Source organism: Triticum aestivum, chromosome 2D (assembly GCF_018294505.1).
Source record: "Triticum aestivum cultivar Chinese Spring chromosome 2D, IWGSC CS RefSeq v2.1, whole genome shotgun sequence".
NCBI classification, from domain to species: Eukaryota; Viridiplantae; Streptophyta; class Magnoliopsida; order Poales; family Poaceae; genus Triticum; species Triticum aestivum.
Window position 1 is genome coordinate 111659856 of NC_057799.1, and position 72089 is coordinate 111731944.

Sequence of the window (72089 nt, forward strand, 5' to 3'; positions counted from 1 at the left end):
ATTGAAAATCACTACAAAATGAACTCTGAAAATGTTGGAACTTGGCATGGTATCATCATTTCGCCCGCATAGTATGTGCAAAAGAGTAGAGAGGGTCACGGCGAAAACTGGACGCACCTCGTGTACAAACTGGACAATCTCTTTCGGAGTATCAGGGTTGCGGACGAGAACTCATCTGTTACACGGGCACTTCAATGTGTTTAAAACATAGTTGAACTCCAGCCTATTTTTGCGTTCAGTATGCATCATTCAAAGCAACGTCATCAATTTCCAACACGTTCTGACATCATTTGCTACTTTTCAGTCATTTACCGATTTGCTTAGATAGCTAAATGACGGTGAAATTGAAAATCACTACAAAATGAACTCTGAAAATGTTGGAACTTCGCATGGTATCATCATTTCGCCTGCATAGCATGTGCAAATGAGTAGAGAGGGCCACGGCGAAAACTGAACGCACCTCGTGTACAAACTGGACAATCTCTTTCGGAGTATCAGGGTTTCGGACGAGAACTCATCTGTTACACGGGCACTTCAATGTTTTTTAAATTTATTTGAACTCCAGCCTATTTTTGCATTCAGTCTGCATCATTCAAAGCGACGTCATCAATGTCGAACACGTTCTGACATCATTTGCTGTTTTTCAGTCATTTACCGATTTGTTTAGAGAGCTAAATGACGGTGAAATTGAAAATCACTACAAAATGAACTCTGAAACTGTTGGAACTTGGCATGGTATCATCATTTCGCCCGCATAGCATGTGAAAAAGAGTAGAGAGGGTCACGGCGAAAACTGGATGCACCTCGTGTACAAACTGGACAATCTCTTTCGGAGTATCATGGTTTCGGACGAGAACTCATCTGTTACACGGGCACTTCAATGTTTTTTAAACTTATTTGAACTCCAGCCTATTTTTGCGTTCAGTATGCATCATTCAAAGCGACGTCATCAATTTCCAACACGTTCTGACATCATTTGCTATTTTTCAGTCATTTACAGATTTGTTTAGGGAGCTAAATGACGGTGAAATTGAAAATCACTACAAAATGAACTCTGAAAATGTTGGAACTTGGCATGGTATCATCATTTCGCCGGCATAGCATGTGCAAAAGAGTAGAGAGGGTCACAGCGAAAACTGGACGCACCTCGTGTACAAACTGGACAATCTCTTTCGGAGTATGAGGGTTTCGGACGAGAACTCATCTGTTACAAGGGCGCTTCAATGTTTTTTAAGCTTATTTGAACTCCAGCCTATTTTTGCGTTCAGTATGCATCATTCAAAGCGATGTCACCAATTTCCAACACGTTCTGACATCATTTGCTGTTTTTCACTCATTTACCGATTTGTTTAGGGAGCTAAATGACGGTGAAATTGAAAATCACTACAACATGAACTCTGAAAATGTTGGAACTTGGCATGGTATTATCATTTCGCCCGCATAGCATGTGCAAAAGAGTAGAGAGGGTCACGACGAAAAATGGACGCACCTCGTGTACAAACTGGACTATCTCTTTTGGAGTATCAGGGTTTCGGACGAGAACTCATCTGTTACACAGGCACTTCAATGTTTTTTAAACTTATTTGAACTCCAGCCTATTTTTGCGTTCATTATGCATCTTTCAAAGCGACGTCATCAATTTCCAACACGTTCTGACATCATTTGGTGTTTTTCAGTCATTTACCGATTTGTTTAGAGAGCTAAATGACGGTGAAATTGAAAATCATTACAAAATGAACTCTGAAAACGTTGGAACTTGGCATGGTATCATCATTTCGCCCGCATAGCATGTGCAAAAGAGTAGAGAGGGTCATGGCGAAAACTGGACGCACCTCGTGTACAAACTGGACAATCTCTTTCGGAGTATCAGGGTTTCGGATGAGAACTCATCTGTTACACGGGCACTTCAATGTTTTTTAAACTTATTTGAACTCCAGCCTATTTTTGCGTTCAGTATGCATCTTTCAAAGCGACGTCATCAATTTCCAACATGTTCTGACATCATTTACTATTTTTCAGTCATTTACCGATTTTTTAGAGAGCTAAATGACGGTGAAATTGAAAATCACTACGAAATGAATAGCAGAAAATAAATAATGCAGAAAAGGAGAAAAACTATATAATTTTTTCATATTCACAAAGAAACTAAATACAGCAAAAAAAATTACTCGGAAATAAATAGAAGAAAATTATATAAAAAATTATTGGGGCGCTGCCCGCTGGGCCTGCCAACCCTAGGGTTTGCAAATATAGGCCTAGAAGGGCCAGCAGGCTCAACGGGTAGCGCGCCACAGTTAGGCCCAGAAGCCTGCTATAGAGAGGAGTTTGAGACAGCAGCCGCGCCGGGGCTTTTAAACTGGTGCGGGCGCCCCTCGGCTAGCGAGGTGGGACTAAACTTGCCCGCACCGCTCCTGCGCAAGTGCACACCTTTAGTACCGGGTCGTGGCTCCAACCGGTACTAAAGGGGGGCCTTTAGTACCGGTTGGAGCCACGAACCGGTACTAAAGGGGCAGTTTCCCGCCCCTTGGCCTGGCGAAAATTGGCCTTTAGTACCGGTTGGTGGCTCCAACCGGTACTAAAGGCCCCTCCTATATATATGGCACTTACGAAAAATTAAGTTTCATCGACCACCACTTCTTCTCCAACTACTTCACGCGACATCGCCGCCGCCCTCGCCGCCCCCGCCGCGCGCCGTCGCCCCGCCGCCCGTCATCGCCGTCACCGCCGTCGCCCTCACCGCCCGTCGTCGCCGTCACCGCCGTCGCCCCCGCCGCCCGTCGCCGCCGCCCCGTACCACGTCGCCGTCTCGATCGCGCTGTCGCCCCCGGCCTGCCGCTCGTCGTCGCGCCGTCCCCGTTGCATCGCCGTCTCGCGGCGCCGCCCGTATGCCGCCGCCCCCGCTCGTACACACACACATACACACACACATATTGTTATTACTTATTTTCTTTTTTCTGTTGTTTAGATTAATGTTAGATAAATTACGTAGATAAGAATGTTAGAATGTTAATGTTAGATGAATTATATGGAAAAGATGTTAAATATTAATGTCAATTTTAGATGAATTAGCTAGATATTAATTAGGTATATATATGAGATTTGAACTAGTTGAATTAATATAACTAGTTTATTTTTAGTATGAAAATTAATAGAACAAGTTTCTTATTAGTAAGAAAATTTAGGTATATGAGATTATTTAAACTAGTTGAATTAATATAACTAGTTTATTTTTAGTAAATGCTTAGTTGAACTAGTTGAATTAGTAGAACTAGTTTATTTTTAGTAAGAAAATTTAGGTATATGAGATTTGATGATCTAATTAAAATATTACTATATATATAGCTACTTTATATATTTTAGTATGAAAATTAATAGAACTAGTTTATTTTTAGTAAATTCTTAGTTGAATTAGTTGAATTAATAGAACTAGTTTATTTTTAGTAAGAAAATTTAGATATCTGAGATTTGATGATCTAATTAAAATATTACTATATGGAACTAGCTACTTTATTTTAGTAAGAAAATTAATAGAACACGTTTATTTTTATTAAATGCTTAGTTGAATTAGTTGAATTAATAGAACTAGTTGAACTAATAGAAGTAGTTGAATTAGTTGAATTAATAAAACTAGTAAGTGTTTAATGTTTCACCTATATGAACATAGGAAATGTCGTCTGACGACGAAAAAGATTTCATTAAGTGCGAATTCTGTGAAGACCAGCGCGGCCTGTGCGACATAAATTTCCTTGTTGATGATAGGCGCTTCAGCATCAAGCTGGATGAGACCTTCGAAGTGGATACAGTAAGTCACAATGACAAGTCTTTTTTTCGTAATTAAGCATGACTTATATATGCTTCATTTGCTTCATCTTATAATTTTAAATTTTCACTATTTTACTAGCGCATCCCCTGCCATGCAAGAATTTTTTTCTTGGATAAGATAGGTTTCAGTGCTATGGAAACTATGGAGGTAAGGAGAGTTTACCTGAAGACCGAGCATGGTTATACTTTCAACGTCAAATTATACAATGCAGACACGTACACCTATTTTGAATGCAAAACTTGGCAAGCACTATGCAAGGCTTATGCATTTGAGCCTGATATGGTTATCACCTTTGATATTCGTCTGGAAGATGATATTGAAGGTAATAGAGACATCTGGGTCGATGTGCAGACGCCTCCAGTTCTACCATTATGTGAGTTTCTCAACCATATTTATGTCTTTGATATTGTTTATTCAAAAATAGTTCACAACTAATTTCTATTGACAGCTTATTTCCATTCAAGCAAACATGGCCGACGCTTGGTAGACAGGACCTACTACTCTCCTAGAGCTGAACTAAACTGCGAGGAGATAAGTCATTATGTTTCATGGCTTGAGGATCTTGATGCTGTTAAGAGAAATCATTTTCCTGAATTTGAAAATCTTAGTACTCAAAACGTGCGACCAATAGTGATCGTATTGAACTACGGTCACATGTATTTAGGAAAGATGGTAAGATTTTTACTATTAGTCCTCAGTGCATCTTTTGCATACATTATTTTTCAAGCTAAACTTTCATTGCTAAGTATATTAATTACTATACGATGTTCTTCAACAGGGACTCCCGATGATAGTTGTGCCTCAGTGGATCGAGACTAAAGGTCGCATGTCAATTGTTAGCTTACGGCCAAGATATCCTACAGTGCACATGACTGCATTCAGGATTTCTGAAAGCGGTGAATGCTTTATAGTGAAAGATTAGAGCAAAATTGTTAACGATCGCAGAGAAGTACTAGGGGGCAGCAATCAGAAGCGCAACCCACGATTAGGAGACAGGTTCATCTGCATGCTCCAATATGATGAATCAGGAGAGCTATACATGTTCTATGCTATTTTACCTAAGAGAGAGCAGCAGGAGTGATTTAGCTAGTTATCATGCTCTTAGTACTTGTTGTCCTCTCATGCGTGTCCGTGTTCTTCGTCCTGAACTTAATCTCAAAGACTGATTTGCTTCTGTGGTGTTATGAACGCTTATAATATGATGATGATGATGATGATGAGTTATTATATCATTTATGAAAGAAACCGCATATTAGTTTCAACTGGATGGATCCTAGCTCGTGCCACGTGGTGGCACGTTAGGACCGGTTCGTGCCAAACCAGTACTAAACGGGGGGGCCTTTAGTCTCCACTCCATAGTGCCGGTTGCAGAACTAGCACTAAAGGCCCTTACGAACCGGTGATAAAGGCCGGTTCTGCACTGGTGATGTGGGACCGGAGTGTGAGCAAACCGATCTCAATTGACGGCAAAATGGTCAACCCGCCGTTCCTTGAGAGAGACGAGTAGCGAGAACACACAGACGGGCTCGCACGGAGGCCAAGATATATTCGAGCATGGTTGATCGATATCATCATTACATGTTGGGCTGCCATTTTCCGCCCTTCTCCAGAATAAACGTGTACTTTATCAGAGATTAAAAAAAATAAAAGTATAGAGGCTCCACAATGCGGTTCTAGTAGTAGTACTACTCGTACTACTAAACCTTGCGCTTGGCTCTTCGCCTCTTCGTGAAGTCGAACAATGATGGTACTCCGCATGTTCGGTACTACAGTGTATGCCTTTGGCAATCTGACACCGAATGAACTGATGCATGTCCACCGCCTGGGCGAGGGTACGTTGCATTAGTCAAAAGGCGTAAGCGAGCTTCACCTTGTCCTGCAAGCTTCTCCTCGTTCTGTGAGTTGACGGGACACACCAAAAAGTAGTGCTAGTCCATACTCCCTCTTTTCCGATTAATATGGCTTAATCTTTTTTGCGGGTAAATGAGAGAGCTTTATTCATATATAAGCATTCTTAGGACGATCAGCCAAGACACTGGTCACTAGGAAGCGAGGTACCCCGCAAAAAGAGAAGTAGGAAGCGAGGTGTTTCATCAAGCAAGCTCTCGGCCACATTCAATGTGCATCAAGCATGGTTCGCACAAAGATGTGCCGCAAGGTTTGCTGACCTGTTTACATGCTGAATAACAAAAAATGAGGAAATATTACAGAGCGCTCCTATTTGTAACAGGATATGAGCCATAATTAAGCGAGAATTGTGGCGAGTGTTCCATGCAATCAACTTCCATTATCACATGCGAGAACCCTCGAAGAGAACCAAATGTGTTGAAGATTTCTTTATCACATTTTAAAAATATAATAAGAGTGTGACACCCCAAAATTTTGGCCTTGTTTTATCTATTAAAATGTTGCCAAGAAATAAAACTTTTCCATTTTTGTCAAGTTTTACCTTTTGTGATTTTGGATTTTTGCCTCTAGTGGGAAAAAAACCCTTCAAAAGTATTATTGGACTTGAATACTCTCTTTTATAAAACAATTCCCCATCAGTGGATTTAAATTTTGCAAGATTTATTTTTCCTCAAAGCTTTATTCCTTTAAAATGATTTCTTTTGCATTTGGAGCCTGTTTTGCACTGCAACCTTTTGACAAATGCATTCAAAATTTCCACCAAAATTTGGGAGTGTCATGTGGTGTTTCCACATCACTTTTATGCAAAAATACCTTTTGGCCATTGGAGATTTTGAGCTCTACACCAACTTTTCCAATCTGGTCCAGTGGGCACTTTTGCACTACAACCCATTTAAATATTTCTTTAAAAATTCTTCCAAGTGTTTGGAGATGTCAGTGGATGCATACAATTCATCTTCAAGCAAAAACCCAGTGATGTTCTTTGAAAAATTTGAGTGGATCAACCTCTTTTGCATTCTGGTCCAAATTGGTGATTTGTACTGCAACTTTATTTTTCTTTGCTCTAGTAACCTTGAGCTTTTTCCTACTTGTAGCCCTCCCTTCAAAACCCTTAAGTCCAGGGGATTGAACCCAATTGGCATATTTTTGGTGCATGCAATGTCAGCCTTTAGTTTCTGCCCAAAACTGGTTTCCTCAAATTCTTGCACTATCAACTTTTTGTTTTTGCCAAACTAATCCTACCACCATCTCCTGCATCTAAAGAGACACTGATCTGGAGATTTTGGCCACTCCAAGAGTTGCCTAAGTGCATCTGGCATTCTGTCGAACACCTGGTGTGCACAGTCTGTTTTGGCATGAGTTCTTTGTTTGCACTGTGATTTTGTTCCACTGACCCAGCAACCTTGTCCACTGAACTCCTAGCCACCCCTACCCTTGTTCTGTTCTTTGCCAGCTCCACCCTCGCACTCTAGATCGCACTGGCATTTCGTCGAGAAGGTGCCGTGCGTGCTCTGGGCACGCGCGCGCACTGAGCCGACACGCCGCACTGCCGCACTCGACGCGACCTGTCCCTGGCCCCTACTGCATCGCTGAACCGCGCACTAGCCCGCTCCCTGCTCCACGGCATCTCTGGCGCCCTGCTGCGCCGCTGGCCGCGCCCTTGGCAGCACGCCGGCGTCGGCAGTGGCCTCTGCCATGTTCGGCACCGCCCAAACCACGCCAGCGCGCCAGCTGCCCCTGGGAATAGCTCGTGCTTATCCTCATGCTCGTCGGAACGCTTTCGTCGCCGCCACGATGCCCTGCCACTACAGGAAAGTGGTCGCCGGCGATCTTATCCTCGGCCACCACGGGAGCCAGCCTCAAGCGCCTATTTAAAGGGAACCCCGAGCCTCTCCGAGCACTCAGGCGACATCAGACTATCCCGGTAGAGCTCCCCTAGCAGTAGATTGACCGGAGAGGACCGTCCTCTCCAACTCCGGTCAGTTCGGCCGCCGCTAAGCTCCGGTGCGATTCGTCGCAACCAGCCACCCTTTCGCCCAACCAGCACCACCAGTAGCTCCCTCTGGTCCTTGCGGAGCTGCCCAGCTACCCAACTTCGATCGGGGACCACCGGAGCACAAAAAGCACTTCGCCACCGTAGCCTCTCTCCGCCGCGGAGCTCGCCGCGGGCGACTCCTTCCACCTCCGACGACCCAACAACCACCTAGGGGACCGCCTCAATCTAGCCGTTCCATCCCCGCCCTTGGATGCCCGTGAGGTGCTGCCATTCGTCGACGGCGATCGCCGGAGCCTCGCTCTCGTCGGGCAGAAGAGAGGAGAAGGAGGGAAGAACGGTCAAACCTGACCAGTGGGCCCTCTGGACCCACTGTCAGTGACCCGCGCGACCGTTCTCTCTCTGTTTAAGGGAAGGCGCAAACTCCCGAGTGCGTCTCCTCGACTGCGAAAGCGTATTTTCTTCTGAATCGTTTTCTTTTCTGGTTTTATTTAAAAACAGAGTTTGACCAGACTTTGACCAGCTATAACTTTTAAAATAAAACTCCAAACGAGTTGATTCTTTTTCCTACCTCTCTCAAATTTCATCTAGTTTATTTTAAGATTTATTTCAAAAAAATTTGAGACAACTTTTGGTACTGTGTTTGAAATATTTGTTATTTGTATATTTTGCAAAATAGGATTTTGGAGAAAAGGGAAAGCTTCCAAAAAGTGCATCCTTTGCATACTCTTGAAGGCAAGCATTTCTGAACTCTGGCATAATATTTTGTTGTGGTGTTCTGGTGCGATCACAACACCTTTTGACTTGGTATATGCGTTGGCTTTATGTATCGATATAGTCTCGTGCATGAGTGCACTTTGGAGTTGTGTTGTGGTCAGCAATGGATACATTAGTGATTTGGATCATCCTCGTGAGCTTCTCATGCATACCGGTAGGAAGCCGGGAAAGTCGTGGTCTTGGGTAGACACGAGCTTGTCCCTAGTCCCTCGTCGAGACGAGTATGTCCGGCATGGCATGGTGAGGCTTGAGGAGTGGTGATTTATTTCACTAGTGGTAATATTGTTGGAGGATTCTTGGACCACCTGAGTCGGTTGTAGATCGAGTCTTGATCAATAGCTTCCTTATTTGTTGGTACCACCACTTGTCCCTGCAGGGGACAGGGTATGGTTCAGTAAGTTGTCAACCCCTTACCAAAGCACACACCGTACAGAGAGGCCATGGTGGAAGATACCGGAGGCCACCGGTAGGCATGCCACCTGGTCCGGGGGCATGGGTGTTTCCGGTTGGAGCCGAGGGGGGTAGCTCCCCTAGTATGCGCGCGTTATAAATTTTGTGATCCCATGCTACGTCGAGGTTGTAGCCTCCCCACTTAGAGTTTTTCTTGGCAGGTGTCGTGGGTGATTCCAGACACCGGTGAGTTAAGCTGGTGTGTGCAGGTCAGGCGTGTTTTCGATTAAAAGGCCGTAGACGGAATTAGTCCCGATGGACTAAGTAAACCCGTCACTCGTGGGAAAATGGTACTCCCTCTGCAGAGGATATATCCTGTTGGATAGTCATGTTCTTGAGTAAAGACCTCAGTCTGAGTTGAAACTAGTAACGGTATTCGGATGGAGAACGGTTTAGCTAGAACTCAGTGACGGTTTTCGGATGGAGAATGATTTAGCTACAGCTCAGTAACGGTATTCGGATGGAGATACATTTCGGCTAGACCATATTATCGGTTTTCGGATGGAGAAACGACTTAACTAAATATTGTTTATGATTATGGCACATATGAATTATTTCTGGACTAACCATTTATATTATGTATTCTTTTTTAGTATCCCTGGGATGGTTCTACCTCCTGGATACTCACTGTGATTATTCTCTTATAAGCCCTTTCTGTGGTGTCGCTCAGACGCCCGACTGCGGCATGCTTGTTGTTCATTTAACTCTTATAAGCCCTTTATGTGGTGTCGCCCCGACGCCCGACTGCGGCATTATTATTCTTGCAGTTTCCTCTCGAGGAGTCATTCAGACCCTCGTTTGGCACCAGTATTACTATTCTTGCAGTTTCCCCTCGAGGAGTCATTCAGACCCTCGTTTGGCACCAGCATTACTATTCTTGCAGTTTCCTCTCGAGGAGTCATTTAGACCCTCGTTTGGCACCCAGTATTTTACTTTAGAATATTTTAACCATATGTGTGCATCATGGTCCTTCGCATATTTCGTGACAGACGTGTGATCATCTAATTAACCCGGAGCATGTTTGATATATTGTACCCGTGTTCTTAACGTTTGCGAGTACATTCAAACGTACTCACTGGCTTGTCCCTGGCTATTGTCTTGGCCAGATTCCTTGGTTGGAGATAAGCATCGCAGTGACAACCTCGGAACCTACGTGTTGACATGTGCAGCCTCGCGAAGATAGGAGTTATCCTGGTCAGCTGTTCTTGTGGGAAATGGAGTCCCATAGACGCAGATGTATCCAACCGCTTCCACCCTCTACCATTAGAAACCAAGTGTTGTACTCCTAGGCCTCAATGGTCTTGTACTACATATTTTTGTACTTGCTTGGATTTTCTTGTATCAAGTTGGTACCTCATCAGCTAACAGTAATCCTGGGGCTGGTGAGCACACAGGCCGTTTTTCTGGGAATTTATATCCCGAAAATCCGGTCGTGACAAAGAGTGCAGACGCTCCTCCATCCGGTTCCTAGTACTAGTATAGTACATACCTCTATAGACTATAGTAGTAGTACTAGTACTAGTAAACTTTGCGCTTGGCTGTTCGCCTCTTCGGGAAGTCGAACAATAATAGTACTAGTATAGTGTATGCTTCTAGCAATCTGACACTGAATTAACTGTTGCACGTCCACTGCCTGAGCGAGGGAGAGCTTGCATTAGGAAAAAGTTTCTCCTTGTCCTGCGAGCCACCGCGCGCAAGCTTCTCCCGTCCTGCAAGCTTCTCCTCGTTCGGCAAGTTGACGGGACACAACAAAGTAATGCTAGTCCATACTGCCTCCTCTCCGGTTAATATGGCTTAATTTCAAACGAGATAAATACACTGTCTGTCACTGTATATTTGTAAAAATACGGTCAATGGACTTCATAATATGCTCATTGCGCTCAATATATACATTTTCCGGTGTTCATACAGTCACTAGCTCACCCTGGCTGAGTATGTGTGTGCATGCACGTGTAGGTTGAGCACTTGAGCGTGGCCGTGTGTGTTCCTTCGTGTGCTCGGACATGCATGCATTAGGGCGTCGCGCGCATTTTTGCGTCCATGTGTACATGTGACTGTTGCATACACGTAGGGGGAGCACGTGTAGGGGCCACTAAAGGAGCAGTCAAATCACACAGTAAGTTAGTCGGAAGAAGCAACCATCATTTCACTCTTCAATGACACGCACGCAATATAAAATGGTTGATATGGAGAGAAAAAGAAAACCACTATATATACACTAGCAGGAGCCTAAGATACAAGCTTGCTTTCTTGGGTTTCTCTCTTCACAAGCATAGAACGACGGTGGCCACACCACTGGTCACATATCCGGCCTGATCCGCAGCTGGGGAAAGGGAACAATGTTTTGCGTAGACACGGTCGACATCGGCGAGGTAGAAAATCCACAGTCGGTGCGTCCCAATCGGGGGTCACCGTGGTATGGGCCGATGCCGCGTCCCAACCACCCTTTTAGCTACAGCCCGACGTCCGTTTCGAAAATATTAGTGCATGTCAACAAAAATTATACTATCACTGTTCCGTTTCGAAAAAAAGCATATAATCTCTTACTTCCTACCTAAGGATCTTTATATTCAACAGACACAAAATATCCATTCGACTGTTCAAAATTACTTTCACTGCTGATCTGATGTCGAGGTAATTGCTACATCGCCACCAAAATCCACCATCTCTAAAGCTAAAGTAGACCGAGCTAACCCCTATATTAGCATATTACTACGATAAACAGAAGGCACTGTAGAATCATTTAGGACGTGAGCTTGTCAATCTGAATGTGGAGGGACACCAGCTTAGCCCCGGCCAGCAGCTTGGGTGGAACTGTGAAGAATGTCAGCTTCTGCACGACGACGTCGCCGGGATCCCTGCTGCTTGTCACCTACATTTCCACCTTGACGGCGTCGGTCCTGCCTTTGGCCTCCCCCGGCGGGCCGTTCGCCCACAGCTTGGCCACGTAGTGTGGCAGTGGGGATGCCCCCGCTCTGATGCAGATGACTGACACGGTGATAGGCGCGCCGATGTCGAGCACGCCGCCAACCAAGAAAAATGCGCGGTCGTCCTCCTCCGCAAACAGCAGGAGCCGTGGCTCCAACAGTGGTACTTGCAGCCTGAGCACCTTGCCGTACTGGATCCTGTGCACGGGCATGGGATGCACGGTGCTTATGTGGTGGGAGAGCACCGGCGGTGGGCCTTCGTAGACGCAGACGGGCACAGGGCATTTGCAGGGCGCGAGCGGACACACGCTCTGGTGATCGGCGAGCTTGTGGTAAGTGGCGTAGAGCCCACAGCCTTCGTGCGGGCACTCCACCCTCACCGAGGAGAGGACGGCGTCCACCGCCGTGTTCTGCCCGTCGAAGCCACCGCCGCACTCGCACTTCTGGCACTGCCGCTGGTTCCCGGGGCGCTCGACGCGGCAGTCTGCGCAAGCTAGTTTCCCTCCCTTGCACTGCACAAATCAATCGAACAACACATCAATCAAGAAACCTGCACCTTGCTCGATCAGCCGAACGGACGAGGTGTATTCGAACCTCATACACTGGAGCCTTCAAGGGGCGGAGGCACAAGGGGAAGTGGAGCAAGGTGAGGTCCATCGAGACCATAGAGAGCTCCATCGTCAGGTCCTGTTCCGTCTGCATGATATCGCCCTCCTGGTGCACAACCATCTCTCGCTTTATTATGGCCGGGGCATTACAAAGCTTTACCGTCACATATTCATACTACTTCAAGGTGCATTAAATAAACACATGCAAGTATCAAAAGTTGAGTCACGGCATGCATGCATGCGTTGTAATTAATGCATCGATAAACGCAAATTATTGAAATATATCGAGTGCAGTGCTTTGATGTGTCGCATCAACTCGTACAAGACTGAGAAGTTTGATTACTACAACGCCCTCTCGCCTTAACCGCACCTGGCTTTGGCTGCACGACAGGTGGGCCACCGACCTGTTGGGCCCACCTGTCATAGACACAAAGGCAGGAGCACTAAGTCGATGAAGCTGCGTCCCTCCCTCGCCCATGAGCGTGGTGGCTGGCAGGACTAGGAGAAGCTTTCATTCGCTACACGCTCTCCCTCCTGCACGCGGTGGACATGCAACAGTTCAATCGATGTCAGATGGCCAAAAGCATATTGTAGTACTCCTCCACTGCAGTAGTACTCCATCATTGTTCAAGAGGCGAAGGGCCAAGCGCAGCCCGGACGCTCGTGTGGCAGTTTCATGTGTAGAGTAGTCTAGGATAGCGTATACCATGCCTGTAAGCTTAAAATCATTGGGGTCGGCTCCATGCTATATTTTTTTGATTAAAATAATCTTCTGGCCCTACCTGTCATCCTGGTGATTCTAGTTTGCACGCTCATCTGGTCAAGACAGGAATATATATTTTAATTTGTGGTGGGGTAAATGTTAGAGGTTGCAGCAAATGGAGTATTGTACACTGCGGGTCTTTAAGCCAAGTTTAGAGGCAACCATGTGGGGCCAGTGCTATGATGTGTCGCGTCAACTCGTACAATGAGGAGAAGCTTGATTTTACTACTACACACCTTCTCCCTTGCCCATGCGCGCGGTGGCTCACAGACAAGGACAGGCTTTTGTTTATAGTACTACAACAAGCTATCCCCCCCGCTCGCGGTGGACGGACATGCAGTAGTGGATTCGATACTGTAGAAGCAGTAGTAGTAACATCATTGTTCGTATTCTCGAAGAGGCGAAGAGCCAAGTGCAACCCGAACGTGGCAGTTGCGAACCTTGGAGCACGCATATAGCCAGGCTCTTGCAAGAGACAAAATTGCTATGTGAGCCCACTATTGTAGTACTTGCTAGTATAGCCCTGTAAACCAGAAAGGAGTATTTGCCTTTCTAGAGATTTCAACAAGTGACTAGACTACACCGAGATGGAGTACATATGGAGCAAAATGAGTGAATCTACACCGTAAATAAATAGGTAGTTCTCTCGTTTTCCTGTCAGCCTTGGTCGCGGTGCACAATATTGAGTATACTTACTATCATCTTCAAATTTACGAAGTCAGCATAGGCACCTCGTCGTCGATGGGAACGTCTCCTCGCACGCGATAGACGCGAGCGGTAGTCGCCTCCATAGGTGCTTGAATGCCAAGGAGGGAGAGGGTAGCGGTTCCCAAGACATTGAACGGTCAATGATGCACCCTCAAATTACATGCAGAGGGAATTAATTGGAGAAGCAGAATAGAGCCAGCACGATGTGAATGCAACAGAGTTTGGATTCTCATATAAAGGCGCCCCATCACTCCAATCCATCTACTCCTTAGTCTCTACACAACACTGCTCACTCCAGTCCAAGACCAAGTGACCAGAAGCCAGAAGCACCTATGGAGGCGATGGACGCGAGCGGCAGTCGGCTGTGCCAAATCATCCAAGGCGCCGGCCTACGGCCCCGCACCGCGCAGCGTTTCCAGACGGTGCTGGCGACCGCCGGCGTCATAGCCCTCGCCGATGCGGGCTTCGCCTCTCGCATGGACGACATGATGGTCAACTCCATCGCAAGTTCGCCGCTGTCAAGAAGCGTGTAGCGAAAGCTCCTACTCGTCCTGCCAGCCACCATGCTCATGCGCGAGGGAGGGACGCAGCTTCATTGACTTAGTGCTCCTGCGTTTGCATCTATGACAGGTGGGCCCAACAGGTGGTTGGCCCACCTGTCATGCAGCCAAAGGCAGGTGCGGCTAAGTCACCGGAGCTCAGTCCGCGAGGGAGAGGGCATTGTAGTAATCAAACATCTCAGTCTTGTACGAGTTGACGCGACACATCAAAGCACTGCACTCGATATAAGTCTTTTTACACATTTCAAATGGACTACAACATACGGATGTATGTAGACATATTTTGCTTCGTATGTAGTCACTTGTTGCAATCTCTAAAAAGACATATATTTGGAAACGGATGGAGTACAACGCATGCATGCATGTCGTGACTTCCCTTTTGATACTTGCATGTGTTGATTTGATGCACCTTGCCAAATTTTGACTATAAATTTAACTAACCAAATTTTCATGCATGTCACAAAAAATTACGGGGCTGTTTGGATTGTGACTATGTTTGTCTTATGTTGCCACATTATTTTTCCCATACTTGCCACACTTGCCTAACTTGAGTTGCTCAAATTGTTAGACACACTTTGGCTTGCCTAAGGGAATCTTGCCACCCTTTTTGTGTCTATGACATGTGGGGTTCACTGCTAATAAAAAAATTCTTGTCTTAGGTGTGGCTATTAAAAAAGACTTATATTTAGGAACGGAGGGAGTAGAAAATATAAATAATAATGCATGTTGGGGCAACCCACGTTTCCGATAATTTTAGCCGTGGGCTTGTTCACAATTTTTACGAGGGGGTGGTTGTTCATTTAATGGAGGGACTTGTACCAGACTTGAACGATACAAAGTGCGACCTGGCACACTGTAACACCACTTGGAACAAGCGGGTAGCTATCTCAAAAAACAATCAACAACTAAAAAAGGCGACCTGGCACATAGTACACAATTTTAAACGATTGTTTTGATGGATTGAAAAAGGAAAACTACCCCACTACGTATATATAGGACGGAGCCTCCGCGCTTGCTTGCTAGGGTTGCTCTATTCACACACTCTCATCCTCTCCAGATCTAAATAAGATAGGGGTGGTAACACTATCTTTCTTCCTTCAAAAACCACTGTCTTTCTATCCTCACCACTGGTTACAGATCCGGACGTATCCCCCTCCGCCGGTGAAGGGGAGGAGGGGCAGCGTTTAGGCCGTCGTCGATAGTGAGGGAGGAGACCCACTGCCGGCCGCACCGTTATCTCTGGCCGAGCGCCGGCGCGGGAGGTCCTCCGATCCCTTCGTCGTTGCCCTAGTGTGGGCGGATCCGGCCTCCCGCCGCCCACCTATCCACATCCCGACGACCTTCTGGTATATCTTCCTTCGAAACCGCCTTAGCTCTACTTCCCCAGCTCGCTACATCGCTGCATGTGCATCATTTTATACCTCTCAACCCCTCTCGATCGGATGGTCCAACGCCACCTATTTTTTTCTTCTATTGTTAGAGGTAAAGCTACTTCATGGAGTCGAATCTTGTACTTGGTTCAAACAAGAAATAAAGTGGGGGTGGGTGAATTTAGTATGTAGTACATCAGACTTGGTACAAACAGGAAGGAAAGGGGGTGAAAGTAGTACAGACTGGTCATCCAACCGGTCTCTTGGTCGAAAAGGGAAATATAGGGGTAACGTTGTACACAGTGGTATGACCAGGACTAGATTTGTTATCCACACATAGGAGTAGGTGGCTAGAGTGAACCAAAATGGGACCAACCCAGATATGTTTCTTGGATTTTTGTTTCTCAGGGCAATAAACTATGAATCACCACTTTATGCCCCTGTTTAGGTGCACGGTGCTGGACTGCTGGTGCACCCACTGTCCCATGCCCTTATACCAAATATTTAGCTATTCTTAATGTAATGCCCCTGGTAAAAATGAAGCCATGTCATTGTTATAAGCCATGATAAGTTTAGCCAAATGTTTTTGCCTGTAATTGTTTGAGACTCTGACTGTTTCCTCTGTAGCTTTTTGTGCAAACAGGGATATCCATTTCACCTGGTTGCTGTTGTGACCTTTTGGTGCACTGCACAAAACTCTTCTTAAAAGAAGTGACTTTTGTGCTGTTTAACTGGAATGTCAGAATGGAACAGTTGGTTCATTTCGATGGAACTGCACAAAGGGAGATCTGTGTTCCAATCCTCATCATCCATATTGGCACCATAACCTTCCTTTAGGTAAGAATGATATTTAATGTATGTGTTCATCTCTATTTTGCGACTGCCATGAGAAAATAATGCTATTTTTTACTAGTACACTTGTACTCCCTCACTGACAAAACCAATTCTAAAATAGAAGGCCAATCATGTACTTGGTTTCACCAACTGGTGAGGAGAATGAGAAACAGAGCATGAAGAGGAGGAAGAAGAAGAGCAAACAGTGCCAAGGCGATCTTGTTGAAGCCAGAGGCCTCAGTCGAGGCCATTCAAGGGCTCCGGCAATGACTACCTTACATGTGAGACGATCCTCCAGGGAGCCCTTCCACTTCTGCTGTCTCACTTAATTAATTAGGAGTACTTAAGTACCACTAATTTATTGCTGCCTAATTTTCCTGACGGTGTTAAACAAATCTTTAGTAGCACCCTATGTTGAATAATGTACATGTGTATGTTTGTCTATGGAGGTGAATCATGTGGTGGAGCAGGGAGCGAATGCTAACTTTACCCATTAAGATAATGAGGGTGCTTCTATTTGTTAGTGTATGTTTCATCAATTAGTCCCACTGTTACAGTAATCTCACTCTCTCAATATATGTGCCAACAGGGATGCTCGATTTTGGTGGAACTGCACAAAAACTTTGGGTGCTTCATTGCCTCGACAGCTTCCTTCATTTCCTGTTAGTCGCTAATCTCGGCTTGCATTCTTCCTTTGCTATCAGTCACTTGGCTTATCTCGGCTTCCAGTCAAAGGAAATAGTAATTGATATGCTACCTCACACAGGTTGGTACTGGTCTTTATCCTGATTATTGTGCTTGTCATATGTATTGGTAATTTGGTATTGTGCTACTGTTTGCTGATTTCATAAAGGAGTAACTTGGAGCCTGAACTCGCAGGCAAATCATTACATTGGGCGATTTCACTAGAACTGCATGAAAAGATTAGATGGACAGGTACTTATGCTGCTGCTATGTACTCCAAAGTTCACTCAGACAAGCATCAACGTTGACAAGAAGAAGTGCCTATATTCATTCGAGTATCAACCGGCGTCAACCAATTGTCAAACTCTAAGTATTAGGAGAGTGAACGCCAAAAATATTGCTTAGCGCATAGCCCAGAAAAACGCAGTCCAGTCTTTGGTCCCAACTTGTGCCTTTTGGTTATCGGCACATATGGTAGCGAACTATATGGCATGGAGTCTAAAGATTCCAGACAAGTTAGTTGACGCGTATATTCATCTGGCACTTAATAAGTCTGCACGCCAGGGATGCTCCATTTCAGTTGAACTGCACAAAAAATTTGGGTGGTTCATTTTCTCAACCACCTCCTTTCTCGTCTGCAATGTAGAATTTTGGTGAGCTACAGGACCAAGATGAGCCAGTAAACTAGTTGGATGAAAGTAGTGGCCAAGTTGCTCAAACCACCCTCGGCACGAGGCCACAATTTGAGGATAAACCGACAAGCAAAGTTCAGATTGTCCGTGCTGCCTCTTATGTACTCGAAAGTTTACTCGTACAAGCATTACTTTTAGCAAGAAGTACCTCCGGCTGAACACCATTAACCAGTCTGTACCCTAGGTAATTAAAGTTCGTCGATGTATCATATTGGCTGCGATCTCAATGATTTGCATGCATAAACATACTGAACATGTGTATATCTAAATCTTTTTGTGAATTATCTATGAATATTGTTGTGTGATCTATCAATCATTTGGATCCATAGACATGCTGAACTTGTGTATATATGAACCTTTTGTGTTGTTGATAGTGAATGTTGTGAATATGAACGTGTCCTGTGAACCTGAGTTTGATACGAATGTTTACCTTTTCTGTTGTACTTGTGTGTGAACTTGATAGTATGCCTACTGTGGGGTATGTGACATGTGGGGGTCAACGGCACACCTTCTTCCCGAGAAGAATTGCACCTGCTTTGTTAGGGTAGCAACAACGCATCAGCTCTTTTCAATCTTTTTTCTTTGTCTTGCCCCCTCCCCCGCTCAACCCCCGCCGTAATGTTTTCGGCCTCAAAACAAACATAGTACTGCGTTGTTTTTGGGGCTTGATGAAAAATCGAGTGCTGGTTTCTGTAGGTTGGCCCGCCCAGCAAATGGGCTGCTGGTCCACCACGGACTGGGAGGCTAAAAATACAAGTTGTATGGTGCAGAGGCAAGTAAAAAAAGCCATCGGGAGCCATCCACTGAAGAAAAAAAAATCGCTCCTGATGTGCTTCTTCAGTCATGCCGCCAGCCCCCTCTTTAATCCAGTTCGCTCGGGGATCTGGTACCATTTTTTCCAGAGGGCGAACAAGTATCAGCTAGGCCTAGGTTTTGTACTTATTTTTTGAGGTCCATACGGGCCTATGGGCTTTTTCTTAAAGATCAGCAGCCCAATGTATTTTTTAACCACATTATATATATTTATATTATTATTATCGTATATTTTATAGAAACTTATATATACATTATAAAAACATCCCACGTGTTATTAACTTGTAAAAGTAAATGTTTAACAGAAGTTGGCAAGGAAAATCCTGGTTGTTTTTGACTCTCAGGCAAGGAAAATCCTGGTGATTGCGTACAAAAGCTTGCGAAGATTTTAAGGATCAATGTAATAATAACGTGCTCATTTTTATTTTGAGCAATAACTCGCTAATTTGTTAATTATGTATATAAAAAATGTGCCTCTCCGGTTTATTTTTTGATATTAATTGCTCCTTGTAACATAACATTATATATATAACGAGCCCAACTAATTTGTGTATTTGAAGGAAGTGCAAATGGGCTGGGATTTCCTAGATAATATAAATGGGACGCATTGACGTGAAATTATTTGTTCACCCAGCCCAGCAAATGGAATGTACATTCTAGAAAACATGGGTTAAATATATGCCACATTTTTGCAGGCTGACATGTGGGCCAATAGGTCGAAGCCTACGCAGCGCGTTGTCAACTTGGTCGGCATGCACCTTCAATCTCTCGTCTTCTTCCTCCAGCGTCGCCGGGACCGCCTGGTCCGGCCTCCGGCGGCTAGCGCTCTGCTTAGCACGCATCGCTGCAAAGCGCTACCCCACTGCCGGCCAGGCTATCCTTCAACCCCTCCACACCTCCTATTATTCTCCACCGACTGCAGCCCCACGCCGCACCAGAACCAGTTATAACCCTTCTCCTCCACTCAATCTGCGACTCCACTGCCACGTCTTCCCATCTCCGAGTCGTTCCCGTCCGGGGCCTCGCTGTCGTCCACCGCCTCGCTGCGCTCGGTGCGGCGTGGTCAACAAATGAGAGTCATCGGAAGAGGACTGTACGTGGAGAGCTTGACGTCGGGGACCCATGAGGTCCATGGTCGCACGCAAGGAAAGTTCCTCCTTATTAAGATGAAAAAAATGTTTCCTCCACCTGACAGCTGGGATCCACCGGCTGTATCTTCGCACGGAAGGAAATGCCTCCTTGTTATGCAAAAAAAAATTATTCCTCCCGTTGACAGCTGGGACCCGTCAGATTTGGTGGCTGACTTGTGGGCCTACTAAGCGGACGTGTACGCAGGGAATTGTCAACTTAATCAACAAATGATTCTAGCAGCTGGACCGTTGGATGTTAATCCAACTGCCGTGCTCCTTCTTCAACCTCTGTTCTTGCTCCTGTCTCCCGTGGGCGGCACCGCCACTGTGCTGCCGCGCACCCGAACCAGTCAAGTTTCCCACTCCTCTCCATCCGCGACTCCACTGCCCCGTCTTCCCCATCTCCGGGTCGTTCCAGTCTAGGGCCTCGCCGTCGTCCACTGGCCTTGGTGTGCTCGGCACGTTGTGGTCAACGTGGTCAACAACCGAGAGTCGTCGGAAGATGACTGTACGTGAGAGGCTGACAGTGGGGACGCACCATCCCCATGGACGCATGCATGCAACAGAACGCGGCGTGGTCAACGTGGTCAAGGAACGACTTCCATCAGAAGTGTACCATACGTGGAGAGGCTGACAGCTGGGTCCACGGCCGCAGCAAGGAAGTGCCTCCTTATTACACGGAAAATAATGATTCCTCCACCTAATAGCAGGGACCCACCGGACGGGCCACCGTATTTTGCAAAAAAATGTTTCCCCCCACTACTAGGAAAAGGCCTACTAGTGGCGCACCAGTTTTGCCTACTAATGGCGCACTACTGGTGCGCCACTAGTACCACGCCACTAGTATTTTTTACTAATGGCGCACCACTCGTGCGCCATTAGTATCTGGTATACTAACGGCGCACCAGGCAGTGCGCCATTAGTATAGGCCATGGTGCGCCCATAGTGTAGGCCACTGGTGGGCCATTAGTATAGGCCATGGTGCGCCATTAGTATTTTTGAATTTTGAAGGCGGGAAAATAGTAGTGGCGCACTGTCTAATAATGGTGCACTATCCCCTGGTAAAGCACGAGGAGTGTGCGGCGCCTCTGTATCGGGCAACGTCACGACGGAGTTCGGATGACATCCGTGTTCGGTGTTCGGCCCGAGTTTGGTTATGCTTATCACGCCAAGCTTGATGGCCCTCGTCTCGTGTTGGAGCATCTCCCCGTGATCCGTAGATTGATCTAGTATGACCAACTCTATTGTCCAGGTCCTGTCATAGGTCATGGGTATAGCCCGGAGCCGCTACCTCTTTGTCGCGACGGCGAGGTGGCGCGGGTTGGTGTTCGTCATAGGTAGCCACTTTGTCCCGTACACGTGTTGGTCGGTCCGGTTCGTCAACATGATTATATCTTGACGGTATTGGCTCAAGGGCCTCATTGTCAAATTGTGGTAGTAGCCTTCATTTTGGATAGCAACTTGCTGGACGCTCAAGGCCGTATTCTTCGGCAGCCAGGACCTTGGTCCATCTGTCATTGAGCGTATCATGTTCGGCTTGAAGCTGTTGTCATTTCTTTTTCAGGCTCCTCACGGTGGAGATGAGCTGCCGCTTGAAGCTATCTTGTTCGAGGGGTTCCTCTGGTATGATGAAATCCTCGTTACCGAGGCTAACATCCTCCTCGGAGACCGGTAGATAGTTACTATCCTCCGAATCCTCGCGATCGACAGGTTCGTCTAGGTTGACTTGTCTTTCTTCCCACTCACCTGCTCGAGAGCAGGCTCGACGGGGCGGCCGGAGTCTTTGGCGTTGTCCGGGGTGTTATTGTCTCCGGTTCCAGTATTACTGTCCTTTTCCCGACGCGATCGTGAGTGGCGCCGCTGATGTCGGCACTTTGGTGGTGCTTCGACGGGCTTGTTCTCAATCGGGTCTTGCATGCCGTCGTCGTCCTCTTTGGGTGTATCCACCATATACATGTCGTATGTAGAGGTGGCCCTCCAACACCCGGTGATAGGCGGGTTTTAGCCTGGGTCGGCTCTGTCATCATCGTCCATACCGTCAATGTCTTCGGAGGCATAGTCTAGCATGTCGGTTAAGTCCTCGACAATGGCTACCAAGTGTGTGGTGGGTGGGACGCAAAATTCCCCGCACTCAGCCCCTAGTTCGGGCTCGGCGTAGTTCAGAAGCGACACTTCTCTGATGGCGAGAGATCGCATTAAGTCCAGAGCTTCGCTTAGAAGTGAAAACTGGACTGGTGGCTGAGGATCTGCGGAGCTGGGCCTGGTGAATGCCGCTCGGCCGTGCCCAATGGACGCAGACCTCAAGAGTTTGGAGTTAACATCCAGAGGTGAATTCGGCTTCCTGACAACAAGGAGAACCCTATTTGATTCCAGGTCTGTCGATAATATGTTCGCCTCTGGGTCTCCGACAGGGAGCTCCGTAGTAGGAGAGGGTCCGGTGGGGTTCATACTCCCGCGTTCGGACAAGGTGGTCCGCTCTGGATCTAAGGCCAGGGCAGGAACGATAGTTGATCCTTGAACGGAGCCTCGTGGTGGATTTGACAGGCTTCCTTCATGTGGGTGAGGAACGGCGGTCGAGGCCAAGAACCCGCTGGAGATCAAGTCTCCTCGGATATCGGCGATATAGTTCAGGCTTCCCAGCCTGTTCTGGTGAGCAGGAGTGTAGCTGTCGATCTGTTCAAGGCGACTAGTTGAATTGGCACGCTGAGCGAAGCCACCAAACACGAAAAGTTGTCCAGGGAGGAAGGTTTCCCCAGACACAGCATCGTTGTCGATGATCAAACGAGCAATCGAACCTTCTACCGATGACACAGTGGTACTCTCAATGAAAGCACCAATGTCGGTGTCAAAACCGGCCGATCTTGGGTAGGGGGTCCCGAACTGTGTGTCTAAGGATCGAAGGTAACAAGGGACAAAGGGGACACGATGTTTACCCAGGTTTGGGCCCTCTTAATGGAGGTAAAACCCTATGTCCTGCTTGATTGTCTTTGAGGAGTATAGGGGTTACAAGAGTTGATCTACCTTGAGATCGTAATGGCTAAACCCTAGCTGTATAGCCTATGTGAATTCTGATAGCCTCTATGGACTAAACCCTCCGGTTTATATACACACCGGAGGGGTCTAGGGTTGCACAAAGTCAGTTTGTAGAGGATGGAAATTACATATCCGGAGACCAATCTTGCCGTCCACGCATAGGAGAGTCCTACCCAGACACGGGGGAAGGGCTTCCGCCTTGTATCTACACGGCCCATCAGTCTGGCCCATATCAAATATCCCGGACAACCGAGGACCCCCTAGTCCAGGACTCCCTCAGCAGGGGCTGAGGAGACAGCTAGGGCGCTCGTGACAGCCAGGGAGCACAGCGGTAGCGCTGGTGGGAGTGGAGCGGGAGGAAGCGGAGCCATCGTGTAGGGTGGATTTTGATTTGTTCATCTTTCGACTTTTTGACAAACGCCGGCAGCGACCAAGGACGCATCTCACTGAGGGACGAGCACTCGGGTTGTTGTATCGGCTACTCCTTGATGCTGTTTCATTCAGCGTAAGACAATTGAGGCATGGAGCCAATAGATCTGGTGTTCGGCTCAAGATGACTTGTCATGACGGTGCCGGACACCGTGGCGATCTGTTCGCCGCCCGCCGCCAATCGGCGACAATGTTCCACCGCTCAAAGGTGTCAAACTGTCAATGAGACACATGGTTGGACGTTGAATCTTGGTTTATGGAGATTAGATGGTTTAAATTTGAAAGTGATCCATGGAGCAAGGAATACAAATGAAGATCTTCAGGGAACACTTGAGCTCAAGTTCAGCGATTTATAGTACGCGTTTAGCAATGTCGGAGTAAATGGCCACGGGTAGCCTAACCAACTACCCCTGGTTCTTGGGAAAAATTATCAGGCCTTTGGGCCTCCCAACGCTCCAAGCATTGGACCCCCTTCCCTGGCCGGCTACCTCTGAAGCCGAGTCACGGAAGGCGGCCCAGCCTCAAGCGACCTCCATCCCCAAGACAACCGCGGGGTGGCCGACTCCAAGAAGCCGGCTTCAAAGAGCGCCGACTCCAAGAAGCCGACCGAGACCACAACCACCAAAGCTACTCCCACATAACGGTGACAAGACAGGGTGTGGCCACAGTGTGGCCCACTACCCCCGAAGCCCGAGGCGGGCATGGCTACAGGAGGCCATACGGGACGGCCGCTTCCCATGCGGCTCGGCACTGTAGCCATGCTAGCCTCAACGTCATCCACGACAGACTCCCGTACGGCCCACGGGCAGCGGGCCTCTTCAGCCAGAGAGAGGCGTGAAGGCGGCCCGGCCTTTCCCAGTCGGCCAAGGTCGTAGCCGGCCCCCAGAAGCCGGCTACTCCCTTCCTCGAAGCAGGAGCCCCATTAAGGAGACAAGACGAGGTAAGGCTACAGTGAGAGCCCCCGAGGCGGCCCACTGTAGCCACGCTTACCTCGACAAAGCCCTCGTCATCAGAGGCGAGGCTACAGTAAGCAGCCGCCGACAAGACCCTAGGCGGTGGGGCCGGCCTGTCGACCAAGAAGCCGGCAGCCGGCGGGACCCACCAGTCGGCGGGACCCAACAGCCGGCGGAGAAGCCGGCGAGCGTAGACACTGACGGCTGGGACCAGTGCCCAGCCGGATTACCATTGTACCCCCGGGGGGTAGGCCTATATAAACCCCCCGGAGCACCCATGCAAAGGGTTGGCTTCTAAGCATAGCACACACACCATAGATAGAGAGAAGAGAGAGCTAGCCTTGTTCTTCTTCTCCCTTGAACCCAACAGCTCTAGGAGCGATTGTAGCTACTTTCACCGATCTAGTGATCATGCGGAGACCCCGCAGAGCAGGACTAGGGGTGTTATCTCCTCGGAGAGCCCCGAACCTGGGTAAGATCCGCCGGCGTGCATGTCTTCGCCTCATCCCGTTTCCAGGCACCGGCGACGTCTTATTGGCACCCACAATGATAAGCCATCCGTTGGCATATGTCGCACCAACCACCCGACATTTGGCGCCCACCGTGGGGCCAGGTGCACCGTCGTCCGGAGACCTGTTCTGGACGGGAACCCTCTTCCTCCCCCGCGAGCGCAGCCAGCCTGCTGCGCCCGATGGCGTTTGCCTCGACGCGCTGCAAGGCGTCGGCGACGCCTGCGCAGCAAGCCGCCTCGCCGATCTGCTCGGCGAGACTCGCATCTCCGACGAGCCTGCATCCGACGCAGGCACGGACTACCCCGAGAGCCGCCTCGTCAGCCTCCTCGACTAGCTTCACGTCTCCAGCGAGCCTGCTGCAGATGTGGAGTCGGTCGGCTCCACCGACCCGATGGTTGTCGACTCTGACACCGCATCGCTTGACGCCTACCCCTCCGACGTGGTGGTCTTCGACGACCCCCTCCCACGAGCCGACAGCGGCAGCAGTGCTGTCACCGAAGTGCTGGTCATCAGCCACGTCGCCAACTCGGGCGAGAACGCCCATGACGCCCTGCAAGCCGCAATGCACGACCTCTCCGTCCCCATCCCGGTCGATGCCGACGCCAAGACCTTGGAGGCACGCCGCCTCGCCCTCATCGCGGAGGGCCAGAAGATAGCCTCCATGAGACGCCTCACCGAGGCTCACCAGCGCGAGCCGAGCCGGCTTCGTCCAGAAGCGCGGCGCGGCCGTCGCCAGCATGCTGGGGGCAGATCGCCCCGTCTACGCCACCCCGCTCGAGAATTTGCGAGCCGCCCAGGCGGCCGTAGAAGAGCTCAATGGGCTGGGAGCCGACGAGCTCCCCTACATGACAAGACAGATCCAGCAGCTGATCGACGCGGCTGCAGAACGGCACGAAGCCGGCGCCCGTGCTGATAGCCATCCCCCGCGCCGGGAGCACGCCGCGACGTCCCGCTCGCCGACTGCGAGCGGCGCACGCCAGAAGAAAGACAAGGAGCCGGCTGCCAGCCGCAGCCGGACTCGCATCACCATCGAGCGCGATGCGGAGGGCCGCCCTCGAGCAGTAGAGCACCAAGGAAATCTGCCCCTCCTCCACCTCGAAGAGAAAGACGCCTCACTCCGCCGCCTATCACACACCCGACTCTTGGCGACCGACTCGGCCGCCGAGAAGGAGTCGGCGAGAACGACGCCCGCCACAGGATCGACCGCCTTGCTCGATCCTTGGCGTTAGAAGAAGAAGACGATGTCGGCCCGCCATGCTTTGGCCCCCGCATCCGCGACGAGCCCTTCCCCAAAGGGTTCTCGCTCCCCAGAGACACGCCCAAGTACAACGGCTCAGTGAAGCCGGAAGATTGGCTCATCGACTACTCCACAGCCGTCAGCATAGCCAACGGCAATCGACGCGTCGCCGTGAAGTACGTCCCCCTCATGCTGCAGGGCACGGCGCGCACATGGCTCAACAGCCTCAAGCCCTACAGCATCAACAGTTGGCTGGACTTCACAGAAGTCTTCGTCCGCAACTTCACTAGCACCTACAAGCGGCCTCCCAAGCCTCGCCAGCTCTCCCTCTGCGTCCAAGGGCCCAACGAGTCGACCCGCGACTACCTCACGCGGTGGGCCGAGCTCCGCAACTCCTGCGAGGGGGTGCATGAGGTCCAGGCCATCGAGTACTTCACCGCCGGGTGCCGAGAGGGCACCCTCCTCAAGCACCGACTCCTCTGCGACGAGCCGGCTACCCTCGACGAGTTACTGGTCATCGCTGACAAGTACGCCACAGCCGACTCCTCAATGAAGACCGAGCTGCGAGTAGACGCCTCGGGGAAGGTGATTGCTCCGGCTCCCAAGACGCCGGCTGGCGACCCTAATCGGCGCCCCTACCAGAACGACCACAAGCGCAAGGGCCCCATGCCGACTTCCTCCAGTCGGCAGGTGGCCACCGTTGAAGATGAGCAGCCCGAAGAACGGCCCGCTCCCAAGAAGAAGGGTGGCCGGCCGCCTTGGCAGCCGGCTTTCTCCTACGAGCAGGCTCTTGATGCCCCCTGCAAATTCCACAGCGGCGCGAAGCCGTCCAACCACACAACCCGGAAATGCCATTGGCTCACCCGCATCACCAAGGGCGAGGGGATGCTGCCGCCTCCGCCTCCCGGCCCGCCGCCTCCAGCCCCCCAGCAGCCGGCGGCTCGGCCGGCAGTCGGCGCCATCCAAGACGAATTCCCCGAAGAGCATGCCGCCTACGTCGTCTTCACCAGTCAAGCCGACGACAAGCGCAGCCGACGCCGACAGCATCAAGAAGTGAATGCAGTCGCCTCCAGCACCCCCGAGTTCATGCACTGGTCAGAGAAGCCGATCAGCTGGAGCCAGGCCGACCACCCAGAGGTGATGCCTTCGCCTGGCTCCTATGCAATGGTCTTGGACGTCACCCTCGCGACGGAGAGGCGAGCAGCCAGATTTTCCCGCGTCCTGATAGACGGCGGAAGCAGTATCAACATACTGTACCGCGATACCATGGAGAAGCTGAACATCAAAGCAAAGCAGCTCATGCCGAGCCGCACCGTCTTCCATGGTATCGTCCCCGGCCTGTCTTGCTCTCCAATCGGCAAGATCAAAATGGATGTTCTCTTCGGAGACAAAGATCATTTCCGCCGGGAAGCAATATGGTTCGAGGTAGTGGATTTGGAGAGCCCCTATCATGCACTGCTTGGCCGACCTGCTTTGGCCAAGTTCATGGCTGTGCCCCACTACGCCTACCTGAAGATGAAGATGCCGAGCTCGAAGGGGATCATCACGGTAGCCGGCGACTACAAGAAGTCCATCGAGTGCGCCATGGCCAGTAGCCGGCTGGCCGAGTCCCTCGTGGTGGCAGAAGAGAAGAAGATGTTGGAACGGGTTGTGGCCATGGCCGGCAAGCAGCCGGCCCTGTCCCCCAACCCCAAAGATGGTGATGTGCAGGGCTCCTTCCAGCCTGCCAAAGAGACAAAGAAGATACCTCTGGACCCGGAGAACCCGGAGAGGTTCGCTGTCATTGGAGCGAACTTGGACAGTAAATAGGAAGGCGAGCTCGTCGACTTCCTCCGTGAGAATCGAGACATCTTTGCATGGTCCCCAAAGGACATGCCGGGTGTCCCGAAGGATTTCGCCGAGCACAAATTACATGTCCGAGCTGATGCGAAGCCGGTCAAGCAACCCCTCCGCCGACTGTCCGAAGAGAAGCGAAGAATCGTGGGAGAAGAGATAGCCCGGCTCCTTGCCGCTGGCTTTATCATGGAAGTATTCTTTCCAGAATGGCTTGCCAACCCAGTTCTGGTTCTGAAGAAGAATAACAAGTGGCGTATGTGTATAGACTACACCAGTTTGAACAAGGCCTGCCCAAAGGATCCGTTTGCTCTGCCGCGGATTGACCAAGTAATAGACTCCACAGCCGGATGCGAGCTGTTAAGTTTTTTGGATGCATACTCAGGGTACCATCAGATCAAGTTGGACCCGGCTGACCGCCTGAAGACTGCCTTCATCACACCCTTTGGAGCTTTCTGCTACCTGACAATGACATTCGGCTTGAGAAATGCCGGTGCCACTTTTCAGCGTTGCATGCAGAAATGCCTCTTGAAACAACTCGGCAGAAATGCCCACGTCTATGTAGACGACATTGTGGTGAAGACAGAGAAGCGCGGTACCTTGCTGGAAGACCTGAAAGAAACATTCGCCAACTTGCGCCGATTCCAAATCAAGCTCAATCCTGAGAAGTGCGTGTTCGGAGTGCCAGCCGGCCAGCTGTTGGGCTTCCTGGTCTCCGAGCGCGGCATCGAATGCAACCCCGTCAAGATCAAGGCCATCGAGAGGATGGAGATTCCCACCAAGCTGCGAGATGTGCAGAAGTTCACTGGCTGTTTAGCCTCCCTGAATCGTTTTATCAGCCGACTAGGAGAGAAGGCTCTCCCCCTATACAGACTCATGAAGAAGTCCACTCACTTCGAGTGGAATGATCAAGCCGACCAAGCCTTCCATGAGTTGAAGAAAATGCTGACCACTCCGCCTGTCCTGGCTGCGCCGACTGAAAAGGAGCCCATGCTCCTCTACATCGCCGCGACTAGCCGAGTCGTCAGCACTGTTGTTGTGGTCCAGCGCCCGGAGGAAGGCCGAGCCCAGCTAGTCCAGAGGCCGGTGTACTATCTCAGCGAAGTGCTATCCAGCTCTAAGCAAAACTACCCGCACTACCAGAAGATGTGCTATGGGGTGTACTTCGCTGCCAAGAAACTGAAGCCCTACTTCCAAGAGCACCCCATCACGGTCGTGTGCACTGCTCCGCTCGCCGAGATCATAGGCAGCCGGGATGCATCCGGCCGGGTGGCCAAATGGGCCATTGCATTGGCACCCTACACAATCTTCTATCAACCCCGCACCGCCATCAAGTCGCAAGCATTGGCCGACTTCCTCGTCGACTGGGCCGAGACCCAGTACCTACCGCCGGCTCCCGACTCTACCCATTGGCGGATGCACTTTGACGGGTCCAAGATGCGCACCGGCTTGGGAGCCGGCATCGTCCTCACCTCTCCCAAAGGCGACAAGCTCAAGTACACGCTGCAGATCCACTTCGCCGCCTCCAACAACGTGGCCGAGTACGAGGCGCTCGTACATGGGCTCCGGCTAGCCAAAGAACTCGGCATACGCCGGATCCTGTGCTACGGCGACTCAGACTTGGTGGTCCAGCAATCGTCTGGCGACTGGGACGCCAAGGACGCGAACATGGCGAGCTATCGATTCCTCGTCCAGCAGATCAGCGGATACTTCGAGGGCTGCGAGTTCCTTCACGTGCCAAGGGCCGACAACGACCAAGCAGACGCCCTAGCACGGATCGGCTCCACCCGACAAGCCATACCGACTGGCGTCTCCCTCCAGCGCCTCCTCAAGCCGTCCATCAAGCTGTCTCCAGAGTCGGATTCCATCTTCGTACAGCCTGCACCAGACATAGCCGGATCCGACTGGAGAAACCCTGCAGGCGGCACGGGGACTTCAACAACGGGCCCGACGACTGCCGTAGTCGCACCCGGCCCGGGGACTTCAGAACCCGGCCCGGGGACTGCAGCAGTCGGCCCGGGGACTGCAACGACACAAGAAGCAGTCGGCCCGGGGACTGCAACGACACAAGAAGCGGTGGCCGACTCCAATTCCACGCCACCCAGCCCACCCACCCGAGTCATGGTGGCTACATTAACAGAAGAAGAAGTCACAGCTCCGTCATGGGCCCAGCCCATCCTCAAGTTCCTAGTTAGCAGAGAGCTGCCGGCTGATGAGATCTCAGCAAGACTAGTGCAACAACGAGCCGCAGCATACACAATAATCAACAGAGAGCTTGTGAAGCGCAGCATCACTGGAGTCTTCCAGCGTTGTGTCGAGCCAGAAAAAGGAGTGGCGATCCTCAAAGACATCCAGCAAGGCGAATGCGTCCACCACGCAGCCTCAAGATCACTTGGAGGATGCTAAAGAAATAGTCAAGAGCTGCAGAGGATGTCAAGTTTTTAGTTCCAAGCAACACCTGCTGGCTTCTGCACTCAAGACCATTCCCCTCACTTGGCCTTTTGCCGTCTGGGGACTGGACATGGTGGGCCCTTTCAAGACAGCCCGCGGCGGCTTGACACATCTACTGGTCGCGGTGGACAAGTTCACCAAGTGGATCGAAGCAAAGCCGATTAAGAAGCTGAACGGGCCGACTGCCGTGACATTCATCACCGACATCACCACTCGGTACGGCGTACCGCACAGCATCATCACCGACAACGGCATGAACTTCGCCAAGGGAGCACTGGCACGTTTCTGCGCGACGCAGGGCATCCGACTGGACCTAGCGTCCATTGCCCACCCACAGTCAAACAGCCAGGTCGAGCGAGCAAATGGACTCATCCTCTCCGGCATCAAGCGTCGACTAGTTGTACCACTGGAACGATCGGCCGGCTGCTGGCTCGATGAGCTGCCGGCTGTCCTTTGGAGTCTGCGCACTACACCCAACAAGTCAACCGGCTTCACTCCATTCTTCCTCGTGTACGGTGCCGAGGCTGTCATCCCACACGAAAAATGGCTAAGGAACAACGAACCTATATAGCAAAGAGACGGCCTCCAAACATGCCTTCCGGCTGTCAAAAACAGCCGGCTGGCTGGCTTCCTAAAACTTAGCTTTAATCCAGCAAAGCTAAAGTACTTCCGCCCCCCAATCGGCCAAGCACTCCTCCAGTTCAGATTGCGGAGCAACTGTTGGACTGGGGAGGCAGCATCCAAGGGAGGGCGGCAAAGGAAACAGCGGTAGGATAAAAAGCAAAGTACATGGAAAGGCCAAATGCATGCATAAGTTATATATACACATAAAGCCCCCAACGGGTTGGCAACAGACATAAGTTCGAATACACCCAGTGGGTGGAATTGTGCAGACTTAACCAAACATTGTTCCAAAAGTAACTAGACAGGAAAACAAAAGATAGCAGACTAAGGCGCGACGCGGAGGCCGAGCTGGTTGGTGAAGGCGGCCTCGCCGGCCGAAGGGGTGGCCGCCTAGCGGGTCTCGGCTTGATCACCACCTACGGCAGGCGACGCACTCGCGCGCGACGTGGTGCTGGAGGTGCGGTCAGGCTGAGGCTGGCCGGCTGCTCCACCAGCCGGCTCGGTGTCTTCACCCTCCTCCTCCTCCTCTTCTTCACCCTCGTCGCTGGAGTCGATCTCCTCCGCCGCGTCTTCGCCGTCCGTCGGGTTCAGACCGAACCACTCCTCCGGCTAGGCGACACCGTTGTCGTCCACCTCGGGGGTGAAGAGGCTGGTGTCGGTGTAGTCGGCGATTGCCGAAGCCCGCCGGATGATGGCCGGCCGTGCCGGCTCCAGCTCCGTGTCGGCTTGCTGCCGCCAGGTAGCCAGCTGGTCCAGGCTCAGGCCGGGATACCAGGCCTTGACGAACTCCAGCGCCCGCCTGGCACCGGAGCGAGCCGCCGAGGCCTTCCAAGCTTCGAAGCGGCCGACTGCCACCTCCAGCCAGTCGGCAGGCCGACTGGGGGTGCGAGGAACCACTTGGCCGGGCCAGAGGGCGGTCAAGACTTGCGCCCCGGCTCGCTGAAGCCGGCGGAGCAGTCGGTGAGCCGGCTGGATGCGGGCCTGGATCGCCAGAAGCTGTTCCTCCAGCGAGCGGCCGGCGGTTGGCGAGATTTCAAAGCCAGCCTGCCTTCGCGCTTGACGACGGGCCTCGATGGTCTGGTTGGCGGCAGTAGAATAGCCAGGGAAATACTCTGCGCAAGAAAGAAGAAGAAAGGAAGAAAAGAACACCAAAATCAGAAAACAAGCCAAAGTGGCAGATGGCAAGAAAGGACGAAGAGGTAGGCGGCTTACCGTCAACCAGATCTTTGATCTGGCCATAGCCAGAGATCAGAGTCTGCCTGGCCTCAGCCCAGCCAGCCGCCTCCGTCTCGTACTCGGCCTGGAGAGTGGCTTCGCGGTCCTGCACAACCTTCACAGCCGCCTTGTGGCCTTCCTCCTGGTCGGCCAACTTCTTGGCCAAGCGGTCGCGTTCCCGCACCAAGGCGGCGATCTCGGCATCCTTGGCACGAAGGGCAGTCTGGGACTCCCCCAGCTGTGCCCTCAGACTGGCGTTGGCCGCTGCAAAGACGGCAGAAGAAGAAAGAACAGTAAGAAGAAGTCGTCAAGGAAGATCCGACCCGACTGCTCAGCAGTCAGCCCGAATCTCGGGGACTACACCCAATGGGTGCGCTGACGCGCCCCCACATGAGACAAAGAACCAAGCACGTACCTCGGCTCTCAGTAAGATCGGCGGTCTTCTGGGTCAGCTCCCGAGCCTGGGAGTTGAAGGCGGCCGCACGAAGATTGTGTTAGTCCTGCAAAATAGACAGAAGATCGGAGTAAGAACAAGAATAGCAAAGACAAATCCTCCAAGAAGTTCCAAGCCGCCTGCTCAGCAGCCGACTCGGAACTCGGGGACTAAACCCAGGTGCGCTGACGCGCCCCCACGGAAGAAATCAAGATCAAGAGAAGCTAGATGGGAAGACTAACCCGGATGGCCGCCCGTGTCGCGAGAAACTCATCGGTGAACTGCCTCAGCGCCGCGGCTTGGCCCTGGAGCTGGGTCCGGACGTCCTGGGCAGCCACATTCATCACGGCCGTCCCTCCGCCTGGCGTCCACCCTGAGGTTGCGCTGGCCGCCTCCGCATCCTGGGCCGACGAGCTGGAGCCCACGGCCGGCTGTGGCTCCGACGCGGCCTTCTGTGGCTCCGACGCGGCCTTCCCCGCGCGCCGACGCGGCGGTGTCCGGACCGCCATCTCAGTCCTCACGGCCGGCTCGCCCCCCGCCGACTGTGTAGGCGGCTGATCAGGCCGGCCGCCTTGAGCCACCCCAGTCGGCGGGGTCGGCACCGGCGCCCTCTCCAGGATGATGACGTCGTCGTCTCTTCCCAGCCCTGGCTGGTCACCGCTGGCTCCTTCTGGCGAGGGCTCCATGGAACCCGGCGCCGCAACGCGCAGGGGGGTGACCATCAAGACCTCCCCCGCAGCTGCAGCCTCCGCTTCGGCCCTGGCAGCGGCATCGGCGAGCACCTTCGCCGCCTCCTCCTCCAGCGCCGCCTGAGCGGCGGCCGCCTTTCGTGCCTCCGCCTCTCGCGCCTCCCGTTCCGCCCGCGCCTCCCACGCGTTCCGTTCTATCGCCTCCTGAAGATCGGCCCGGGGGTCCACACGGTGGGTGGTGCTCCCAGACCCCCTCGGCGACTCGACGACGGAGGCAGCAGCCGCCCGCTCAAGCGACACTGGAGCTCTGATCATTTGAAGAAAGAGACAAGGGTTCAGAAACCACCAAAGAAAAGAAAGAAAAAGAGTATATGAAAGAAAGCGAACTTACGCCAACACGGTCTGCGGTTGCTTCACCGCCTTGCGGAAGCGAGCCGCCTTCGCGGCCGCCTCCTCCCGCCTTGTAACGCCCCGGATTCGATGCGCCAGGTGTCTGCCAGTTATTCGCCGTCGTTGCCATGTCATTTGCTTGCGTGTTGCAGTTTGCCATGTCATCATCTGCATTTCATATCATGTCATCATGTGCATTGCATTTGCATACGTGTTCGTCTCATGCATCCGAGCATTTTTCCTGTTGTCCATTTTGCAATCTGGCACTCCTATGTCACCCGGCGCCCCCTTTTGTCTCTTTTCGCGTGCGGGTATTAAACGTTCTCGGAATGGGGCGGTATTTGCCGAGTGGCCTTGGTATAACACCGACAGACCGCCCGTCAAATTTCGTCGCGTTCGGAGTCCGTTTGTTAGCCCAACCGTTGAACTCATAGCGGTACCGTTGCCGGTACCTTCGTCGGACGTTTTCGGTCTCTGGAAATTGTTGCCGGGCCTCTCCCTCTTCTCTCCTACAGCTCTTGGCCCTTCTGCACAGCCCCCCTGCAGTCCACCTAGCCTGCCTAACCCCCTCTCTCGATCGGATCCGTCGGATCGCGATCGGAGACTCCGAAACCCCCTCAAACTCCCCAAACCCTAGCAAACTGCTATATATAGCAGCCCCCCCTTGCCATTTTTGGCCTTCTCCTCCCTCCTCCTCGAAACCCGCACCCCCAATCATCAGCCGCCGCCACCTCCCACCTTCCCCTCAATTTCCGCGCCGGCCCGCTCCTCCTCCGCCACTTGGCGCTGCCCCCGCCGCCAGCCACCACCTAGCGCCGCCGCCAAGTCAGCGGAGACGCCGCCCGTGGCCACTCCCCGTGCGCCACGTCTCCCTCCCGCACCCCAACCGCCGCGGCCCGCCCAGGCCCGGGCCAGACCCGTGAAGCCCATGGGGGCCCGCGCCCGAGCCCGCTCGCCCGAACGAGCGCCGCCGCCGCCCGGCTCCCGTGTTTTCCCCGCCTCCGCGCCTCCTCACCGGCGTGCACCGCCGGCGCGCCTCCCGAGCTCCCTCGCCGCCCGTTCGCCGCCGCCTCCTCGTCTCCTGCCGTCCCGCGCCCGAGGCGCCTCGCCTCCGTCCGCCCCGCCGTCGCTCGCTCTCGTCACCGGCGGAGCCCCGCGCCCCGGGCCCGTCGAGTCCGGCCGCCGCCGGAGCGCCCCGCTCTGCTCCTCCGCCGTTCCCGCCGCTCCGCCCCGTTCCTCGTCAGATCCGGCGAGCCCTCGACCGGATCCGCCCGCGCCAACCTCCACCACCCCTCGCCGGAGCCGAAGCTCCGTCCGGCCGCCGCCGTGGCCTCGGGCCTCCTGTGCAGCGATCTGGATGCCGCCGTCCCGGAATCCCGTCATCCCGCCATTCAAACGTCGTCCCCGAGCCGTACCGCGCCGTCCCGAAACCCCTCCGTCCAGTTTTTCCTGCGAGGTCCAAATTCTTCTAAGTAACAGGATTTTATCTCATGTTGCCTTGTTTGCCATGCCATAACTCCATGCATATTGCTCCGTTTTGTGCATGTAATATGTCAAATTGTTCGTCTCGTGATGCTCTTCATTTTGTTCAATTGCACCTTGTGCATTTGAGTCCATCTTGATACCCTAATCATCGTTGCAAGAGTGCTAGTTGCTGTTAATCTCTGGTTCTTATCAGAACTTGGAGATTTGTCATTTTTGTATCATTTATTCTGTGCATCTTTTGAGCATGAGCTCTACATGTGTCTTGTAGTATGCCATGCCATCTTTCCAGTGGTGTATTCCATGTATTTTTGTGATCCCTGTGGTGACTAGCACAAGCATGCAAAGTAGGCCCCGTAATATTTCTGATTTCAGAGACTTAGTGATTTCTCTAAATCCTTGTCTGCTGTAATTTTGTTACCATGTAAACTTGATGCTACAGAGATATCCATGCATATTTTGGAGATGTTCAGTAAGGATGTTTTGTAGCTATTGTTGTAGTTGATCCATGCCTGCAATTGGTTGCATTTATGGAATGCCATAGCATGACTCAATCTTGCTCTACTTTTGCTATAATATATTTCTGGCAGATTCTTAACATGATATTCATTTTTGCCAAGCTTATTGTAGTTGATCCATACATGCTATGCTATTGTTCTTGCCATGGTTAGCTTCATAAACATGTCATCTTTCTGTAGGTGTGCTTGTTTTGTCATGCATTGCTCTGTAGTGAGTGCATCAAGCTCACAAAGAGGCCTTCATATTATTATTTCTGCCATGCTCTGTTTTCTGCTAAGTCTGAAACCTGATAACGAAACTTGCTATGTTTACATGCTTGCCATCATATCTTCTGGTCCTTTTTGGCTTATGGTCAGTAAGGGACTTTTGTTATATGCTTTGAGTAAATTCATGCCATGCTTTTTTTTCCATGTTAATTTCCTGTAGCATGTTGATCTCGTGCTCTGAACATTGCTACCTGATGTTATTTCTGCCATGTCCAGTAATTCTGCCAAGTCTGTGAACCTGTTATTATTTGCAATCTTGCCATGTCCTTTTGAGCATGTTATAGTGATTTCTGGAGATAGCACAGTGTTCATGTTTTGTTGTGCTTTACCTGTACATCATGCCCATGCCTTTTGATTTCATGTTGGGTTGCTTTAGCATATTGTTTTGATGCTTGCTATATGCCTAGTTGCTGTTTTGACCAGATTGTTGCTATGTCTTGTTTGGAGTGTATGTGTTGCACCGTTGCTCCGTTTTGATCATGCTCTATATGAAACTTGCTTAGTTTTGCATGTAGTCTTATATTATCATGTTGCATCCTTGTTTTGAGGTGTTTGCTTGATGTTTGTATGCATTTTGCATCAATGCCATGTTTAACTTGTTTTGCTCATATCTTTTAGACCGTAGCTCCGAATCTAATGAACTTTATATGTAACTTGACTAGAATTTCGTGTAGATTATCATGGTGCTCTTTAACTTGCTGTTTAACAACTTCAACTTAATGCTTGTTCAGTTCTGGACCAATTTCGAAATTTGCATATGAGGACTTGTTGGAATTGTTATATGTTGTTTCCGGCCTCATTTAAACTTGCTTTGATGTGTTGTTCTTGTATGCATCATCTCTTGGCACGAGTAGCTTCATATAGCCTTGTCTTGCATCATTCTTGGTTGTGCTTCATGTCTTGTTCATGTGTGGTGCGTTTACCTTGTTGTGTGCCTCTTCTCGATAGTTCCCGTGTCGTTGCGATCGTGAGGATTCATTCGTCTTCGTGGCTTCCTCTTCTTCATGGATTCGTTCTTCTTCCTAGCGGGATTTCAGGCAAGATGACCGTCACCTTGGATCTCATTACTATCATTGCTATGCTAGTTGCTTCGTTCTATCGCTTTGCTGCGCCACCTATTCACTTGTTCCTCAAGCCTCCCAAATTGCCATGAACCTCTAACCTTTGTCACCCTTCCTAGCAAATTGTTGTTTGGCTATGTTACCGCTCTGCTCAGCCCTTTCTTATAGCGTTGCTAGTTGCAGGTGAAGATGAAGATTGCTCCATGTTGGATTATGTTTATGTTGGGATATCACAATATCTCTTATGTTATTAATGCATCTATATATTTGGTAAAGGGTGGAAGGCTCGGCCTTATGCCTGGTGTTTTGTTCCACTCTCGCCGCCCTAGTTACTGTTATACCGGTGTTATGTTTCCGGATTTTGCGTTCCTTACACGGTTGGGTGATTTATGGGACCCCCTTGACAGTTCGCTTTGAATAAAACTCTTCCAGCAAGGCCCAACCTTGATTTTACCATTTGCTCAGCCTATTTCTTTTCCCTTGGGAGTCGCGCTCTCGAGGGTCATCTTTATTTACCACCCCCGGGCCAGTGCTCCTCCGAGTGTTGGTCCAACCTGTCAGTCGCCGGTGGCCACCAGGGGAAACTCTGGGCTGGCCTATCGGAAGCTTGGACAATCCGGTGTGCCCTGAGAACGAGATATGTGCAGCTCCTATCAGGATTTGTCGGCACATTCGGGCGGCTTTGCTGGTTCTGTTTTACCATTGTCGAAATGTCTTGTAACCAGGATTCCGAGACTGATCGGGTCTTCCCGGGAGAAGGAATATCCTTCGTTGACCGTGAGTGCTTATCATGGGCTAAGTTGGGACACCCCTGCAGGGTATTATCTTTCGGAAGCCGTGCCCGCGGTTATGTGGCAGATGGGAATTTGTTAATATCCGGTTGTTGATAACTTGACACTTGACCTTAATTAAAACGCATCAACCGCGTGTGTAGCCGTGATGGTCTCTTCTCGGCGGAGTCCGGGAAGCGAACACGGTTTCTGGGTTATGTTTGACGTAAGTGGGAGTTCAGGATCACTTCTTGATCATTGCTAGTTCACGACCGTTCCTTTGCTTCTCTTCTCGCTCTCATTTGCGTAAGTTAGCCACCATACATGCTTAGTCGCTGCTGCAACCTCACCACTTTTACCCCTTCCTTTCCCTTTAAGCTTTGCTAGTCTTGATACCCATGGTAATGGGATTGCTGAGTCCTCGTGGCTCACAGTTTACTACACCACCAGTTGCAGGTTCAGGTTATGCGATGTTCTTGACGCGAGAGCGATGTTCGCTTGCTTGGAGTTCTTCTTCTGCTTCTTCTTCGATCAGGGGATAGGTTCCAGGTCGGCAGCCTGGGCTAGCAGGGTGGATGTCGTTTGAGTTTCTGTTTATGTTTCATCCGTAGTCGGATGATGATCTCTTGTATGATGTATTGATGTATTCTTGCGGCATTGGTATGCCTTGTATGTATCCCCAAATATTATGTAATGTTGATGTAATGATATCCACCTTGCAAAAGCGTCTTCAAGATGCGCTTCTATCCTTGGTGGGACCTTCGTGTTCCTTTAGGATAGGGTCGCATCTTAGGCGTGACAAGTTGGTATCAGAGCCTCGACCGACCCTAGGAGTCCCCCTTGTTTGATCGTGTAGTTTGGTCGTTGTCGAGTCTAGAAGAAAACTTTTTCTGAGTCTAGTTATATCGGAGAGTAGGAATTCTTTTTACTCCTCTGCCCCTTCGTCGCTCTGGGGAAGAATCTTGACGTAGGTGTTTTGAACTATTCCTCTTCCCTTTCAAATTTTTCTTCAGGATCACGTGGTTAGTTTTCGTTCGTTGTCCTTCCTCTTTTTCAATCCGGCGCATTTCTCTTCGAGTGTTTTCGGTCCTCGTTATCTTTTGCGAGATCAGTCCTCAGTTATTTCTCTTCCGATTTCGTTTTCCCCATACGAAGTCGTCCTTGTTTTTTCCCACCCGCCCACCCTTCTTCTTCTCGGAACCGGAGTCTGTAATCGAGTATCCATCCTAATCGTGCGAAATCTTTGCTTTCTCCCCTCAATTATTTCAACCGGTGCTTTTCTCTTCAAAGTTATTCGTCGTTTTCCCCTTCCAAGTCGCCGTTGTTTTCCCGCCCTCCCACCCTTTTATTCCAGAGTCTGAGCCGCTATTCAAGCATCTATTTCATTCATGCGGAGTATCTTCAGTCTTTCCTCATTTATTTCAACCGGTGAATTTTTGCCTCGTTCGACATTCTTCATCTCTTTTCTTTTCCGGCGGATCCAATTCCATTTTTCGGTAGTGATTATATTTTTCCTCGGCTCATATTTTTCCCGTTGCTCGTTCCTCTCTCGTCATCTTAGCGTTCCGGAATGATGAAGACATCTTAGGAGATTCGTCTGTGTTCGAATTAATTCGAGGTTGTCACCTCATTCAAATATTTTAATTGTTCCGGTGCATCATATATCTGATCAACAATCCTTTCTCAACGGTATTTCTTTTCGGTGGGCCCTAACCCACAGGTCTTTTCCCAGGATCTTACCTGACTCTTCTAATTTTTCCCGGAGTTTTTCTCAAATCCTTTTCGAAGTTTGACGTAAGTATGAATTTCATCAGTCAGATGTTTCTCCAAGATCGCTTTCAATTCTTTCATGATCGGGCCAACATTTTTCTCCCGGAGTATATCAACAATTTTGGTATTATTTCTCGCCGTCATTCTCAACATTGAAGACCGAAGTAGATTTTTTCTCTTAAATCTTGTACGTTCTCCCGGAGATTCGCGGTGATAGCTCGATGTTAGCCTATCCAATTGTTTCTAGTCGTGCATTTCTTTTCACCCATATGGAGTATTTCAGGAGTTGTTTTTCCGTCTCATTTATCCGGAGGTCTTCTTTTCAAAAATATTTCATCGTTCTAAGTTTTCTAATCCGTTCTCTGATTATTCTATATTCGTGCCCCTTCGCTCGTCTCCATATTCTTCCGGTGCTTCGTTCAAGTATGCTTCAATCAGCTCGCGATCTCTTCTTTCAATTACATTTGATTCCCTCATGTATATTCGTGCTTTTCCTACTGTCCCGGTGAGTCATCCTCCTTCGTCAGTCAATTTTGAATTCTTACGGTGGCTCGTCCAAGATTCTTTCTGTGGTTATCATATCGTTTAACTCGTTCTTTCCAATCCTACTGGTGGTTCACGAAGTCTTTCTCACGTTTTGGCGCTATATCTCCCTTTAATCTTTTCCAACGCGAATAAGTAGCATGCAAATCCGTTGCTTTTCATCAATTTAATTGGTGGGGGATAAGCATAACGTAAATCCTTATTCTTATTTCATCGTCGCCAAGAAATTCCTTTCTTCAGAGGTTGTTCTTGGTGAATAAATTCTAGTTCCAAGTGTTTTTCATCTTTTCTTTCCCGGAGTTCAAATTTCCTCGGCAATCATTGTTGGAACCTCCATCTAAATCATCGCAAGGCTTTAATCTTATTCTTCATCCTTCAATTTTGATCGGCATTCTTTTGTTACCGGAGTTTCTTCACGATAGTTCGTCATGATTTAATTCTTTTCTTCAAGTGTTCATCAAGATTATTATCGAAGGAGCTCTAGTACCTTTCCTTTTGCTTTTCAAAGTGCAATTAAATTCTCCGTATTCTTTTGAAGTGGAGTTTTGCATTTCTTCGTTCTCTCTCAGCTATTCTATCTTTTCCGCTTGTGGCAGGTTACCACCTCATTAATTTTGAGATGTTAAACATAAGTCCACAACAAGCTTATTCTTTTCATTGTTGATTTTTCTCAACAATCCCGGTCAATCCTTTCTTCTAAGGTTGCTTTCGATTTGATTCATGGCACAAGTGTCATTTTCTTCTCCATTCTTTTCATTTAACTCTTTCAATTCTTTCCGGAGGTTTTGTGTCGTGTCTTAGTCAACTATCATCCCATTTCTCGAGCTCGTGCTGTCTAAATCTTTTCAGTCTTATTGGTTTCTTATCTCGTTCTGACTGGAGTGGTTTCAGAGTCTATCTGATTCCATGAGCATTTGATTCTCGTCATTCTCGTCGTTTCTTTTCTTCTCGAGTGCTCTCGATTCTTTGATTTTCCTCTTGCGTTCTTACTCCTTTTTCTATTTTCTCCCAACCGGAGTGGTTTCGAATTCAGTCTTATTCCTTTAGCGTTTGGGTCTTGTCTCATTCTACATCCCTCTTTTCTTCTCGAGTGTTCTTGACTTTGTTCATCCTCATTGTCTTATTTCTTCTTTCCCCTCCGTCTCGGTCCTAAGATCTCGGGACGAGATCTCTTGTTAGTGGAGGAGTGTTGTAACGCCCCGGATTCGATGCGCCAGGTGTCTGCCAGTTATTCGCCGTCGTTGCCATGTCATTTGCTTGTGTGTTGCAGTTTGCCATGTCATCATCTGCATTTCATATCATGTCATCATGTGCATTGCATTTGCATACGTGTTCGTCTCATGCATCCGAGCATTTTTCCTGTTGTCCGTTTTGCAATCCGGCACTCCTATGTCACCCGGCGCCCCCTTTTGTCTCTTTTCGCGTGCAGGTATTAAACGTTCTCGGAATGGGGCGGTATTTGCCGAGTGGCCTTGGTATAACACCGACAGACCGCCCGTCAAATTTCGTCGCGTTCGGAGTCCGTTTGTTAGCCCAACCGTTGAACTCATAGCGGTACCGTTGTCGGTACCTTCGTCGGACGTTTTCGGTCTCTGGAAATTGTTGCCGGGCCTCTCCCTCTTCTCTCCTACAGCTCTTGGCCCTTCTGCACAGCCCCCCTGCAGTCCACCTAGCCTGCCTAACCCCCTCTCTCGATCGGATCCGTCGGATCGCGATCGGAGACTCCGAAACCCCCTCAAACTCCCCAAACCCTAGCAAACTGCTATATATAGCAGCCCCCCCTTGCCATTTTTGGCCTTCTCCTCCCTCCTCCTCGAAACCCGCACCCCCAATCATCAGCCGCCGCCACCTCCCACCTTCCCCTCAATTTCCGCGCCGGCCCGCTCCTCCTCCGCCACTTGGCGCTGCCCCCGCCGCCAGCCACCACCTAGCGCCGCCGCCAAGTCAGCGGAGACGCCGCCCGTGGCCACTCCCCGTGCGCCACGTCTCCCTCCCGCACCCCAACCGCCGCGGCCCGCCTAGGCCCGGGCCAGACCCGCGAAGCCCATCGGGGCCCGCGCCCGAGCCCGCTCGCCCGAACGAGCGCCGCCGCCGCCCGGCTCCCGTGTTTTCCCCGCCTCCGCGCCTCCTCACCGGCGTGCACCGCCGGCGCGCCTCCCGAGCTCCCTCGCCGCCCGTTCGCCATTGCCTCCTCGTCTCCTGCCGCCCGCGCCCGAGGCGCCTCGCCTCCGTCCGCCCCGCCGTCGCTCGCTCTCGTCACCGGCGGAGCCCCGCGCCCCGGGCCCGTCGAGTCCGGCCGCCGCCGGAGCGCCCCGCTCTGCTCCTCCGCCGTTCCCGCCGCTCCGCCCCGTTCCTCGTCAGATCCGGCGAGCCCTCGACCGGATCCGCCCGCGCCAACCTCCACCACCCCTCGCCGGAGCCGAAGCTCCGTCCGGCCGTCGCCGTGGCCTCGGGCCTCCTGTGCAGCGATCTGGATGCCGCCGTCCCGGAATCCCGTCATCCCGCCATCCAAACGTCGTCCCCGAGCCGTACCGCGCCATCCCGAAACCCCTCCGTCCAGTTTTTCCTGCGAGGTCCAAATTCTTCTAAGTAACAGGATTTTATCTCATGTTGCCTTGTTTGCCATGCCATAACTCCATGCATATTGCTCCGTTTTGTGCATGTAATATGTCAAATTGTTCGCCTCGTGATGCTCTTCATTTTGTTCAATTGCACCTTGTTCATTTGAGTCCATCTTGATACCCTAATCATCGTTGCAAGAGTGCTAGTTGCTGTTAATCTCTGGTTCTTATCAGAACTTGGAGATTTGTCATTTTTGTATCATTTATTCTGTGCATCTTTTGAGCATGAGCTCTACATGTGTCTTGTAGTATGCCATGCCATCTTTCCAGTGGTGTATTCCATGTATTTTTGTGATCCCTGTGGTGACTAGCACAAGCATGCAAAGTAGGCCCCGTAATATTTCTGATTTCAGAGACTTAGTGATTTCTCTAAGTCCTTGTCTGCTGTAATTTTGTTACCATGTAAACTTGATGCTACAGAGATATCCATGCATATTTTGGAGATGTTCAGTAAGGATGTTTTGTAGCTATTGTTGTAGTTGATCCATGCCTGCAACTGGTTGCATTTATGGAGTGCCATAGCATGACTCAATCTTGCTCTACTTTTGCTATAATATATTTCTGGCAGATTCTTAACATGATATTCATTTTTTCCAAGCTTATTGTAGTTGATCCATACATGCTATGCTATTCTTCTTGCCATGGTTAGCTTCATAAACATGTCATCTTTCTGTAGGTGTGCTTTTTTTGTCATGCATTGCTCTGTAGTGAGTGCATCAAGCTCACAAAGAGGCCTTCATATTATTATTTCTGCCATGCTCTGTTTTCTGCCGTCTTAAACCTGATAACGGAACTTGCTATGTTTACATGCTTGCCATCATATCTTCTGGTCCTTTTTGGCTTATGGTCAGTAAGGTACTTTTGTTATATGCTTTGAGTAGATTCATGCCATGCTTTGTTTTGCCATGTTAATTTCCTGTAGCATGTTGATCTCGTGCTCTGAACATTGCTACCTGATGTTATTTCTGCCATGTCCAGTAATTCTGCTAAGTCTGTGAACCTGTTATTATTTGCAATCTTGCCATGTCCTTTTGAGCATGTTCTATTGATTTCTGGAGATAGCTCAGTGTTCATGTTTTGTTGTGCTTTACCTGTAAATCATGCCCATGCCTTTTGATTTCATGTTGGGTTGCTTTAGCATATTGTTTTGATGCTTGCTATATGCCTAGTTGCTGTTTTGGCCAGATTGTTGCTATGTCTTGTTTGGAGTGTATGTGTTGCACCGTTGCTCCGTTTTGATCATGCTCTATATGAAACTTGCTTAGTTTTGCATGTAGTCTCATATTATCATGTTGCATCCTTGTTTTGAGGTGTTTGCTTGATGTTTGTATGCATTTTGCATCAATGCCATGTTTAACTTGTTTTGCTCATATATTTTAGACCGTAGCTCCGAATCTAATGAACTTTATATGTAACTTGACTAGAATTTCGTGTAGATTATCATGGTGCTCTTTAACTTGCTGTTTAACAACTTCAACTTAATGCTTGTTCAGTTCTGGACCAATTTCGAAATTTGCATATGAGGACTTATCGGAATTGTTATATGTTGTTTCCGGCCTCATTTAAACTTGCTTTGATGTGTTGTTCTTGTATGCATCATCTCTTGGCACGAGTAGCTTCATATAGCCTTGTCTTGCATCATTCTTGGTTGTGCTTCATGTCTTGTTCATGTGTGGTGCGTTTACCTTGTTGTGTGCCTCTTCTCGATAGTTCCCGTGTCGTTGCGATCGTGAGGATTCGTTCGTCTTCGTGGCTTCATCTTCTTCATGGATTCGTTCTTCTTCCTAGCGGGATTTCAGGAAAGATGACCGTCACCTTGGATCTCATTACTATCATTGCTATGCTAGTTGCTTCGTTCTATCGCTTTGCTGCGCCACCTATTCACTTGTTCCTCAAGCCTCCCAAATTGCCATGAACCTCTAACCTTTGTCACCCTTCCTAGCAAACCGTTGTTTGGCTATGTTACCGCTTTGCTCAGCCCTTTCTTAAAGCGTTGCTAGTTGCAGGTGAAGATGAAGATTGCTCCATGTTGGATTATGTTTATGTTGGGATATCACAATATCTCTTATGTTATTAATGCATCTATATATTTGGTAAAGGGTGGAAGGCTCGGCCTTATGCCTGGTGTTTTGTTCCACTCTCGCCGCCCTAGTTACTGTTATACCGGTGTTATGTTCCCGGATTTTGCGTTCCTTACACGGTTGGGTGATTTATGGGACCCCCTTGACAGTTCGCTTTGAATAAAACTCTTCCAGCAAGGCCCAACCTTGGTTTTACCATTTGCTCAGCCTATTTCTTTTCCCTTGGGAGTCGCGCTCTCGAGGGTCATCTTTATTTACCCCCCCGGGCTAGTGCTCCTCCGAGTGTTGGTCCAACCTGTCAGTCGCCGGTGGCCACCAGGGGAAACTCTGGGCTGGCCTATCGGAAGCTTGGACAATCCGGTGTGCCCTGAGAACGAGATATGTGCAGCTCCTATCAGGATTTGTCGGCACATTCGGGCGGCTTTGCTGGTTTTGTTTTACCATTGTCGAAATGTCTTGTAACCGGGATTCCGAGACTGATCGGGTCTTCCCGGGAGAAGGAATATCCTTCGTTGACCGTGAGAGCTTATCATGGGCTAAGTTGGGACACCCCTGCAGGGTATTATCTTTCGGAAGCCGTGCCCGCGGTTATGTGGCAGATGGGAATTTGTTAATATCCGGTTGTTGATAACTTGACACTTGACCTTAATTAAAACGCATCAACCGCGTGTGTAGCCGTGATGGTCTCTTCTCGGCGGAGTCCGGGAAGCGAACACGGTTTCTGGGTTATGTTTGACGTAAGTGGGAGTTCAGGATCACTTCTTGATCATTGCTAGTTCACGACCGTTCCTTTGCTTCTCTTCTCGCTCTCATTTGCGTAAGTTAGCCACCATACATGCTTAGTCGCTGCTGCAACCTCACCACTTTTACCCCTTCCTTTCCCTTTAAGCTTTGCTAGTCTTGATACCCATGGTAATGGGATTGCTGAGTCCTTGTGGCTCACAGTTTACTACACCACCAGTTGTAGGTTCAGGTTATGCGATGTTCTTGACGCGAGAGCGATGTTCGCTTGCTTGGAGTTCTTCTTCTGCTTCTTCTTCGATCAGGGGATAGGTTCCAGGTCGGCAGCCTGGGCTAGTAGGGTGGATGTCGTTTGAGTTTCTATTTATGTTTCATCCGTAGTCGGATGATGATCTCTTGTATGATGTATTGATGTATTCTTGCGGCATTGGTATGCCTTGTATGTATCCCCAAATATTATGTAATGTTGATGTAATGATATCCACCTTGCAAAAGCGTCTTCAAGATGCGCTTCTATCCTTGGTGGGACCTTCGTGTTCCTTTAGGATAGGGTCGCATCTTGGGTGTGACACGCCTGGTGACGGCCGCCCCGCCCCTGGGTTTTTTCGTCCGACTGCCGAACAGACCCTGGGCGGCGCGACGCTTCTGCCCTCCGCCCCGAGCAGGCGGTGCAGCGGAGGAGCCCGCGCCGCGCCCAGAAGCCGGCTGGCGGCGTGGGGCGACTTCGGCTTCGTCGTCGTCCGGCCAGTCGTCGAAGGTGACTCCGAGCCCGGAGCCGCCTGCTTCGCCGCCGGCTTGGCCGCCACCCGGCTCGAGGTTGTCGTCCATGCCGGCCGCCCCCAGGTCGGGGTCCTCCAGATCGTGTTCCGTCCGGTCGGGGACGAATCGACGCTCCGTGTCTGACCCGTCGGCCGGCCGGAGAAGAGGACTCTGTCAAAAAACAAGCCGACTAAGTTAGAGTCGGCCAAGAGGAACTCGGTGACGAAGTTAAGAGAAGAAGAAGACATAGGGAGAGCATACCGTGGGCGGTGGATTGGCTCGGCTGTATGGCTCCTTGCCGAACTGCCACTCTTCGGAGAGCTTGCAGTTCGCAAGGTAGTTCACCATATAGGAGACCTCCTCGTGCGGCATGTCCTTGGTGCACATCCGGCTCGGATCGAGCTGGCCGCTCATCTGATAGATCAGATGAGGACGGCTCTGGAGCGGAAGAACCCGGCGCGGGACGAAGGCGGCCAGAAGGTCAGCCCCCGTCAAGCCCTCCGACTGGGTCAACACACGCACTTGGGCGACGGCTGCGGACCCGGCCGGCGTCAGAGTCACGGCCCGGAAGGACCACTGGGGCCGCCTGCCCGCCGGTGGGCCGGCTACGTAAGCCGGCAAGTTGATGTAGTCGCCCCGTGCGGCGATGTATCGCACGTAGAAGTACGACTTCTGCCATTTCTTCACCGATTGGATCAGCGGGATGACGGGGAAGGGGTTGTCGGCGACCGACCTCCGCGACGCGATGAAGGCGCCAGTCTGAGCCAGCACGCCCTGCATGCGCGTGCCCAGCTTGGACTGGAAGAACTCCCCCCAGAGCTCGAGGGTGGGGAGGACGCCGAGGTAGCCCTCGCACAGGGTGACGAAGGCCGACAGCAGCACCACCGCATTTGGGGTGAGGTGGTGCGGCTGGAGCTGATAGAATCCGAGCCAGGAGCGGAAGAAGACGCTCGCGGGAAGGCCGATGCCGCGCAAGAAGTGCGAGCGGAAGACCACCCGCTCGCCCTCCTGCGGCTCCGGCGTGATTTCCTTCGCCGGCGCGAGGCGGACCTCCACCTTGTCCGCGCTTGGCAGCCGCCGCGTGTTGCGGAGGAACTCGACGTGGTCGTCGTGGACGTTGGAGCCATCCCAATCCCCGCCATACTGCTCCGTGGCGGGAGGCATGGCGAAAACAAGCACGGCGGCGGAGGAATGCATAGTGGAAGAGCGCGGCGGTGAGGCGCTGTCGCAAGAACCGGCGAGCGAAGAAGATGGTGGAGGTAGGAGGAGCGTGCGAGGGCCTGCCGCCCTCCACCTCCCCCTACTTATAGCTTCCCGAGGCAGGACCGGGGAAGCCGAACGTGGGGGGAGACGTGGGATTAACTGCACCCACTCCCCCCACGCCTCGCGATTATTGCGCATAAATGCGAGCCGAAACTGCCGCACGAGACGTGCGGGCGGTTTCGGGATGTAGACAATCCGCGCCTGGGCCAGGGCGCGGACGTGGCGGGCCCCCTCCCTGCGGCGACATCCCGTCACGCGCGTGGGCTGGCAGGCTTTCCGGCCAAGAAGGGCCACGTGGTTCGCAGACGGCCAGTGGCCGGCCCGCGGCCCGGTGCACGCACTGGCGCGCTCCCGCCCTCCGACTTCGGAAGATTTCGACCCAGGCGGCACACCTAACCAAGGCCGGCTGCCAGCTGCCGGCTTGCTAAGATGGGAAGCTGATCGAGCTTCTCAACTCCTACTCAACCTCGAAGCTCAATCAGCTTCGGGGACTACTGTCGGAGTAAATGGCCACGGGTAGCCTAACCAACTACCCCTGGTTCTTGGGAAAAATTATCAGGCCTTTGGGCCTCCCAACGCTCCAAGCATTGGACCCCCTTCCCTGGCTAGCTACCTCTGAAGCCGACTCACGGAAGGCGGCCCAGCCTCAAGCGACCTCCATCCCCAAGACAACTGCGGGGTGGCCGACTCCAAGAAGCCGGCTTCAAAGAGCGCCGACTCCAAGAAGCCGGCCGAGACCACAACCACCAAAGCTACTCCCACATAACGGTGACAAGACGGGGTGTGGCCACAGTGCGGCCCACTACCCCCGAAGCCCGAGGCGGGCATGGCTACAGGAGGCCGTACGGGACGGCCGCTTCCCATGCGGCTCGGCACTGTAGCGATGCTAGCCTCAACGTCATCCACGACAGACTCCCGTACGGCCCACGGGCGGCGGGCCTCTTCAGCCAGAGAGAGGCGTGAAGGCGGCCCGGCCTTTCCCAGTCGGCCAAGGGCGTAGCCGGCCCAAAGAAGCCGGCTACTCCCTTCCTCGAAGCAGGAGCCCCATTAAGGAGACAAGACGAGGTAAGGCTACAGTGAGAGCCCCCGAGGCGGCCCACTGTAGCCACGCTCACCTCGACAAAGCCCTCGTCATCAGAGGCGAGGCTACAGTAAGCAGCCGCCGACAAGACCCTAGGCGGTGGGGCCGGCCTGTCGACCAAGAAGCCGGCAGCCGGCGGGACCCACCAGTCGGCGGGACCCAACAGCCGGCGGAGAAGCCGGCGAGCGTAGACACTGACGGCTGGGACCAGTGCCCAGCCGGATTACCATTGTACCCCCGAGGGGGTAGGCCTATATAAACCCTCCGGGGCACCCATGCAAAGGGTTGGCTTCTAAGCATAGCACACACACCATAGATAGAGAGAAGAGAGAGCTAGCCTTGTTCTTCTTCTCCCTTGAACCTAACAGCTCTAGGAGCGATTGTAGCTACTTTCACCGATCTAGTGATCATGCGGAGACCCCGCAGAGCAGGACTAGGGGTGTTATCTCCTCGAAGAGCCCCGAACCTGGGTAAGATCCGCCGGCGTGCATGTCTTCGCCTCATCCCGTTTCCAGGCACCGGCGACGTCGTATTGGCACCCACAATGATAAGCCATCCGTTGGCATATGTCGCACCAACCACCCGACAAGCAAGCTCGGGGCGCTGCTTGCTGAGGATGGAGCTTCAGTAGTGGAAGCAAGGCCTATTGCTGTCACTGACCTATCAGGAATTAGCATTTCTGATCTTCAAGACGGGAACTTATCATCAGCAAGGACAATCTCAAGCATTATGGAATTGAAGGAGGATGGACTGAGGGAGTACGCTGATCTCAAGCAATCCTTGTTGCCTTACGACATATCTATTATTATAACAGGTTTCTCTGCCTTCACTCTGGCTTCGAATGATGGATCTGCCTACTCATTCCTCCTCGGCTGGATTGGAGGGTTCTTGTATCTACTGCTACTCCAAATATTTGTGGACGGGTTGCCGACAATTAGTTCTCCTTCAAAAGCGGGCAGTTCAGAGCCCACTGTGAATTTCAGTGGTGTAAGAAGGCCATGGTTGATATTGCCGATTGTAATGGTTGCGGGGGCTGTTGCACTGAAGTATGGTGTTGGTGGTGACAGCTTAGAGCTGACTCAAACTGAGCTCTTTGTTGGTGCCGCAGGGTTCTTGGCGAACAGGGTTGATGTTCTTCTGGCAGCATTCAAACCCTTAGAAAGTAATTTGGAGAGCGAAGATGGATCTGTGGACTGAGCTTCTTGACGACATTGCTCTGGACATACTAGCATAATTTAAAAAAAAGTGTAAAATGTAACAAGAAGTAGCATTTCATACTATGTCGACAGCATCAAGATATGAAGCTAAGTATTGAAAGTGCAGGGGACAAGCTCAGGGGTAGAATGTAAGAGTGTATGCTTATCACTTGATGCTCTTGGTAACTTCGTTCCATCATCATGCAAAACCATAGAAGTTCATTTCCTAGCATCCTTTTGAGAGTTGGTGAAGAACAAAAGGTCTGGTTAATAAAATCATAAAATACATTTTTAGCCATTGTAATGCTACTCGAACTCGAATTGTTCAGCTTTAGCCTACACAAGCTTGAGTACTTGGATGCGCTCAAAGGCATGTAGACCGTGACACCTGGAGATGCCAGATACCTCAAGTGGTTCAAATATTCATTCAGGTGAGACGGTTTAGTTACTAACTCAAATGTTCTAGCATTACCATGTGGTATATCTCTGTAAATAAATTAATTGACTGTCCCGGGCAATTGGGCTGCCAGATATTACAATACACATGTCTGTATATAAAGTGGAGTAGTTTGTTATATGTTGAGTGTTCTTATGATTGGAAATGTAGATTTATTTTCAATGTGTAAAACTAATATTTGTGAATTATACTTGATCCTGAAATATGTTAAGAATATCAGTTCAAACACTAAAGTGAGCGGATTCACAAATATCATATTTCAAAAGTATGATTTCACTCAATTAAAGAATATAATTTCACTAAATTTCAAAAAACTAATTTTAAATAGATAACCAGTTCCATGTTTTTTAAATAACAAGTTTCACATACTCTTGAATCAATTAGAAAAAACGAAATATGCTTCATGTATATGAAAACTGATTTGACTCATTTAGAAAAGAATGATTTCACTCATTTAAAAAATCAATGATTAGAAAATTGGTTTCACTCATTTCAAAAACTAATTTCACTCATTTTAAGAAATTGTTGTTTGTGAAATATAATTGATATTTAAATGAATGAAACAAGCAACTTCATGAAAAAAACATTGAAATAAGCAGCTTCACAAATATCAAATTTCATTGTCATCTACTCCGTTTGTACCATAATGTGAGATGCTTTTGCAAGCTTGTCTAGTTTGCAGTCTTAGGCCATTTCTAACCGATCCCCCAAAAGACCGCAAGGGAGGATTAATTCGGTTGTCCTCCTGTCGGTGTCAAAACCGGCGGATCTCGGGTAGGGGGTCCAGAACTATGCGTCTAAGGTCGATGGTAACAGGAGACAGGGGACACAATGTTTACCCAGGTTTGGGCCCTCTCTATGGAGGTAATACCCTACTTCCTGCTTGATTGATCTTGATGAATATGAGTATTACAAGAGTTGATCTACCACGAGATCGTAATGGCTAAAACCCTAGAAGTCTAGCCTATATGACTATGGTTGTGTATCTGCCGGATTAAGCCCTCCGGTTTATATAGACACCAGAGAGGCCTAGGGTTGTACAAAGTCGGTTCCAGAGAAAAGGAATCTTTATATTTGATCGCGAAGCTTGCCTTCCACGCCAAGGAGAGTCCCAATCCGGACACGGGTGAGAGTCTTCGGTCTTCGTATCTTCACAGCCCATCAGTCCGGCCCATGTCCAACAGGCCGGACGCCCGAGGACCCCTTAGTCCAGGACTCCCTCAGTAGCCCCTGAGAACCAGGCTCAATGACGAGGTGTCCGGCGCGCAGATTGTCTTCGGCATTGCAAGGCGGGTTCCCTTTCCCGAATACTCCAAGATAGTCTTCGGACGAACGTGTCCGGATCTGCAACACAAGTACCACACACACAACCATAGAGAGTATAATATTTCACGAGTCCCATCCGCTGACAACTTTTTGCAAGATGACATCACATCTGCCTGGTCATTATTTTGAACCGTTTTCGTCTGCCATTCCACGTTTCGAGACGCGGTTTCCATTGGCACGTCTTGTCAAAGCAGAGATCGTGTCCCCTTATTGCGGGATTCTCATCAATACGGGCGTGGGTAATCCAACTGTGACGTTTGCATAGTCCTTGGGAATAGGCGAGTTTTAAGGCGAGTGGGGAGGTGCTCGATATTCACTGCCTTTATAAGGGGTTAAGGATTCCCTTTCTTCACCCACACCTTCTCTCTTCCTCTGCCCCTCCATCCTTGAGCTCCAGCGCCCAAGTTCCCATCTTTTCCACCTCCAGCAAGCACTCAACCCTGTCCGGATCCGGAGGGCAAGGCAAGTGGATGGCCTCCTCCGTTAAGGAGAAGGACATCGCCGAGCTTCGGGAGGCCGGGTATCTGGCGAAAGAAATCACCCACCGGCTTCCGACCAAGGGGCAAGTCGTCCCTACACCGAAGCCCAATGAGAGGGTGGTGTTCCTCCCTCATTTCGTCCACGGGTTAGGTTTTCCACTCCACCCTTTCGTACGCGGACTTATGATCTATTATGGGCTAGATTTCCATGATCTAGCCCCGAACTCTTTCCTCAACATCTTGGCATTTATTGTCGTGTGTGAGGCTTTCCTCCGCATCTAGCCCCACTTCGGATTGTGTCTCAAGATCTTCAACATAAAGCCGAAGGTGGTGGATGGCCAACACGCGGAGTGCGGAGGAGCCATGGTGAGCAAGATGCCCAACGTCACATGGCCCAAAGGCACGTTTGTGGAGACTGTCAAGGAGTGGCAGAAGTTGTGGTTCTATATCACAGAGCCCCGCGATGCCACCTGGGCCGCGGCTTCCGAATTCAAGTCCGGAGCTCCAATGTGGCTGACTTCCTTGATGGAGAAGGGCCCAAATTGGTCTTCGTCGGATGAGCTGATGGCGCTGTAAACATCAAGCTCGTCGACGTGATCTAGGTGATGCTAGTTCGCCGGATCCTCCCCTGCCAAAGCCGAACCTCCCCTTTATAGGAATTCGATCCAGAGAAGCACCAAACCTTGTTGAGACTCTTCGGAACCACTCACAAAGATGCCTGGAAGTTGCTCTTCAAGGGCGACGAGAAGCCGCCGGCCCTAGACTCGGATCGTGGGCACGATCTTTCCCATCCCGCCAATGCGGTAAGTCCCCTATGTCTCAAGGCGTACCCTCTACTTGCTTGTTCAAGGAGGGTAACTAAACTTAACTGATTTATTCTTTCAGGTATGGACAGAGAAAGCGGAGCGGATTCAATGTTCGGCTCCACTGCCCAAAGAACCAGTCATCCCGCTCCTGGCAAAGATGCTGGTCCCGGCGCCCTACCAGCCGCCGGAGAAGAAGGCCAAGAAGAAGGCCAAGGGGGGTCGGGGTGGCCTCCGCTGCAAGGGCGCTTCGGACGTGATGTCGGAAGACAAGACTCACTCCTCTGCCACCAAAGACGACGACGAGGAGGAGGAGGAAAGCAACTCTCCCCCTGAGGGGGGAAGGAAGAAGAGGGCGGCCTCCACAAATTTGGAGGCGGAGGCGCCCAAGAGGGGGAAGGCCCCCCTCGCGGGTAACTCCGCATGGGATGTCGATAGCAGCCCAGAGCGGCGCCCCCAAACAAGCCCCTGGCAGCATCGTAAGTACTAAAAACCCGTATGCATCCATGTGTCTGCTTCGTGGTATTAATATGTTAAATTATTCTATTATAGTCCGGCCCACGATAGCTCCCAGCGATTCTCATCAGGAGGTTCGCTAGATTCAAAGGCGATGGCCAGCGAGTCACCGCCGGCCGCTCACTCTCGCACAGCCAAGGGCGACGACGAGGTGGTGTCCCAAAGGACCTTCCTAGGCTAGGGAGAGGTTCAGGAGGCCGTCAGGGTGGCGCCAGAGGATGACTCCTCGGCCGCTGGACACCTGGGGGAGGAAGCCCCCATGGAGACTGGCGATGGGGACCATATCCAATTCGGCCCCTAGCCGAATACCATTCCGGACACCTACACGGCTCCGGAGTCAAGCGAGCAGCCTTCCCCAAAAAGAGGAGGTGTGCCTGTTCCGCCGGTGACCTCTGTCCAACCAGAGGCACCGGATAATCTACTGGAAGCGTTACGAGGCACTTCCATTGTCGATGAACACCGTATCCTTATGGGTACGGTGATTGAGAAGGTTCAGTCCGTCAAGAGCGGACTGACCGAAGCCTGCAGCATCCTGCTGACTGGCTTTGAGGTAAGCGACGCAAAAGAAAAAGTCCCAATATAGACAGTAGCCCCTGAGACACTATCCGGTGTTTGGAAAGAAAAGCTGGACAGAGGATTAATTAAATTTCGCAGGAAACTAACTAAATGTGTCTTATGTAAATAAGCAGACATCGTTGCTAGCCGCGACCTCACACACTGCCGAAGTCTCCGGACTAAAGCACAGACTGGAGCGGGCCGAGGAGGAGCTCGGCCAGCGAGGAAGCAGCTAGAGGACCAGCAAGGTATGTAATGACTTGCTATATATTCAGAAAGAATAAATGATGTGTTTTGACCGTAGTGTCATGATATGTGTAGGAGCGACGACCGAGGTCGAGGCCCTTAAAAAGGCCCTGGCCGAAGCCGGGGAGGAAGCTGCCAAAGAGCAAGCCGCCCGTAAGAAGCTCAAGGCCAGGCTTAACGAGGTCCAGCAAGAGCTCCAAGACCCTGTGAAAAAATGCGAGACCTTGGAGTGCGATGTTTCGGCTCGAGAGACCGAAGTCGCCAAGGCTCGCCAAAGCGCGAAAGAGGCCCAGATTGAAGCCCAGGGCGCCCTCCAGGAGATCCGGGAGGTCAAGAAGATTGCGGCGGGTAAGGAGTTTAGTATGCAGAGCAAGTACGTGAAGAAGAAGTATTTCTTACTAACCCGGGTTCGGAGTTCTCCAGGGGCGTTTGTGGATCTGCCATGCAGTGTGTCCGACGCTGCGGAGTTCTTCCGAGCCGAAGAAGGGAGCTCAATGGAGAAGTTGTTCTGGTCGCAATATCTTGCACCAAAACATCCGGTGCCCTTCACCGATCAGCTAAAACGGCTGGTCGAGCTGAATAGGGTGGTCGAACTGGCCATGAAGGATTTGATAATCCGGCTGTGGCCTGCCGAAGCTATACCCAGCAGCTACTTTGGCCTCGTGAAGCGGCTGGTGAATGCCTGTCCTCGGCTGGACGTCGTCAAGTGGTCGGTCTGCATCTTGTGGATGAGGTAGCGGCGGTGTGTTGACAAAGATGTTGATGAAGACCACATTGATGAAGACCTTGGCGATGAAGTGTCGGCGACAACGTCGCAGCGGTGTGTCGACGGTAATGTGTCAGTTGAAGGCGTGCCTCGCGGCGACGAAATGTCGATACCGTGTCATGCGGGAGAAGTCGATGAAGATTGCATCTCATTCCACACCGGCCTGGTGTGTGGAAAGTGCATGTTGAGGCCGCTTCTCGTAGTTGTGCTCGATGAAGTATGTTGGCTGGCAGTCGAGCTAGTCGTACAGGTCGATGAAATGGTGTAGATGTGGTCAATCGGTGGTGTAGATGCAGATGCAGTTGCAGATCGGTCGGTGCGGTCGTTCATCTTGACGTAGATGGCAGTTGGCGATGGAGGCCCATCTGGTCGTGGGTACCGGTCTTGTGTCACCCGTCGATGCACAGAGTCCAAGTCTTGTTGCATGTATCTCCTCGTAGGAGATTGATTCGTGTGGCCATGTGCATGATACCTATGGATACGTTAGCATGCATGGTCGTACTCCTACGCTTGGTTGGATGGAGACTCTACTGGTGGCTGCACAGGGATGCTTGGGGCGTGTTTCGTTGGTCACATCGTTTTTTGCCACTTTCATATTTGTTCTAGTTGGGCCTGATTGAGCATATGCAGACAACAAACCAACATCTGCATGTTGATTGATTGCTTGCATGTCCTCTCCTTGCATCGTAGCGACACTTTTATGCACTTTGTTTGGTTGCTCGCATTGTATGTTGTCACACGAGTGCATGTTATTTGGTTACATATGAGCATAGAGTTGTGCTCACCTTGTACCCTACTTGTGAGCTTACCAATACTACCCCCAGCTTACACACGGTCACACCGAGCACACCAACGCCACAACACTCCTATGACGATGAACTGGACGAAGATGATGAAGTTCTTCAAACCTAACGGACAATCCACCTTGCCAACCCCAACCTTGTTGCATGAATGCTCTCGCACATACTTGGAGTCACTACTGCAGGTTGCTGCTAACACAACACTACAATCAGAGACCCTTCGACGAAACTGTGTGCGATGCATTAATCGCAAACGACGGTGTAAAAAACCGTCAAAAAGGGTGCAAAACGTTTGGGATGGAGGATGCATCAAACACGGTTCAGATTATAGTTGCGTGTGCGATGCTTGGCATATAGTTTAGTTCAATTAACTGTTTGCGATGTGGCAATACAAAAGAAACAAGCAGCCAGATGAAGGCCTGTGCGATATACGTCTTACGGTTCACTCGGATGAACTGTTTGTGATTAGGCACCACAAAAGAAACGGTCAGCCAGATCAAGGTGTGTGCGATATATGGCATGCGGTTCACTCGGATGAACTGTTTGCGTTGAGACAAGAGAACAGAAATGGTTCAATATATCAAGATGTGTGTGATACGCGGCAAACAGGTCTGTAATCAGATATGTGTGCGAAGACCGATAATAACACAGACGGTTGCTTCTAATAAGACGTATGTGATATGCTCTGTCTACACAACATCTATTGGCCATTGGGCGATGGGCGGTCATTCGGGAATGCCATTAGGATGCGAAGAGGGCATCCTATATCAGCAAGGACTAGCTGTTCCACCAATAGCTCATCGAAGAGAACTCTCAAGTTAAGTGTGCTCAGGCTGGAACAGCCATCAGATGGGTGACTGGATGGGAAGTTGTCTTGATGTTAAATTAACTGATGGGATGGGTCATCCCGGTCAAATTACCTTTGACCTGGATGATCCATCCCATGAGTTAATTTAACCTCGAGGTCCTTCTTTTTTTTATTTTTTTTTTATTTTTTGACACATGTTAAAGAAGGTCTACCGCCTTACTTTTTGACAACGTGCGATACGTGGCATATAGTTGATCCATCCGACCTGTTTGTGATGGAATAAGCCGTGTGTGTTGTGGGCAAATGCTTGCTGGTATTCAACCGTTTGCGATTGATGAATTCATCACCGACGGGTTCCCTAGTGTGGTCTGTGTTCATCTGATCATCATTTTACTTCTTGTGCTAGCTCGATGTTCCTTCTATTCTAAGTTTCCATTAATTGATTGCATTTTATGAACACGCCACCATTTCCCGCCATTTCCTCACCTGTTTCCCGCGACCCAGCGATATTGCGCATAAACCTAGGTGGCGCGCGATGCACAGAGGCGACAAGCGCAGCCTGTAGCACATCCACCTTTTCCAAGAATGCCAACCCACCAAAGTGTCGCCTCTGCCATCAACCTCGTCGACGAGGAAAACGAGTAGGCGCCACGGGCGGTCGAGGCCGAGGCGCTCCCCGGCAACGCGATGGACGACGCCGTGATGCGCATCATCGCCAGGGTTGAGCAGACCATTGGCTCATGGCGTTTGAGCGCCACGGATCAAGATAGGCATGTCAGCGCCGACAGGCTGCAGCTCGCTGCACAACATGATCGATGGCGCACCGCAGAGCAAGCTAGGCACATCCGCGCTGATAGGTTGTGTCTCGCCGCACGGCGAGACCGTTGGAGCACCGCAGAGAGAGAGGCGCGGCGCGCCGCACAACATGAGCGGATCCATCGGCGCTTGCCTACTGTCGACATGGTGTCGCAGCTGGGTACACGTCCTGTCAGTACCCCCATTCCTCGCCAGGAGTGGGCAGAGGACCTCAGCGCCGTACATGCACCAGAGGTTGGCCGCGCCGTACTTGCACCGGACGCGCGCTGCGCTGTTCGCATGGGTGGCACCGTTTGCCTTGTCCACGGCCCGCTGGATGCCAACGCGCTGGTCCGTAGGCTCGACCGCCTCCTTGGCCTAGGTTTCCAACCTGGGCGCAGTAGAGGAACATGGCCGTCGCATCCTCGAGTTGGTGATCTCCAATGAAATAGCGAACTTGGAGCTCGAGATCGTGCTCCAGATGTACCGTGAGTTTGTCGACCGCTTGGACGAACGCCTACACGAGTTCAGGAAAGAGCCAAGAGCTACCGTAGGCAAGGGCTGTTGGTCATGGTCTCATGGACACATTTTATTTTGTTGAGTCGTTTCGACGTGGATAGCTATGTATTCACAGCAATCATAGTATTGCTCTGTTTATTCCTCTGTTTCAATGTGTGTACTCTGTTTTCGGTTCTTATATGTTCTGTTTCAATGTGTGTATATACGCTTTCCATTCTGTATATGTGGATGATAACAACTAGATTCAAATTAGAGCATCTCCAATAGATGGTCCAAATGTAAAAGTGACTAACTTTTGGACCGTCTGAGGCCAAAAACGCAGCTCCAACAGACGGTCCATATGTAAAAAAAATTGGACCGTGGCCTCCTTGTGATGTAAAATACAACACCTCGTGGTGCAAACTTACATCACAAGGTGCATCTGGTCCAAAACAAGCCGCCGCCCGCGAACGCCCAGCCGCCACTTCATTTCCTTTCCCGCCAGCCCGCACGCGACCTCCCACCCGTCCACCGCCGCCCCGCCGCCTCCACACCCTGCCGCCGCCCCGCCGCATGCCGCCCGCATCAGATCCGGCCCCGCCCTGCCCCGCCCCCTGCCGCTGTTTCCACGCCGCCCGCCCGCCGCGGATCCGGCCCCGCCGCCCGCCGCTGTTTCCACACTGCCCGCCGCCCGCCCGCCCGCCGTAGCTCCGCCGCCACTGCCCCGCAGGCCGCCGCCCGCCCGCCCGCCGTAGCTCCGTCCACCACCGCCCCGCAGTCCGCAGCTCGGCCCCGCCCGGCTCCGTCCGCCACCGCCCCGGCCGCACGCCGCCGCCGCTCCACCGCTCTCACCGCTCTCCGATGGCACCGAAGAAGACGCCGAAGGGCAAGTCGGGCTTCTTCGGCGTGAGGCAGAAGCCCTCCGGTAACTTCGGAGTGGAGTTCTCTGACGCTAGAAGGCGTTGGTGGATCGGCATGTACCCCTCCGCCCACGAGGCCGCACGTGCCTACGACGTGACGGTGTGGCGTGCCGTGAGGCCTCGGGCGCACCTCAATTTCCCAGAGATCGAGAGTCGGGTGGAAGCGGAGATGCTTGTGCCGCAGGGCATCAAGATGAAGGAGATCGCGACGAAGAAGAAGACGATGAAGAAGCCGTCGGTTGTCGTCAGTGCTGGCGAGACCGACGAGGAGGCGATGGTGAGGTTTGCTCGGGAGCATCCGGAGTATGTCCAGGCCGAGCTGGAGTACTACTGGAAGTGTGAGGCGGAGCAGAAGAAGAAGGGGCCGAAGAAGGAGGACGAGGCCGGTCCCTCGACGGTGATCCCCATCGAGTCCTGTTCCGAGGAGGACTGGGCAGACTTCTCGGAGGAGGAGGAGGAGGGATGCTACGACCCGGAGAAGGAGGAGTTTTGGGCGCAGTTCCGCAACTCCGACGATGAGGAGTAGTTTATCTAGTTGTTTGAATACTTAGTAGTTGAAGTTCATGTATGAAACTATGTTGAATTTGATGTTTGAACTATGTTGAATGGACTAGTAGTAAATTTACATCTTCATTTTGGACCATCTATTGGAGTTTCTCTTTTGGACCATCAATTTGGACCATCTGTTGGAGTTGAGCTTTTTTCGAAGCTCCAAAACGCACTTTTTGGCGGTCCAAATTTTACATCTCCGGTTTTGGACCGCCAAATTTTGCACCATCTATTGGAGATGCTATTAGTATACAAAAACAGATAGAAAATGGAATTCATAATATTATATATATATATATTAATTGTTCATTAGTTCATCACATTATATATATATATATAATATCATCACATATACGTGATGATACTTAACTACTTGGTATAATGCATAAAATTGAAAATGAACAATACTAAAACTAATAATCCCTCCTGGGGACAGTATTCCGGCAGCCCCTCGCCAGCAGCTCCCTGGTGCGCGGCGTCTTCCCATTGTGCAGGCAGTACTCCGCCTCCTCCGCCTCGTAGCGCTTGATGTACCGATTTGCATCTTGCTGGCGGACGCACGAGAACGATCTTGCCATTTCGTTGGGCGCGCACCGGAGCTCCTTGTCGGTGGCACGCTGGATCTTATCGCCCCACCTCCATGCAGCCCGCCCCCAAAGGCCCGCCGCCTCCTTTTTCTAGGCGGCAATACGGGCTTCACAGGCCGCCTCGTACCTGGCTTCCTCATCCGCCATCTCCTTCTTGAACACCACTTGCCTGGCTTCTCAGCCGGCGGCAGCAACTTCCACAGACAAGGATTGTACTGGCCCCAAAACCAATTAAAAGTTGGGGGGTCCGGCGCAAGCTCATCCGGCGGCGCGTAGGGGTCCTCGTCGCTGCTATTTGAGTGAGCGTCCTCGGGGGCGGCAACTCCTCGTCAGCGCGTGGGCAGACCGGCGGTGCCATGGCAGAGATTTGAGAGAGAGAGAGAGGGCGAGCGAGGGGAGGATGTAGATGAGAATGCAGACGGGACGATGTATGCAATGTAGTATTTCTTAGCGGACGGAATCTAGATCGATGGGGACAGTACACATGCCGGTCACCAGAATTTACGAGTACAATAGTTTGCATTACACACAATTCCCGCAGCAAAATCCGTGTGTGAACATAATAGCTGACGGTTTCCAATACAGAACCGTGTCTGATTAATGATCCCCGCTACTCACCTACCAAACCTCGAGCCGCGAGATAGAGTGCCAATCGTGTGGGGGCGGTTGTCTTGTGAGATCTTTACATTTTCTTTTTTTAACACCAGATATTTACATCGTCTGATGATTTTTTAACTCACACACAAGTACACAAAAATATGATTTTTCAAACCGTTATGGTTAGGCGTTGCATGTAGATGTAGTTCAAATTTTAATTACGGTCATTAAATGGCTAGAAAATCACTTAAATGTCTTTAAAAGGTCAAATGACCCTTGAACTTTTCCAAATTTTCACATGAGTTGTATTAGTGCACGTTAAACGTAGAAAAAAATTGAAGGCCGTAAGAGGAAGCTATCTCTCGTTCGTCATGAAAGATGGATTGTTCCCTCTCGGAACCACGAACCTTCTAGTGAGTTGCTCCGGTTTGTGAGGGTGTGTGTCCAAACTTTTGTCAAACAGGCCAATTTTTTTACCACATCATCTTGGTGCATGACATTAAATCAAGCAAGGTTTCATGTTTTTCTGATCATTTTTTAATTTTTTGGAATTAAAATGTCATGGCACTCCATGCATGTGCCCATGCCGTGAGACCAATATGTTTGAAAATTGCTTCTAATTTACTGCACATGGAATTAACTCGCACACAAGTACACAAATATGATTTTTCAAACCATTATGGTTAGGCATTGCATTTAGGTGTAGTTCAACTACGAATTACGGTCATTAAATGGCTAGAAAATTACTTAAATGTCTTTAAAATGTCAAATGACCCCTAGAATTTTCCAAAATTTCACATTACAGTTGTAGTAGTGCACGTTAAACGTAGAAAAAAATTGAAGGCCGTAAGAGGAAGCTATCTCCCGTTCGTCATCAAACATGCATTGTTCCCTCTCGGAACCACGAGCCTTCTAGTGAGTTGCTCCGGTTTGTGAGGGGTGTGTGTCCAAACTTTCGTCAAACATGTCAATTTTTTACCACATCATCTTGGTGGCATGACATTAAATCAAGCAAGGTTTCATGTGTGTCTCATATTTTTTTAATTTTTTGGAATTAAAATGCCATGGCACTCCATGCATAGATATGCATGTGTCCATTTCGTGAGACAAATATGTTTGAAAATTCTTTCTAATTTACTACACACAGAATTAAGTCACACACAAGTACACAAATATGATTTTTCAAACCGTTATGGTTAGGCATTGCATGTAGACGTAGTTCAAGTTTGAATTACGGTCATTAAATGGCTAGAAAATCACTTAAATGTCTTTAAAAGGTCAAATGACCCCTAGAATTTTCCAAAATTTCACATTACAGTTGTATTAGTGCACGTTAGACGTAGAAAAAAATTGAAGGCCATAAGAGGAAGCTGTCTCCCGTTCGTCATCAAACATGCATTGTTCCCTCTTGGAACCACGAGCCTTCTAGTGAGTTGCTCCGATTTGTGAGGGGTGTGTGTCCAAACTTACGTCAAACATGCCAGTATTTTTACCACGCCATCTTGGTGGCATGACATTAAATCAAGCAAGGTTTATGTTTTTCTAATCATTTTTAATTTTTTGGAATTAAAATGCCATGGCACTCCATGCATGTGCCGATGCCGTGAGACCAATATGTTTGAAAATTCTTTCTAATTTACTGGAATGGAATTAACTCGCATACAAGTACATTTCAAACGTTATGGTTAGGCGTTGCATGTAGATGTAGTTCAAATTTGAATTACGGTCATTAAATGGCTAGAAAATCACTTAAATGTCTTTAAAAGGTCAAATGACCCCTGGAATTTCCAAAATTTCACATTACAGTTGTAGTAGTGCATGTTAGACGTAGAAAAAAATTGAAGGTCGTAAGAGGAAGCTATCTCCCGTTCGTCATCAACCATGCATTGTTCCCTCTCGGAACAACGTGCCTTCTAGTGAGTTGCTCCAGTTTGTGCGGGGTGTGTGTACGTACTTTCGTCAAACATGCCAATTTTATTACCACATCATCTTGGTGGCATGACATTAAATCAAGCAAGGTTTCATGTTTTTCTGATCATTTTTGAATTTTTTGGAATTAAAATGCCATGGCACTCCATGCATGTGCCCATGCCGTGAGACCAATATGTTTGAAAATTCCTTATAATTTACTGCACATGGAATTAACTCGCACACAAGTACACAAATATGATTTTTCAAACCGTTATGGTTAGCCGTTGCATGTAGATGTAGTTCAAATTTGAATTACAATCATTAAATGGCTAGAAAATCACTTAAATGTCTTTTAAAGGTCAAATGACCCCTAGAATTTTCCAAAGTTTCACATTACAGTTGTAGTAGTGCATGTTAGACGTAGCAAAAAATTAAGGCCGTAAGAGGAAGCTATCTCCCGTTCGTCATCAAACATGCATTGTTCCCTCTCAGAACCACGAGCCTTCTAGTGAGTTGCTCCGGTTTGTGAGGGGTGTGTGCCCAAACTTTCGTCAAACATGCCGATTTTTTTACCACATCATCTTGGTGGCATGACATTACATCAACCAAGGTTTCATGTGTTTCTGGTATTTTTTAATTTTTTGGTATTAAAATGCCATGTCACTCCATACTTAATTGTGTCATAGCCGCTAGACCAATATGTTTGAAAATTCCTTCCAATTTACTGCACATGGAATTAAATCGCACACAGGTACACAAAATATGAGTTTTCAAACCGTTATGGTTAGCTGTTGCATGTACATGTAGTTCAAATTTCAATTATGGTCATTAAATGGCTAGAAAATCACTTAAATGTCTTAAAAGGTCAAATGACCCCTGAAATTTTCAAAAATTTGACATGACAGTTGTATTAGTACTAAAAAAATTCTCGTACATTTAAAACACCATCCGTTGCCATTTTACTCCAAATTCATCTTTTACAACTAATAAAAAATATCTACAACATCACACATAGTTGTTTTCTAGGAACCGTTTGCGATGAAAATATCTGGGTCTATTTAAGTCTCCCTCCTTAAGCTTCGCCGGCTCATCCGGTCCAGTGCCAACAACCCCCGAATCCACGAATCCCGATCCCCATTCCCGCACCCCCTTCTTGCAAAGATGACATCGTGGAAACGCTTCGTGAAGGCACGTACAATGGCCGCGTCCCCCCCCCCCCCGAGCGTTGCCGCCTGCGCCGAGAGCGCGGCCGCCTCCGCATTGAGCGGGGACGCTTCCGCCGAGAGGGCGTCTGCGGCAGCCGACAGGGCAGCTGCAGCAGCCGAGACGGCTGCAGCTACTGCTGCGGCAGCGGCTGCAAACACCAAGAGCGCTCGAGCCGTCGTCCATGCCGCCGATGACGCCCTGGCCTGGGTCGAGGCCATCCACGCCAAGATCGAGGATGCACACGCCAAGATATTCCAGGCCACCTCGGACTCCAGCATGTAACCCATGTCCGAAAAGGCGTGGCCGTGGACACGTGTTGGGCCTCCTCAAGCGGGGTGGCTGTGATGTCTACTGCGCAACTTTACTCTTGTAGACACGTGTTGGGCCTCCTGAAGCGGGGTGGCTGTGATGTCTACTACGCAACTCTACTCTTGTAGACACGTGTTGGGCCTCCAAGCGCAGAGTTTTGTAGGACAGTAGCAATTTTCCCTCAAGTGGATGACCTAAGGTTTATCAATCCGTGAGAGGTGTAGGATGAAGATGGTCTCTCTCAAACGACCCTGCAAGCAAATACAAGAAATCTCTTGTGTCCCCAACACACCTAATACAATGGCAAATTGTATAGGTGCACTAGTTCGGCGAAGAGATGGTGATAAAAGTGTAATCTGGATGGTAGAAATATACTTTTATAATCTGAATAAATAAAAACAGCAAGGTAGAAAATAGTAAACGGACACAAAAACGGTATTGCAATGCTTGGAAATGAGGCCTAGGGTCTGAACTTTCGCTAGTGCAATCTCCCACAATGCTAATATAATCGGATCATATAACTATCCCTCAACATGCAACGAAGAATCACTCCAAAGTTCCTATCTAGCGGAGAACATAAGAATAAATTGTTTGTAGGGTACGAAACCACCTCAAAGCTATTCTTTCCGTTCGATCTATTCAAGAGTCCATACTAAAATAACACAAAGCTATTCTTTCCGTTCAATCTATCCTAGAGTTCGTACTAAAATAACACCAAAGCAAATTCATATTCATAATACTCAATCCAACACAAAGAACTTCAAAGAGTGCCCCAAGATTTCTATCGGAGAAACAAAGACAAGAACATGCATCAACCCCTATGCATAGATTACCCCAATGTCACCTCGGGAATCTGTGAGTTAAGTGCCAAAACATATATCAAGTGAATCAATACGATACCCCATTGTCACCACAAGTATTCAATTGCAAGAAATATATCAAGTGTTCTCAAATCCATAAAAGTATTCAATCTGATAACAATGAAATCTCAAAGGGAAAACTCAATTCATCACAACAAGATCGAGAGGGGAAAACACCATATGATCCGACTATATTAACAAAGCCCACGATACATCAAGATGGTGACATCTCAAGAACACAAGAGAGAGAGAGAGTAAACACAAAGCTACTGGTACAAACCCTCAGCCCCGAGGGTGGACTCCTCCCTCCTCATCATGGTGGCCGTCGGGATTATGAAGATGGCTACCGAAGATGATTCCCCCTCCGGTAGGGTGCCAGAACGGGGTCTAGATTGGTTTTCGGGGGCTATAGAGGCCTGCAGCGGCGGAAATTCTAATCTAGGTGAACTTCTGATGGTTTCTCTATTTATTGGATTTTTGGTGTTGGTTTCACGCTAAGATGGGCCTCGAGGTGAGCACAACCCATTGGGGCAAGCCAGACCCACCAGGCGCGCCCTGGTGGGTTGTGCCCTCCTCGTCGCTCTTTTGGCCCTCCCACGAAGCTTTGGGGGTCTATTTTGTTCCAAAAAAATCTTCAAAAAGTTTCAGCTCATTTGGAGAACTTTCATTTCTGCACAAAAAACAACACCACGGTAGTTCTGCTGAAAACAGCGTCAGTCCGGGTTAGTTCCATGCAAATCATATCAAAACCATATAAAATTGTTGTAAACATGGCATTAATACTTCATAAATTATAGATACATTGGAGACGTATCAGCATCCCCAAGCTTAATTCCTACTCGTCCCCGAGTAGGTAAGTGATAAAAGAAATAATTTATGAAGTGTGAATGCTAGCAAAGTGCATAAGTTTGATCAATGATAATTTCAATCACTTTTCCTAGCATCATACAGCAACTCTTTCTCATAAAACTTATCATGATAAAGTAGCAATTGAAAATGGAATTTTTGTTGTGGAATGCTACCTATATATTCATCATAAACTCTTTTCTTTTGCAGCATGGACATTTGGACTTTAATATGGTTCAAAGCAATAGTCTAGTTTTGACATGAGGATTTTAATACTCAAGCATACCAACAAGCAACCATGTCTTTCAAAATATCAACGCTAAAATAAGTTATCCCTGGCCCATCATGCTCAATCATTGATCCATTCATGAAACACACTCGCATATTAGCTACACCCAATACTCAAGTACGATCATAGTGCTCCTAGTTGGTGCTTTGTAAGAGAAGATGGAGACTCAAATTAAAAATAAAAATTGCATAAAGTAAAAGAAAGGCCCATCGCAGAGGGAAGTAGGGATTTGTAGAGGTGCCAGAGCTCAAAGCAGAAATTGAGAGATAAAAAACATTTTGAGAGGCATACTTTTCTCACCAACGAAAATGACTTAGAGCTCCCAACACTTTCCATGCTAGATATATCATAGGCGGTTCCCAAACAGAAAATAAAGTTTATTCCTTTTTCCACCATACTTTCACTTTCCATGGCTAACTGTATCCACGGGTGCCCTCCATACCAATACTTCCCAAGGAATTTATTATTTGACAACATAAAGTAAATTCATTTTTCATTTCTAGACTGGGAATCCCTAATACTTTTGCCTTACTCTCGTGCAATGACAAGTGGATAAACACTCATCGTGAGAATAACACATCTAGCATGGAAAGTATTGGCCACCCCTCACCGCCTCGCGAGCGGTACGAGAACACAAAAGAGAAATTTGTTTTGAAAATTAGAGATGGCACATACAAATTTGCTTAGAACGGCAAAAGAATACCGCATATAGGTAGGTATAGTGGACTCATGTGGAAAAACTGGTTTAAAGGATTTTGGATGCACAAGTAGTGATCATACTTGGTGCAAAATGAAGGCTAGCAAAAGATTGGGAAGCGACCAAACAAGAAACGAATAATCTCATAAGCGATCATTGAGCATAATTAACACCGAATAATGCACCACAAGTAGGATGTAATTTCATTGCATAACTATTGACTTTCGTGCTTGCATAGGGAATCACGAACCTTAACACCAATATTCTTACTAAAGCATAATAACTAATCAACATGACTCAGATATCACATCATCATATCTCAAAACTATTACAAGGAATCAAGTTTATTTTGTCCAATGATCTTCATGAAAGTTTTTATTATATCCTTCTTGGATATCTATCACTTTGGAACTAATTTCATGTGTTGCTTTTGATAAGCTCGAAAAAATATAAGTGAAGATCATGAGCATAATATTTATTTCTCTCAAATTAATTTAAGTGAAGCAAGAGAGCATTTCTTCAAAAATACTAAAGCATACCGTCTCAAAAAGATATAAGTGAAGCACTATAGCAATTCCATAGAAAAGAACTTCGTTGACGGGATGTGCGTGCCGCTTACGTCGCCTCCCTGGAAACTATTTGAGGACTCTATTTTATTTAAAACTTTCAGTTATAAGTATTTTATTAAGAAACTTAGGCTCAACCGATACTAACCGATAATTGTTGAAGAAGAAAGGTGGGATGCCTACCGGGGCATCCCCAAGCTTAGATGCTTGAGACTTCTTGGAATATTAACTTGGGATGCCTTGGGCATCCCCAAGCTTGAGCTTTTGTGTCTCCTTTATTCCTCGCATATCACGGTTTTCCTAAATCTCAAAAGCTTCATCCACACAAAACTCAACAAGAACTCGTGAGATAAGTTAGTATAAACTAATGCAAAAACCTTATGAATCTCTACTGTAGAAAATCACTAAAATTATTATTCAACATTGCATACTAAATGCCTCTGCATATTTAATACTCCTCTCCTCAAATAGAATCATTAAACAAGCAAACATATGCAAACAATGCAAACATAACAGCAACCTGCCAAAACAGTACAGTCTGTAAAGAACGCAAGAGTATCAATACTTATTCAACTCCAAACATTATGAAATTATACCACACTGTAGAAAATTTATTAGAGCTTATTTTGCAAAAAAATCAACATTTTATCACCTTCTGACTTTTCGCGGGAATTTTTGCAACATCGGAAAACTTTCTGTTTTCAAACAGCAACGTGTATGCTTGCAAAATAAGCATAGTAAAGGCTATCAATGCCACTTTTATTGAAATAAAAGATGCAAAACATTATTCTAAATGACCAGAAGCAAATACTAACAAAATAAAATGATGCTCCAAGTAAAACTCATATCACGTGACGAATAAAAATATAGCTCGAAGCAAGTTTACCGATAATGTTGGAGACGAAAGAGGGGATGCCTTCCGGGGCATCCCCAAGCTTAGTTTCTTGGATCTTCCTTGGATATTAACTTGGGGTGCCTTGGGCATCCCCAATATTAGAGTCTTGTCACTCCTTATTCTCCCCATATCGATATCTCACCCAAAACTTGAAAACTTCAATCACACAAAACTTAACGGAACTTCGTGAGATAGGTTAGTATGATAAAGAGCAAACCATTTCTCTTTGGTACTGTAAAAGACAAGATTCATAATTGTTTCCACACAATGCCTACTGTAGCATATCATTTCCACAATTTATATTTAGCAATATAAGCCATACAAACTAGAAAGCAAGCAAACTGTGCATTGAAAACAGAATCTGTCAAAAACAGAACAGTCTGTAATGATCTGGATAACTACCATAATTCTGCTACTCCAAAAACAGAACAGACAATTTGTATATTAAACTTCTGCAAAAATAATCAACTCAAAAGCACTCTTCTGTTAAAAATAAGAATTATTTTCGTGAGCGCAAAAGTTTCTGTTTTTCAGCAAGATCAAATCAACTATCACCCAACATGATCCCAACGGCTTTACTTGGCACTTTATTGAAACAAAAGCAATAAAACATGATCAATACAGTAGCATAATCATTTGAAAACACAAAAACAGTAGGTAAAAGTGTTTGGTTATCTCCCAACAAGCGCATCTCTTTAATGCGTTTTAGCTTGGCATGATGAGTTCAATGATGCTCGCATAAAAGATAAGAATTGAAACATAACAAGAGCATCATGAATCACATGGCAAGCACATTTAAGTCTAACCCAGTTCCTATGCATAGGGATTTTGTGAGCAAATAATTTATGGGAGCAAGAATCAACTAGCATAGGAAGGCAAAACAAGCACAACTTCAAGATTTTCAACACATAGAGAGAAAACTTGATATTATTGCAATATGGAAAAGCATATGTTCCTCTCTCATAGTAATTTTCAGTAGCATCATGAATGAATTCAACAATATAACTATCACATAAAGCATTCTTTTCATGATACATAAGCATAGAAATTTGCCTACTCTCCACATAAGCAAATTTATTCTCATGAAAAGTAGTGGGAGCAAACTCAACAAAATAACTATCATGAGATTGAAAATTAAAATCATGATGACAAGTTTCATGGTTATCATAATTAGTTGTAGCATATATGTCATAATCAATTGCAACCTCCTCCAAAATAGTGGATTCATCATTAAATAAAGTCACAAACTCTCCAAATCCACTTTCATCAATATAATCATCATAAATAGGAGGCATGCAATCATCAAAATAAATTTTCTCATCAAAACTTGGGGGACTAAAAATATCATATTCATCAAATATAGCATCCCCAAGCTTATGGCTTTGCATATCATTAGCATCATGGATATTCAAATAATTCATACTAACAACATTGCAATCATGCTCATCTTTCAAATATATTGTGCCTATGGCTTGATGTCTACTATGCAACTTTATTCTTGTAGACACGTGTTGGGCCTCCAAGCGCAGAGTTTTATAGGATAGTAGCAATTTCCCTCAAGTGGATGACCTAAGGTTTATCAATCCGTGAGAGGTGTAGGATGAAGATGGTCTCTCTCAAATGACCCTCCAACCAAATACAAGAACTCTCTTGTGTCCCCAACACACCTAATACAATGCAATTTGTATTGGTGCACTAGTTTGGCGAAGAGATGGTGATAAAAGTGTAATATGGATGGTAGCAATATACTTTTATAATCTGAATAAATAAAAACAGCAAGGTAGCAAATAATAAATGGGCACAAAAACTGTATTGCAATCCTTGAAAATGAGGCCTAGGGTCCGTACTTTCGCTAGTGCAATCTCCCAACAATGCTAATATAATCAGATCATATAACCATCCCTCAACGTGCAACGAAGAATCACTCCAAAGTTCCTATCTAGCGGAGAACATAAGAATAAATTGTTTGTAGGGTACGAAACCACCTCAAAGCTATTCTTTTCGTTCGATCTATTCAAGAGTTTGTACTAAAATAACACAAAGCTATTATTTCCGTTCGATCTATCCTAGAGTTCGTACTAAAATAACACCAAAGCAAATTCATATTCATAATACTCAATCCAACACAAAGAACTTCAAAGAGTGCCCCAAGATGTCTACCGTAGAAACAAAGACAAGAACATGCATCAACCCCTATGCATAGATTACCCCAATGTCACCTCGGGAATCCGCGAGTTGAGTGCCAAAACATATATCAAGTGAATCAATACGATACCCCATTGTCACCACGAGTATTCAATTGCAAGACATATATCAAGTGTTCTCAAATCCATAAAAGTATTCAATCTAATAACAACGAAATCCCAAAGGGAAAAATCAATTCATCGCAAACAAGATAGAGAGGGGAAAAACACCATATGATCTGACTATATTAACAAAGCCCGCAATACATCAACATCGTGACATCTCAAGAACACAAGGGAAAGAGAGATTAAACACATAGCTACTGGTACAAGCCCTCAGCCCCAAGGGTGGACTACTCCCTCCTCATCGTGGTGGCTGATACATCTCTGTCGTAGCTACTTTTCCAAACACTTTTGCCCTTGTTTTGGACTCTAACTTGCATGATTTGAATGGAACTAACCCGGACTGACGCTGTTTTCAGCAGAATTGCTATGGTGTTATTTTTGTGCAGAAACAAAAGTTCTCGGAATGACCTGAAACTTCACGGAGATTATTTTTGGAAATAATAAAAAATACTGGTGAAAGAATCAAGGCCAGGGGGCCCACACGCTGTCCACGAGGGTGGGAGGCGCGCCCCTGCCTCGTGGGCCCCCTGGAGCTCCACCGACCTCAACTATAACTCTATATATTCACGTTCGGGGAGGGGAATCCGTCGCCATCGTCATCATCAACCATCCTTCATCACCAATTTCATGATGCTCACAGTCGTGCATGAGTAATTCCATCGTAGGCTTGCTGGACGGTGATGGGTTGGATGAGATTTATCATGTAATCGAGTTAGTTTTGTTAGGGTTTGATCCCAAGTATCCACTATGTTCTGAGATTGATGTTGCTATGACTTTGCTATGCTTAATGCTTTCACTAGGGCCCGAGTGCCATGATTTCAGATCTGAACCTATTATGTTTTCATGAATATATGTGAGTTCTTGATCCTATCTTGCAAGTCTATAGTCACCTACTATGTGTTATGATCCGGCAACCCCGAAGTGACAATAATCGGGACCACTCCCGGTGATGACCATAGTTTGAGGAGTTCATGTATTCACTATGTGCTAATGCTTTGGTCCGGTACTCTATTAAAAGGAGGCCTTAATATCCCTTAGTTTCCATTAGGACCCCGCTGCCACGGTAGGGTAGGACAAAAGATGTCATGCAAGTTCTTTTCCATAAGCACGTATGACTATATTCGGAATACATGCCAACATTACATTGATGAATTGAGCTAGTTCTATGTCACCCTATGTTACAACTGTTGCATGAATAATCGCATCCGGCATAATTCTCCATCACCGATCCAATGCCTACGAGCTTTTCACATATTGTTCTTTGCTTAGTCACTTTTCCGTTGCTACTGTTACAATCACTACAAAACTACTACCGTTACTTCTACCACTGTTACCGTTACTATCATACTACTTTGCTACTAAATACATTGCTACAGATATTAAGTTATCCAGGTGTGGTTGAATTGACAACTCAACTGCTAATACTTGAGAATATTCTTTGGCTCCCCTTGTGTCGAATCAATAAATTTGGGTTGAATACTCTACCCTCAAAAATTGTTGCAATCCC

At 49.0% G+C, this 72089-nt stretch overlaps 1 pseudogene; it reads left to right on the forward strand.

Moving 5' to 3' along the window:
- The first annotated feature begins 23636 nt into the window (after positions 1-23636).
- On the forward strand, positions 23637-49993 carry LOC123055701 (uncharacterized; annotated as a pseudogene).
- Positions 49994-72089: the final 22096 nt, after the last annotated feature.